Here is a 72,089-nt window from a genome sequence, read left to right as displayed (position 1 = left end):
AAAGCAGGGTATTTAGAGAGTTTGCATGAGTGTTAGGTGGCGGGTGGTGGAGTGCAGTGATGAGACAAACTTATTTTAGACAACTTGGATGTCTGTAAGGTACTGTGTATTTTGAAGTAAAAGGAAATACTTGTGTAAGTGTTCAAGTAACATTGGTTAATTTTGAATTTACTCACTTTTTTCCTTTTCTATTTTATTTTTCCCTTCCGTGTTAAGCATCTTTATTACGTTTTAATTATTCAGTTTCCTGCCAAATTGAGAAAGAATTTATGAAACTTTTTAGTAATGTAAAATATACGAGATACCTCTTATCTGCAGCCCAAAGGAATATATATAATTTAATCATTTAATAGGAATTCCAAATATGGAATAAACAGGACTGCTTTGCTCTGAATCTTCATTGTCCTTACATTTTAGCAGGGGTAACACATTCAGCTACCAAGGAAGATGGATATTAAACAACTAATTGTACAATTAGCTATTGAAATGCAGCAACTGCTGTAAATAATTAAAAATGATCTATAAATAATATAATGGGATACTTTTTGGGGGTGAGGGTGGCAAAAATTACTTCCTTGAGGAAATCAAATGAGCAAAGCTTTAAAAGAACATGAATTGACCAGATCCCAGTAAAGGAGAGTGGCCTGGGCAAGAGGAGAGGTTTCAGAGAGAAGGTTAGCATGTGTCTCCCTGAGCAGGAAGGAACACGACTCTTCGAAGGGAGTTGAGGAAATTTATCTTTAAAAAGACTGGTCTGCATGATGGTGGAGAATGGACTGAAAGAGCAAGCCTAGGTTGGAAGAAGTAGGAGTCTGGATTAACGAGGGGGTAGAAGACAAAGACATAAAGAGATTGGATTAGAGGGATTACATACATAAAAGATAAAATGGACCAGTCTTTATGTTCGATTGGTTGTGACAGGTGGAGGGGAGAGAGGTCCTCTTTCATATTTCTGTTTTGTCATGCACAATTGTGGAAAGAGAACACTTATCACAACATTGCTGATATGGTCGGGTATTGTCTGTTTGCCTTTAGGTAGTAGGAATAGTAATACCCTGTGGCTATGCTGTACTTGCATGGTGCCATTCAAAGATTAGGGAGTAGGTAATGAGTACCAGAGGAGAAGGTGGGCGTGGGGGATGTGGGCAAATTGTGTGAAAGGGGTCCTTGTATGGTGAAGGATGAAGTTAGATTTTAGTGGTGAACTTAATATAGTATTTTGGATGTTAATTTATAATGATGTACACCTAAAAACCACATATCATGCATCAGTGGCACTTAAAAAAAAGAATAGTCAACTGGCATTCCAAGGAATTCATGTTGTAAAACCAGCTCTGTCAACAAGTGTCTGACTTGGGGCAAGTCTCTTAACTACTCAGTGTGGATTTGTGTGGGTAATTTGCAAAATACTGCATTGTAAAGGGTCTAAAATTCCAGTTCTAAATTTTCATAGTGGTTTACTTAGATCTAAATAAGTGTAGTATAAGAACATTCAATTTTAATTTAACAGTGTTTTTTGTTTTTTGTTTTTTTTTAGTACCTGCTAAGTTATATTAAGTCACAGTAACCTCTTTAGTCAAGCTAAAAATCTAGGCATTTTCCTTAAATTCTTTACCACAAATGCAATATCTGATTTAACATTAAGTGTTTGTTGTCAATGCTGCCTTCTAAACATATTTTGAACCCATCCATTTTTCTGTATTCCTGCTTCTACTGTACTCGTTATGGTCATTATTTATTCTTTCCTGTACTACTGTGACATTATCCTAACTAGTCTCCGTCCGTCCTCATACTCTTGCTTCCACACATTGCATTCTACAGGCGGTAGCCAGAGGAGTCTTTTAAAAATGTTAATTAGATGATCTTTCTATTCCATTGCTGCTAAGTCTCCACTGGCTTTCTGTCATGCTTAGAATAAAATCTGAGCCCCTTGCTCTTTTTAACGCCTTTTAGGTTGTACCCTGCCTGCCTTTTTATCATCATCTATCACTTCTCTTTTCCACTTCCCAGCTTTAGCTACATTTATGTTTTATCCTTTTTCTGGACCACACCATTCTCCTTTATGCCTTAGTAGGCTACTCCTTATAGCTGAAAGATTCTTTCTTGGCTCTTTGTTTCCGTGGGTTCTCTTTATTATTCAGTTGTCAGTCTTTATCATTCAGATGTTGCCTCTTCAGGTAGATGTGTTGTGACCACTTAATCTAATGACCACTTGGATATTCTCAAGTACCTTGCCCTGTTTTAATTCTCCGAAGAGCATTTGTCATCATCTACTACGTGTATTATTTATTGGCTGGTTGTCTCCATCCACTATAATTGTAAGCTCTGCAGAGGGAACTTCATCTGGTTCTAACTTGTCCCTGTATATTAGGTACAGGAAACATTTGATCAATAAATGAATGAATGGGGATATATCAAGAAGGAAGACAGTTCTTAGGCTCACGGATTTTACAGTCTTGGAAAGTGCATAACTTATTATACTCACGGGGCTTATGAGTGGTCAACGAGCTAATATTTCTTAACTTCAATCTCAGGTTCTTCCCCTAGTCTTTGCAGCCTCTCTTTAGTTGCCTCTGCTTAAAACATACATTGCATTTCTTTGTGAGTAGAGTGGGATCAGTTTATAGAAAAAGAAATAGCCCTTCAAGTAAGACAATGATGAAAATATTATTGGAATTTCTGTTTTATCCAATTAAATAATCCATGTCCCCAAACTGTTTCTATTGCTCTTGCTATATTATACTCTTTAATCCACAGCAGTTTTGAATTTACCCAATTCAGGATGTCAGATGTTTTTCAGTGTTTAATGAAATATTAAAGCAATATGATCTAAAAGACCTGGGAAGGGATTCTGGCCTGGGCTTAGGAGAAATACTTACCAATTTGTTTTGTCTTTCAGCTGTTCTGTGACCTCTGGATCCCTCTGTCGCTCAGTTTCCCCATCTGTAAAGTCTTAGTAGAGTAACATAAATCTCTCTTTTCCAGGTAACATAGAAACATAGAAAGTCAGATTCTTCCAACACAGCTACTCCCTAGAGATCATTGAGGTGCCTTGAAAAAAATCCATTGACTCAGCTTGTGAAAGTCAGTTATTGTCCCAGTGTGTGAGGGCCGGTTGCCAACCCTGGATCATGCAAGGGCATTTGTAAGGTCTTATTTTTCTTAATGTTATTTTTCCCACCAGTCTTTCAGAATGTCTGAAATGTCTACCATGGAATAGCTCCTTTGGGTTAAGAGGTTATCTCTAGGGAGACATGTTTAAAATGAGCTCCTTGTATAGATTACACATGAGCTCCATTTAGCACATCTGCACGGAAGGAATTATTAGAATAGAAGTTTTCTTCCAGAAGAGAACTTGAGCTAAGGGAATAGAATATGTTATTTTCTGTTTCTTCCTTTCATGTGTCCATCCACCTTGAAGTAGTTACAGAGTACTCCTATAGCAAAACCTCTGCTAGGCCACAGATAGAATAAAAAAAATTAACGGCCCCTCTCAAGGAATTTTCAGTGTAGTGGGACTGATGAGTATATAAAAGTTAACTGTATTATGTGGGTAAATGAAATTTACAGTTAAGATTATAAGGACAGGAGCTGTTCATGTTGACAATGAATAATGGGGAACCACTTGGCAGAGGAGATGGTGTTTTATCTTAGCTTGCATTAGGCAATAATGAACATGAAGGATTTCAAAGATAGAGGTGAAATGGTTGTAGTTAGGGTAGGGAAGGAGAGAGCTTCAAAATTGAGAGAGTAGTATAATCAAAGGCAGAATGAATTTTTTAAAAAAATTAAAAAAGTTTTTATTTTATATATTTTTTACATCATTCTTCATTTTTGTACAATGTATACATTTTCATCTCAGCTGTAGTCCCCGTGAAATTCCCACCACCCATTCACTGGTGTACCATTACCACAGTCCCTTGTGTTCTTCCCACCCCTGTTTTGATCCTACTCCCTTCTCCCCCCCCCTGCAGAATGTCTCTGGTTTATAAATGGAATTATAGAGTATCTCTTGGTTTTTTGGGTTATGGTTTCTTTCACTTTGCATAATTATTTTGAGATTTGTTCATAGTGTTGTCTGTATCAATGGTTCATTCTTTTATGTTGCTGAATTATATTTTATTGTATGGGTGACCACAATTTGTTTATCTGTTCACCTCTTAATAGAAATTTCAATTATTTCCTAGCTTATGACTATTACAAATAAAGCTGTATGAACATTCATACAAAGATATTTAAATGGAATTATATGTTATTGTTCCTCTTGGGCAAAAACCTGGGTGTAGAATGGCTGGATGATATGATAGTTTTAAGAAACTACCAGACTAGTTTCCAAATTGGACATACCAATTCCACATTCTATTTATTTATTTATATTTTATTTTATACATTTTTATATCATTTTCATTTTTGCACAATGTATGCATTTTCATCTTGATCATAGTCCCCATATAATTCCCACCTCCCCCCCTTGTTTTCATCCTACTCCCTTCTCCGCCTCCCTCCCACCCCCGTAGTATGTCTCTGGTTTATAGTTGCTTGTTGATTTTGATTTTTACTTTATTATAATTAGTCTTTTTCCTGGTCCCTTATTTAGGTTTTCTAAGTTCCTGCTATGAGTGAGACCATCCGGTATTTTTCTTTTTCTTTCTGGCTTATTTCACTGAGCATGATCCCTTCCAGCTCCATTCATGTTACTGCAAATTGCATGAGTTTATCTTTCTTGATTGCTGAGTAATATTCCATTGTATCTAGGTATTTACCCAAAGGACACAGAAACATTAATTTAAAAGGGCACCTGTACCTCTATATGTTTTTAGCAGCACTATTTACAATAGGTAAGCTATGGAAACAACCCAAATGCCCAGAAACAGATGACTGGATCAAGAAGATGTGGTACATAAACACAATTCCACATTTCTATTAGCAATGTATGTTTTAGTTTCTCTATTTCTTTGTCAATACTTGGTATAGTTGGACTTTTTAATGTTAGCTACTCTAATTGGTCTATGTTAGAACAAACTGTGAATCTAGTTTGTATTTTTCTAAAGACTAGTGATATTGGGCATATTTTCATGTACTTTTTTGACACCAGTATGTCTTCTTTAGTGATTTATCTGTTTAAACCATTCATTATTAAATCACTTATTAATTTGATTGTTTACTTTTTATTGAGAGCTCTTTTATTTGAGAGTTCTTTGGATATAAGTCTTTTGTTGACTGTGTAACTTAAATATATTTTCTTCCATTGTGTGGCTTGTCTTTTCATCCATTTAACTGTTTTTTGAAGAGCGGACATGCTTGATTTTTATAAATCACAATTTATTAATTTTTCTTTTTATAGATAATCATATTCATATTTGTTCATGATTTCAAATAAATCTTTGCCCACCTTAAGGTCACAAAGATTCTATTTTTTTTTTTAGAAATTTCATAAGTTTTGATCTTACACTTAGGCCTTGATCTATTTTGAGTTCGTTTTGATATGGCGTGAGAGGGATTGAAATTAATTTCTTTTGTTTTTTGAAAATAGTACTATTTATTGAAAAAAATAATTTCTCCATTGAATTGTCTGTTTATATCTTTCTCAAAAAGCAGTTGTTCATATATGGGTAGGGGCATTTCTTGTCTCTTTGTTTTGTTCCATTTATGACCTCTTTGTTCATTGGTCTATTTGAGTATCTTTGGTCAATAAAGATAATTCTATATTTTTATATTATCTTGAAATGATATAATTTATTTCATCAAACTTTGTTGTTGTTGTTGTTGTTGTTTTAATAATCTTTTCTGTGGCTCAGCTCTTATAGAGGGTCCAGGTGGAAGCCCAAACCCAACAGAAATACCCAAATGTTGTGGGAAAGAATCAGGTGTAGGCTAGAGGTGCAGGGATGAAAGAATTCACCAGAGACAGAGAGGAGAACAGAAAAGGCAGATTTATTGAAATACACTGCTAAGAGAAGCAGTTGGTGAGACGGAGAGGTCTGTGGCCCAAAATTGTCCTTTTCAAGTTATTTTGGCTGTTTTAAATTTTTGGCATTTCAAGAGTCATTTTGCCATTTCCACAGAAATGCCTACTGAGATTTTAATTGGAATTGAATTGAACGATAGACTAGTTTGGGAGAAGTTGAGATATTGACAATCTTAAACTCTCTGGCCAATAAAAAAGGTATATGTCTCTATTTAGATCTTCCTTTCTTTTTTTTTAAAGATTTATTTATGCATACAAAAGCAGGGGTGTAGGCCAGATGTGCAGCAGGGGTGGTGAGAGGATTCACCAGAGACAGAATAGGGAGCAAAACAGGCGGATCTACTGAAAATACACTGATGAGGAGAGCAGTGGGTGAGACAGGGGAGGTCTGCTACACCTGTGGGAGCTCCTTGGCTGGGGATCGAACTCTGGCTGCAGTGGCTGCAGATATTTTGACAGTGCTGAGACTTAACCCCTTGGGCTACCAGGGAGCCCCTATTTAGATCTTCTTTAATTTCTTTCAGCAATGTTTTCATTGTACAGATTTTACACATTTTATCCCTATCTCGATTTTTGATGTAAATTTTTAAAATTTTCATTTTTTGATTGTTCATAGACAGTAATAGAAAACTATTTGAGTTTTGTATCTTGATCTTTTATCCCAAAATTTTGCTAACTCATTTGTTAGTCCAATAACTCTTTCTGTAGGTTTCATTGGATTTTTCTACACAGAAGATCATATTGTCTGTGAACACAGTTTTATCTCTTCCTTCCCTTCCTGGATGCTTTTTATTTATTTCTATGGCTTTACTAAAATGACTACAACCCCCTAGTACAATATAAATACAGTAGTGAGAGCAGCTATTCTAACTTGTCTTCATTTTAGGGGAAAGCATCTTTCACCATTGTTATAGGTTAAATTACATCTCCTCAAATTTATATTTTGAAGTCCTAACTCCAAGTAGTTAAGAATTTGCCTGATTGGGAGAAAGGTCCTTTAAAGACATCATTAAGATAAAATGGGGTCCCTAATCAAATATGACTGGTGTCTTTAGAAGAAGAGAGAGTTCAGACACATGAGTACAAATATGGAGGACAGACCATGTAAAAACAGAGAGACAGTTATCTAAAAATCAAGAAGAGAATTCCCACAATGAAATCAATCAAAAGTTGATCTGGGGCCTCCCCAATGGTGCAGCGGTTGAGCGCTGGGCTGCACGGTCGATTCCTGGTCACCAGCGAGAGTCCCACATGGCACGCAGACCTCTCCTGCCGCGCCCGCTACTCCCCTCAGCAGTATACTTCATCAGTCTGCCTGTTCTGCTCCCCACTGTGGCTCTGGTGCATTCTCTCACCGCCCCCCCCCCACGCTTCTGACTGTACCCAGTGCTTGTATAAATAAATAAATAAATCTTTTAAAAAAAAATAGTTGATCTGAGTTCTGTCCTACAAAACTGTGAGAAAATGAATTTCTGTTTAAGTCACTCAGTCTACAGAAGTTTGTTATAGCTGACTTAGCAAAGTAACACAACCATTAAGTATGTTACCTGTAGGTTCTTTGTGGATACATACCCTTCAGTTTTATTCTATTCTTCATTTGCTGAGAGTTTTTATCAAGAAACATATGTAAAAGTTGTCACTGCTTTCCTACTCTACTGAGAAGATCATACAGTTCTAATTTTTTGTTTGTTAATATGTTGAATCAAATGGATTGCAATGGTGATTTAATATGTCATAAACATTCATATGTGCAGGAATTAATAACTTTTTTTAGGTCTTTCTATATCAGTGAAACAAAATTAATTAATTACAAATCAGCCTATGCAGGTTAATAAAATTCTCAAAGTGAGAGCTAAACAAAAAAGTAAACCGTGAGATTGTATGATAATTATACCTGAAATTGGTTGAAATCTGAGCCCTCAACTGGAAAAGTTCTGCATTTGGCTTTAAACTAGATAAGGAAAATAGGAAATTTGGGAATGTATCAGTGAAAAATAAAACCCATGTATTTAAAATATGGTGTACTGTCCTTCTAGTTAAATTTTATGTATACATCTATATCCTCAATGGCAGTGGGAAGAATAGGTAGTTGTGTAGATGACATGTAAGAAACCTGAGAAAGATGTCATTTTTATCTGTCAGTGCAGCTACAATGCTTTATTAGCTGTTCATTTGTTTGGCTTAACTTTGCTTCTTTTAAAATTAGATGTCATTTTGCCTATTTAGTGTCCATTAACAGTCTCGGTTGATTTGCTTTTCCTCAGGGCCACTGGCTGAGATCAAAGCACTAAGGAGCTGAGAATCTTACTAAATGAGGGAAGGATAATTTTGAAGGATAGAATAATTTCATTACAGGACACTTCCTCGACAGGGTTTGGTGGTGTGCAACATAAAGGCACAAAGGCTAATGGCCTGGCTAGCGGCTGGTGGAAAGGAGAAAGTAATATAGTCTAGGAAATAAAGTGAAGTGCAGAAAGGAGAAGAGGGAGATTATTCAAGTTGTTACATAATAAAACAAATAGATATGGGTACTCTTAACTTTCCATGCTTTGGGTCAGGACATAAGGATGAATAAGTCAGTCCTTTAAATGGGAGTGGGTGTGGGCAGTGGTGTGAGGGAAATGCAGGGAGATGAGCAGGAAGCAATGGGGAAATATTAAGTGCCAAGGGCTTCACAAAGGTGTGTTCAGAGTTAGGCTGGAGTACAGTAAAGGCAGCTGCCAAGGGAGATTGATTGAATAAGGCAGTCAGTTAGGAAAATCCTAGAAAAGAGACAAATTATACTTCTGTTGTAGTTTTGAGGATGGCCGAATTTTCCCATAGGATGTTTAGTTATAAAGGAAGATCACATTATATTCTGTATAATGTGTTTAGTAGAGCAAGACACTCACAAATACAGAGTTCATGGGAGTAATGAAATGCTGATAAAACATATAAAACCAAAAATGTCCAGTGTCTGGGATCAATTGAAGATTCTGGCTAATTGAAGATTTATTGACACAGGATCAATTTTAAACCATTAGTGATTATTGCTAAGTATGTGTTCAATAAGATAGTGTAGAGCAGTAGGTAATAGTAAGGCATTGAGTCATGTTATCTAGGCCCAAATTCTGTTTCTACTCGTTATTACTTGTGTGACTCTTGGGCAAATTTACGTTTTCCTCAGTTTCCCCATTTGGAAAAGGGGTTACTAGAAGATTTTTAAAAACAAGAATCAAGTGAGTTAAATATGCAAAATCCTTAACACAATGCCTAGCACCTATGAACATGCAATAAATATTAGGTATTTTTTAATTCAATTTGTCTATGATATACACATACATACATATATAAGATTAGCATATATGTAGTATACTCATATACATATAACTATGTATACAGTTACATATGTGTATATGGAAAGATAGAGACAGGAGAGACGAGACTTTGGAGGAAGGGGAACCTTAATTTCAGTCCTGGTTCTGCTTTGTCCTGCTTTGTCCTTATTGGTCTCAGTGCTTTTTTAATGGTACAATGGATAGAATGAAATTTGTAGGGTTATTGTGAGAATGGAATGATATAAAATATACAATATTGCCTAGTCAATTTAGTTAAAAATAGGCCGTTGATAACTAATGCCTATTATTAATACACGTTTTGTGGTCTTCTCTGATCATAGTTCTTCTAGAATGAACAACATAAAGTTAGTGCCAAGAAGTGTTAAGGAAGTATTCCTGTGAATTTAGTGATTTCCTTTATGTATTATAGACTGGCGCAAAATCAACTCTTTTTAAAAATTGAGCTGTTCATCATTTCTAGCTCTGTTTCAAGGAAGAGAGAACATATGATATATGGTAATATGGTTGGAACACGTAGCTAAAACCCACAAACTTATTGATTAAATCTACAAGCATATTTGTTTCCTTAAAGATGTATGTGGTATCTTTAATTAGGAGATGATTGAATAGATATTATTAAATAGTATTGGTATTGGGATAATAAGGTAGTCTATTGGAAAAATAAATCTTGATTCATAGCTCATATTATATACCATGATAAGCTCCAAATGCATTAAATATTTAATATAAAATATAAAATCATGAAAATAATAGAAAAAAAATATGAGTGAATTACTTTCCAGGTTTGGAGTAGGAAAGGGTTTCTAATTACGATTAAGATGCCATAGTTAATAAGAGACAAATAGCTTTGTTCACATTAAAAATATGTGCTAATTCAGCAAAAACTTCAGCATGAAAAATGATTGTAACCAAATCAAAAGACAGCACATTGGGAAAGTTGTATAGAATTCTTATAATGGATAAAAGATTAATCTCCCTAATATATACAGAATTTCTAGAAGTTGATAAGAAAAATACTAGATGTGTTTTTTTAAAAAGATTTATTTATTTATGCATATAAGAACTGGGGTACAGGCCAGAGATGCAGGGGGTGAGAGGTTCCACCAGAGACAGAGTGGGGAACAGAACAGGCAGACTGACTGAAACACACTGCTAAGGGGAGCAGTGGGCGAGATAGGCGAGGTCTGCATTGCCATGTGGGTTGCTCCCTGGCTGGCTGGGATCAAACTCGTGTTGCAGAGGCTTTGGATCGCTTCATAGTGAGGTGCTTAACCCCTTGCACCAGCAGGGAAGTCCCTACATGTGTTTTTTAAAATGGGCAAATGATAGGAAAAGACACTTCACAGGAAAGAGATTACAACTAGCCCTTTACAATTGTAAAATATGTTCAGAGTCACTCATAAGATAAAAGCTAATTAAACCTATTCCAAACAGCAATTTTTCACCTATCAGTTTGAAATGCTACAATCTCTATAAATTGCAATTTGGTATTATCTAGCCAAATTATAAATGCATTGTCTGTGGGCACAATGATTTTATGGCTGGAAATTTATCCTCTAGATAAAACCGCACACAGAGAATGACTTATATACGAATTTATTTGTTGTACCCTTGTTTGTTGTAACAAAAGGCTGAAAATAACCTAAGTGTTCATTAATAGAGACTGATACAAAAAAAAAAATTCTTGTCTGTTTCTTACAAAGCAATGCAAGGTCACTCTAAAAGAGAAATAGAAGATCTCCATGTAGTGAAATGGGAAATTCTCCCAGATGCATTGACCAATAAAAACAAAAAGATGTAGAACAATACATATAATATTCTCCATTTTATATATAAAACAGTGGGAAGAATATGAATATAAATTTGTATTTGGTCATAATTGCATAAAGATACTTTGAAAAAATATACTAGAGACTAATAAAGTTAGTTACCTTGGGGAACAGCAGGTGGCAAAGCAGGAATAGGAATAAGAACTTTCACTGCAGTGTTTTTACTGTTGCTTTTCAGTGTAAGACATACTTGTTATCTATACCCAAATGAAATAACATTCTCCCATCTCTTGAATCAATGGGTACAATCTTTCCATGGTTATGAAAAGTTACAATTAATTAATTATTTTTGAAGTAATTTTTTCTCACCACTCCCCCTTTTATCTTAATATTAATTTCCCATAAAACTCTCTAAAGAACATGATGACTCCAGAGCCCATTAGGTGCTCCAGTAAGCCACAAGCAAACTAGGCCCAATTAAAATTTTTTCCTCCTGATCCCTTAATAATTCCAATTTCCTTTGTTAATCCAGTTTCCCTTAAAAAGCAAATAACTCAGAATGGCTAACCTAGCATCACTTGTAGATATACACATTAGCTGGACTGTTGTGTTAGAGCAAGTTTCTATTATAAACCAACTTGTGACAAACTAGATAATTTTTTTACATGATTATTCATTTATGATTGGGAATAGTGCTCCATGTCATATATGGAGTTTAAGAACTGGCAAAGGGAAAAAAGACTTCACTCTAAGATATTTTACTGGAAAAGGCCAAGTGTTTGATATTTTTGGCCTCCAAAGCTGATTAGCTCAGAAGAGTCAAACAACAGATTTAATTTTATCAAATTAACCTATCTTACATGTACAGAGTGAAAAAGTGATTTTTTCCTATTTATTAATGTCTTCAATGTTAGTCTTTATACTTTAAAACAAAATGCAAGGTTCAACCTTATGATTGAAAGATTAGACGAGGCTTGAACCAGTAAAAATAGATTTTTTAAAGGAAAAGTTATTTTGAGTGGAGTGCTAGCTGTACTAGACAAATTCAGTCGGGCCTCCTCTTCAGTCTTGTCAAAGCTTAGCACAGTCCAGAAGGCACTCGTGTGTATGCCAAAAAATCAGAGCAGCAGCAGTTAAAAAAAATAAGTGCACTAAGAAATATTAAATGGAAAGCCAATGCCTATAAATAAAAAGGCAAGTGAGCACTAATCAATCATCAGTAACTCTGAACAGAAAACAGGAGTTGGAAGGGTGAGAGAGATTGCACGTACAACATATGAGACTAGATACAAACGATTTAATTAAACTGCATTCCTTCTACACAAGACTTAAAAATCTCTAAATGTTAAGAAAAACTGGAGTATAGAAATGCAACGTCTTGCTTTGCAATCTATAGCGGATGAGTAGCAAGGCATATGCCAGCAGCAGAAATAGAAGCAGTTGATGAATCCTGGGTTTGTGGAAGTGTTTCATTATCATTATCTGTATCTGTTTCTTGCTATTCATCTCAGCCTTATGACTTCTGCTGAAGGACCAAATTCTTCCCATGATGAACAATAGCAGCCTCCCCACATTTGGAGTTTGGAGTAAAAATCATGACAGAAAACAAACGAATTTGAACGAATGTTGAATAGTTATAATCAAAATTTAAGATCACCCCAGTAGTCAACAGAATAAATGTTGAAGGGACCAGAGGGAAGGTAGGAGGAAGGAGAAAAGAGCTTTACTGTTAGATGTATGAGGAGAGGGAGAGGGGAACGTGGCCATCTCCTGGCTGCCAGTCTCAGAGCAAGAGGAAGTTAACTCTAGACGGTTGATCTTTAAGGCCAGTCTTGCCTTAGGAAATTATTTGTGCTGCTAGCAGAATTGGACCATATGGCCTTCTTTTTAGAAGGAATTTGAATCTTTTTAAGTATGAGGTCCATTCAGCACTGCAACATTTAGATTCCAAGATATAAATGTAGATTGAAAAAAACTTGCTCCATGAGTTTCTTGGGTATACCATGATTTTATGTCGAGTTAATTGCGGAGTCAAAGAAAGTTGAATGTTTTCCCTTCTATACAGTTAGGTTTAAAAATAAAGGGAATTTGATATTCTGGAGTTAAAATTGAAGAGATTTCCCAGGCTCACCCACTTGCTTGCTGTGTGTCTGTCTATCTGTCTGTCGAGCTCAATACCATTGTTCATTCTCAATTCGATCAAACTTGAGAATGTGATGACATACCACAGACCAGAATGAGTTTCTTATCACAATGTGTCTCTAATCACAAACATTGGAAGGCATAAATCTAAATCCATATATCAAAACCAAAAATCAATTTTCCAAGCTAATAAATGACAGCCAAGATTCTGAAGGGAAAAGAGTTATTTTTAAAAGTATAGATGATTTCAATGGTTAGTAGTTCTGGTAGTGGGTTGCAAAAATGGCTCATGGGAAAAGCACATGTACTGTTAATAGTTGACTGAAAAGAAAAACATTATTATTGGTGTTTTTTTCCCCCTACCAGATCCAGTGATATCACTACTGCAATCTGTTATTTATGTAGAAAGGCAGTAAACAGTGGAAAGGAGAGTATCTGTACGGGAACATCTTCTCTGAGAATTGCTTGAAAAATAAGCATGTGATGAACATGTGAGAAGCATTTATGCAGTTGGCAGCATATAAATTCTCAGAACAGTAGGTGATAAAAATGGGTTAGATAAAGAAGCCTAAGGACTAGATCCAGATCAATGATGGGATATTTGTTACATATTTATTTAACAAAATAATGGGAACCTGACATATACCTTACATAGACTCTGTCTGAAATAAAAATGAAAAAAAATGAAAATTCAGAGTAAAAATTTTTAGACTATAAAATTTTTCTTTTACTCATATTGTAATCTTCAACTAACAGGAGTATGACTGTATTTTGTTTTTATGCTTTTTACAGTGATTAAATATGCAGATCAGTTTATATTTGGTTTCTCAACCTCAGCGCTATGAACATTTTGTGCCAGATGATTGTTGTGGAAGGCTGGCCTGTCCATTGTTGGGTGTTTGGCAGCATCCCGGCCTCTAATCACTACATATGGGTAGTTTCACCCCAGTTTTGACAACCACTAATGTCTCCAGATATTGCCAAATCTCCTTTTAGTAGTGAACACTCCCCTATTGAGACTCATTTATATATATCTTACTAGGAAATCAAGATAATCTAAAAGTTATAAAATGGCCTAAAAGTCAGATGGCAATTAAAAAACCAACAAACCCTAATTAAGGTTTAAAGTGAATTTGAAAAAACTGAATGAATGATAAAACAAAATATGGCTGAGAAAATTTTCTTTAGCAAATAAAAGAAAAAACTCCAACATTCAAAATCTATTTCGTTTCCCAGTAGTTTCCTTCCCTTCGTGATTTATATGGTGAATTCTCTTTTCCTGCCTCCCAGCCAAATGCCTTCCAAATGAGAAAGTACTTGAGATTTTTTCCCCCTTAGGGGAAGCTAGAGTTTTGCCTCCCCCTCTCCCTTCCTTCTTAGGCTGGTTGGTATATGTGGACAGTACTGGGCATGGGAGTGTCATGACAAAGCCACCCTATTTCTTTCCCTCATTGTCTGACAAATCTGTTCTTTAAGGAGTCTTAAGACTTTTTTCTTGGTTGCTCTTGGTAATAAAGGTTGCTTTAGTCACCATATTCTCAGTTTAGTAATAGGCTTTTCTCAGCTTAATAATTATAATTTGCAATTTCATTGCAAGTTTTCCTTCCCATCTTGTGCCTGAGAGCTGACTGCCTGTAGTTAGAAATGCATGACCAGCTCCCTTTCTATTTACCTGCCTAGAGCCTTTATTCTTTTTTTTACCTCTCCATATACCAGGCTGACTTTTGGACTCTCTTGGATTTTCAGAAGTACGAGGAGCCAAGAGAGCAGAAAAATTTTATTTGATGGATGCTGTTGTCGGTGGTATCAACCATCTCTGGGTTTCTTTCTGTTGGCTGCTTTTTCTTGAGCTCTTTGCCTACAGTCCCCTTCACCCTAGGGCCTTGAGTCTCACTGGTTTATTGTCGACCACTTTCTTAGCCCCCATGTATGTGGGACTTTGTGCCCCTGGGGGATGCTTTTCAATTGAATCTAAGACATCTCCAGCCTAGCTCCCTCTTACATGGAGCATACCTGGAAAGTAGAAATACCCAAGCATTTTGTATCCTCATAAACCTTCGATGTGAATGTCGGACACCCTAGGGGCTAACAACTCTCTTTACGACAGCAGAGCAGCCAGCAACATGGCCATTCACCCTTTAGAGTTTATAGGAATGAGTCACACATGCATCAGCCCAGTCTCCCCGGTGAGGCAGCAGACCCATGTCAAGCACTCTGAGGGACTCTAAGGAAGCCCATTTCCTAGACTTGAGAGGAGGAGCTAGCTTATGTTCACTTCTCCCTCCAGGAGGTTCATGGGGTACTCACAAGCTGGCTTTATTCAAAGAAATTCCTCTCTAGCTTTCAACCTTGCCCTGTTATACCCTCTAAGGTATTTAAAATAATTTTTTAAAGATTTATTTATTTATTTTATACAAGAGCTGGGGTACAGACCAGAGGCGCGGGAGGGTGGAGGATTCACCAGAGACAGAGCGGGGAACAGAAGAGATAGACTGACGAAATACACTGCTGAGGGGAGCAGCGGGCGCGACAGGAGAGGTCTGTGGTGCCATGTGGGACCCTTCCAGGCTGGCTGGGATGGAACCGGCGCTACCGAGGCTGCGGACAGCTTCACAGCCCTGTGCTCAACCACCTGCACCACCAGGGGAGGCCCTTAAAATACTTTTAAAAGTATTTCTTATACAGAAATGCGGTGAGCACATGTCACAGGTTTATGTTACCCATAAATGAGTGCTGAAGATGAGAGATGGGTCAACAGAGGATAAAGATAAAGGATGTAGGGCCCCGGTGGCTCAGGTTGAGCGCTGGCTTGCGAAGCTGCCCGCAGCCTCTACAGCCCCTATTTGATCCCTGGCCGCCGGGTGAGGGTTCCACATGGCCCGCAGACCTTTCCTGCCGCCCACCACTCCCCTCAGCAGTGTACTTCGTCAGTCTGCCTGCTCTGCTCCCTGCTCTGGCTCTGGTGAATTCTCTTACCCTTTACCCTCTGACTATACCCAGTGCTTGTATAAATAAATAAATAAAGCTTTACAAAAAAATTGGTAAAATCTTTAAAAATAAAAGATAAAGGATGTAAGTATGAGATAGAAGACGAGAGAAAGAAAGCAGAAATAAGATACATCAGTTAGACAGAAAACTGGTTAATGTACTATAGAACAAAGAAAGTACCCTTTGGGATTATTTTTTTCTACCAGGCAGAAGCCCTTTGCATCTCCATTAGACAAAAATAATTGGTAACTTAGCAGTCTTCTACAAGCTAACATGTAATTCCACAGGTTCTGTACCCCAAGTTCTAGTAGAAAAGAAAGTGATCTTTCTATAGAGCAGAGGCCAGCACATGACAGCGTGCAGGCATGACAAAGCTGGGTTGGGCTATTTTTATAGATGACATTTGGTTGGAGCATAACCACACCCATTATTTTACCTATTGTCTCTGGGTGCTTTCACAGCACACTGGCAGAGTCAATGGATGAAATGGAGACCTTACATGGCTCACAAAATCCTAAGTATTTACTATATGGCCCATTTACTGTATGGCCTTTTGTTGAAAAAGTTTGCTGACTTACAGTGTCGAGCATGAGGTAACCATAGGCAAATTTGGTAGTGTGTACCATTTTGAAAGGTCACATGGTCATCTTTTGATATAATTCCAAAATTTGGGTAATTTTCTTTCTATTTTCCTCCTTGTTATTCCTTTTTTTAAATTGAGGTATCACTGACTTACAACACTGTATATAATTCAGGGGTACAAGTTCACACTCCTTCAAAGGTATGTTACTACACTGCACCCACCACCAAAGCACCTGTAGTCCTTCATCATTGCCATTTGTATAATAGATGATTTATCTCACTATACTGTGATGTGGTTGAGGAACTAAGGATTGTGAAACAGATTTTTGGCCATTTTTTTTTTAAGATTTATTTTATTTATTTATACAAGCAGTGGGTACAGTCAGAAGCGCGGGAAGGTGAAAGAATTCACTAGAACCAGAGCGGGGAGCAGAGCAGGCAGACTGATGAAATACACTGCTGAGGGGAGCAGCGGGCATGGCAGGAGAGGTCTGCACACCATGTGGGACCCTCGCTGGCGGCTGGGGATCGAACCGGCGCTGCAGAGGCTGTGGGCAGCTTCGCAGCCCAGCACTCAACTGCTACACCACTGGGGAGACCCTTTTGGCCATCTTTTTTACATGCTAGTCTTTTCTCTCCTTTTGGAATTTAGGAATCATTGGGGTTCTCAGCTAAAATTTATATTGAAGTATTTCCACATAGACATTGATCTGATTTTGAGGATTTTGATTTCATGTTTTGTTGGAATTTCTGACAACTTAGGGAAAAGTCTACCTTTTTTCTTGGAATCAGCAGTTAGTTAAGATTGTAGGTGGCAATAACAGCATTTGACTCAGAATAATTGTTGAAAATAATTTAGGTTTTATTTTAGGGTCATTTTGGTTTTAACATTCACTGGGGGAAACTACTGTAATTTTTTTTGTTAATTAGATTTACTATTGCTGATCTAGTTGTCTTCTCATTTTTGGATAGTTTTATCATATGGCACGGGTGTTTATTGGTGAGTAGCTGAATACCACTTTTCTAGTAATGATTTTTCTAGAGACATTTATCTTAAGTCATGATATAGTCTTAAGTGATTCACTTTAATGTTTCTTTCTTAGGAAGTAGTGTGATGGAGAGGGGAGTTGGCAATGGAAGATCTGAGAGACAACTATGTTTTCTCACCAGTCAATAAGCTTATTGGTACTCTTTCTGTAATTGTTCAGTAAAGATAATAATAAGAGATGTGGATCAGCTGAACTTATAAGACATTTGAGAGAATGGTAGATGAGACAGTGCTTTGTAAACTACGAAGTTCTGAGCTAGCGTTAGTTTCGTTAATTTTGGAAGCAGCAAAAATATGAGAATTGTTCCAACTGTCTTTTACCAAATTTAGATTTGCTAGTACTTCTCAAGCTCTGTAGAGTTCAGATATCACTTTCTCCAATGTACCTGCTCAGATCTAGGATTAAGTTAGGAGTTGGAACCTCGCTTATCTCCACATTACTTCTTTTGGGGTTCTCCAAAAGATTGTCAACTCCTTAAGGACAAACTTTTACCTTCTGTAAATACATGGAGCTTGTTTTGGTTTATGGGATAATTGTATCTGACAGAGTATATAAAGAGGAAGACTACATTGATTAGGAAAAGATGTCTAATTGCAAAGCAAAAGATACTTGAACTTAAAAAACTACTCCCCCACACAAAATAGAACAGCACAATTAAACCATGAGTGTTATAGTACAGAAGAACTGTGGTAAAGAGTTTACCAGAAGTAAATGGGTAGTGGTGATGGGATGGGGTATGGGCAGAGAGGAAATAGATTTACCACCAGGTTATTACTTTAATATCCATGCTAGGACTTCTTTCGTCTAGTACTATTATGAAAAAGTTAAGTATGCCACAGGGAAATGTGCTCTTGAGCCTATCATGGGATCTAGTACCTGCCATTGTTCCAGTGGTGGACTTAGACAGCTGAATGTTTTAATGACTCTTTGAATGCTCTGTTGTGAGGTAGTATAAACTCTATATTAGCAGACATGACACAAAGATCATTTAAAGCCACTTGAGCTGTTTTAAAAATTACTGATATTTTGTAAAAAACAATAAAATTTCATATAGAAAGTTGTATTGATTTTTTTGATAGCGTTTTTTTTTTAAAGACTTATTTATACACACAAGAACTGGGGTGTAGGCCAGAAGTGCAGGGGGTGAGAGGATTCACCAGAGACAGAGTGGGGAGCAAAAGAACAGGAGGATTTACTGAAATATGCTGCTAATGGGACCAGCAAGTAAGACAGGAGAGGTTTTGCTGAGCCATGTGGGTTAGCTCTCTGCCCAAGGTTCGAACTCAGGTCACAGTGGCTATAGCTTGATAGCTCTGAGACTTAAACCCTACACCATGAAGGAGGCCCTGTATTGGTTTCTTACTGCTACTGTACCACATTACTGCAAACTTAGTGGCTTGAAACAACACAAATTTGTTATAGTTTGGCAGGTCAGAATTACAAAATGGGTCTCATGGAGTTTAAATGAAGAACTCTTTTCTTTCTAGAGGTTCTAGGGAAGAATTTGTCTCTTGTCTTTTCCAGCTTCCAAAGTCTACCTGCTTTCCTAGGCTCATGGCCTCCTCAGTCCAATGTCTACTTGTCCTTACTCTTTCATGTCATGTCCTTTCCTGATTTCCTGTGCCTCCATTTTATAAGGATTCTCCTGATTATATTGGGTCCACCAGGACAATTAGGAATAATCTCATCTCAGGACTTAACATTTTAAAAAATAATTTTTTTTTAAATATGAGATTTATGGACTCATAGCCATAAATTTGAATTTTTTTTAAAGATTTATTTGTACAAGATCAGGGGTACAGGCCAGATGCGTGGGAGGGTGAGAGGATTCACCAGAGACAGAGCAGGGAACAGAACAGACAGACTGACTGAAATACACTGCTGAGCAGCGGAAGTAACAGGAGAGTTCTGCTTCGCCATGTGGGATTCTCGCGGGCCGGCCAGGATTGAACCTGCGCTGCAGAGGCTGCGAACAACTTCACAGTGCGACACTCAACTGCCTTTGCCACAAGGGAGGCCCCTAAAAATAAATTTTTATCATGGGAACATTATAGCATTTGTTATCAAAATAGCTAACTTAGTCACAGTTGCAAAATCTCTTTTGCCATGTAAAATAACACATTCACAGGTTTCTATTAGGACATGGACATCTTTTGGGGGGGGATGGCTAAAAACACATATTCTGTGATTCTACTACCCCAAGGGAATGTATTGTTAGAATTTTTGGTACAGCTTTTTAATATTTAAAAATATATGTGTTTATGCCTGTGTCTTTTTAAATGTGTGATTGCGGTTTTTTAAAAAAAATTTCCCTTTTTTAAATTTTTAAATTTTTAATTTTTTGTGTCATTGCTCATTTTTAAACAATATTTGCTTCCCCCGACCCCCTTAGGTGTCGTCCCCATAGAGTTTCCTTCACCAATGCACCCGTGCACCATCACCTCAGTCCCTTGTGCTCCTCCCTCCCTCCCTTTGATCCCTCTCCCTCCTCCTCCCCTGCAGCATGTCTCTGATTTATAATTGTCTGTTTTTGCTTTGTTGTGTTTTGTACTGTTATTATTTTTTTACACTGATGTCTTATTTGGTTCCTCTACGTTCCTGCTGTAAGCAAAACCATCCAATATTTTTCTTTTTACTTCTGGATTATTTCACTGAGCATAATTCCTTCTAGCTCCATCCACATTGCTGCGAGTGGTATGAGTTTATCTTTTTGATTGCTGAATAATATTCCATTTTGTATATATGCCACATCTTCTTGATCTTGAGATTGTGTTTTAGTATGGTTTTAGATTTTACTTTATGTCATGTGTTTTCATCATGTGAACTGTTGTTTACTGAATAGTTTTAAAGACAAATTTATAGTAATCCACTAATTTAATCTAGTATTTAAAGTATTAAAGTATTTTAATTTTAGTATTAAAGTAATTTAATCTAGTATTGACAAATATTTACTATGCTGCTAGGTGTGTGTTATCCAGCACATGTTTCACAGTCTTAATTGCCATGTTTTAGTGACCACAAGAGGCCTCAGTAATCTGGAGAAAATGTCCAAATACAGATGAAGACTCTGGGGCCAGTATATACTTTGCTGAATGAATGGGCGAAAGCATGTAGATCACATGTTTTATTAATAACACAAGAGGACCAAAGAACTAATTTTCATGGCCATACAGGCCAACTCTTGTCACTTAGCTCCATCTCTCACTTCTTCTGAAAACCAGTGTAGGCAGGTGGCTCTCAGAGTCAGTAGCCAAAGCCTGCTCTTCTGTGTCCCCATTCCCCCATTACATGTGCTCTTCCCCCGCTTCTTCTCCATTATATGCGCTCTGCTCCCACCTCTCTCATTGACCTAGGGAAGTAAAGACCCCTCAAATACGCTGACAGGTGACATGGTTACATTACTCGTTATTTTTGGTAACTCTTCCAATTCCTTGCAACCTTCTCTAAAACATATTAAAATAAATATATCCAAAACTTCCACAAGTCTTTTTAAACTCCAGAAATCCCTGGTTTAGGCATATAGCTGTTTGGATTCATGGAAAGGCATAGGGGGCAACATTCTTAACTCTTCTTCTATAGACTAATTTTAATGTATCATGGTTGTACTTATGGTTATTATAGGACAGAACATATTCTTTAGATTTTATTACAGGCTTCCAAAATTTTGAGATACATAATAATGAAAGTCCCTGATGTTATTTATCATTGTGGTTAGTAAAAATGAAAATGAAATGCTTTCCCAGTTCCTGATGTGGTAGAGTACCAAGGGGCAGAGACAGCAGTTAAAGAACATCTGGGAATTTCCAAAAACAAGTTTTGATCAGTGTTTTATTTTGTGGTGGTAATGGTTTGTTTTCTCTACCAAACTTTCCACATGAGCTGCCAATTAGAATCTAAATTGTTTGGTTTGAAGTTCATTTCTTATTTCCACGTCCTTTCTGCTCTTTCACTGGAAACTTACACTTATCATGACAGATTAGGAGGAGGAAAGCAAAGGGTCCAGGTGGGATAAACTACCTTTGAATAACCAACAGTTAGCTTAAAATGTTTTGATGGATGGATGTAGAATAATCTGTTAAATTCAAAAAATCATGGTACTTTTTTTTAATAACACAAAATCTGCACATTGCAATGTATAAATACTGAGTTTCATATGGTCTACCTTTAAATGGTATTCGAAACAGCATGGCCTTGTTACTTAAACCGAATCAACACAGCTGTCTTCTTGTTGCTTTCTTTGCATTTTTAGGAAAAGATACTTTTCTGAGTCAGAAGTTTTAGCCCTTGAAGGTTGTCTGACCAGACTGTAGGTATTTACTGTGAAAATTTCATCATTCTACCTACCTGAACTTCTCAGACATTCACAGAAGTTTATAACTAGTTTCTCAGTACTGCATAATGAATTGAGTTCATCTTAATTAGTCAGCCTAGGTTTGTTGCAGGACCTTTCACTTTGCTCTCAATAAGTCATCACCTATTTCTACTAAGCATAATAAATATGTAGCACTTGCTACATGTTGTAAGGATAAAAAAAAGGATAATGTGGTTGGCATATGAGCTATGGATCCTCATAACAGGAGGGGGGTTCCACATCAAAATGTACTCTTCATACTTTGTTAGAAAGACCTAGGTTTTCACCCTGACTTTGTCATTTATAAAATACAAATAATACCTAATAATAGGATAGCTATGAGAATCACATAAAATACAAAAATAATCTCAGAAGGCAAAACAACGGAGACAGTAAAAAGATCAGTGATTACTGGGAGTTGCCTGGGAGAGGGATGAATAAGTAGAGTACAGAGGATGGTGAAGATACTCTGTACCATACCATAATGATGGCTGTACAACATTTTATGTTTGTCTAAATTCATAGTATATACAACATCTAGAGTGAGCTCTAATGTGACTATGGACTTAGGGTGATTATGATGTGTCAATGTAGGTTCATCACTTGTAACGTATGTCCCATCTGGTGGGGTTTGTTGATAACGGGGGAGGCCATTTACATGTGGCAACAGGGATAGTTGGGAAATCTTGTATTTTCTTGTCAATATTTCTAAGAAGTGCATCTCCATTCAGATCTATGCTAAATTCCTCTCATTTTCTACTCTTCAAGTTCTTCAAGGGATATTAAGGATTGCCATGACCACTACAAACTAGGACTGAGGCTTGGAATGAATTCTCCCTCAGGCCTGCAGAAGGAACCAAACCTGCTACATCTTGATTTGGGACTTGTTGCCTCCAAAACTGCAAGAGAATAAATACTGTTTTTAGACTGCACCATTTTTGCTAACGTGATACAGTAGACCTTGGAAACTCATCTGGTGTCCTGAAGACCATTTAGAAGTTTAGAAAATATTGCTGAAAATCAACCCAAGAACCAAGTCGTGTTCTTAGAATTTCAAGGAGTATTTTCTTTTTTCACAGGGAGTCTGCTCCTATAGTTTCCCTCTTGCCTAATGGACTGTTCTATTCTTGCTGGGAACCCCGAATGCCACCCCATCTGCTCTCTACTTCCCCCTGTTCTGCTTGTGGGTTGCTGCATGATTTGATTGCAACAGTTAACCAAACTTGTGGGAGAAAGAATCGTAGCTTCCCATTGGAGAGTAAGCAGAAAAGAATCAGCACTAGGAAGATATACAGAATCCTTGAGAATGCTCACATGATGTGGTTAACATCTACCTAACTTCCACAGCTCAGATTATCTTCTGGAATTTTTTTTTGCCCACCTTCTTTTAAGTTAACCTTTGCTATTCTTCCAACTCAGGATAGACCTTGCTGTTCTGCACAACTACTTGAGTAGTTGGGAGTTTATGTAATCCCCAAGGGCCTAGGGTGATTCCTCAGAACTGGAGCATCAGCAGAAACTCAGGGAAGGGGCCTGTGGAGAAGAAGGGTGGGTCTGGGAGGTGGTGTGAGGAGAAGGAAGACGATGGAGTCAGATTTGAGGCACATGCACCTGTAACTAATGAACCTGTAACTAATGCACAGATATTTTCTTTTCTTTCCTTTTTTAATGTTCTTACATCAGTGTTCATTTTTGTGCAGTAATTGGTTTCTCCCCTCGGATACAGTCCCCATGGTTTATCTGCCGTGTCACCGTGAACCATCACCATATTCCCTTGTGTTTTCCCTCCCCTGTTTTGATTCCCCCCCTTCCTCTCCCTCTGTTGCTGTATGCCTCAGATCTATGGTCAGCTTGCTAGTAGTTTTGTCTTTTTCTTGACCTTTTGTTTAGTTTCTCTATATTATGGATATAAGTGAGACCATCTGATATTTATCTTTTTCCTTCTGACTTATTTTGGCCGGCATAATCCTTTCCAGCTCTATCCATATGGCTGAGTTGTTTTTTTTTTTTTTAATCCCTGAGTAATATTCCATTGTATAAGTATTCCATAACTTTTTGATCCATTCATCCATTTGTGGGCATTTGGGTTATTTCTATATGTTGGCTATTACAAATAGTGCTGCAGTAAACATAGGAATGCAAGCTTCCTTTCGAGTTAGTGTTTTTTGTGTCCTTTGGGTAAGTTCCTAGGAGTGGAATAGTGGTCATATGGTAGATCCATTTTTAGTGTTTTGGGGAACTCCACTCAGCTTTCCACAGTGGCTGTATCAGTTTTCATTCCCACCAGCAGTGTATGAGGGTTCCTTTATCTCCACATCTGCTCCAGCATTTGTTGTTTCCAGTTTTATTAATATGGGCCATTCTCACTGGTGTGAAGTGGTATCTCATTGTGGTTTTGATTTGCATTTCCCTGATAACTAGTGATGTGGAATACTTTTTCATATGTCTGCTGGCCATTAATGCACATATTTTTTCAAGAATAGTAATATAAACAGCCTAAATGGTTAAATTGCTCTCAGATCCTGAGGAGCACAAAAGGGGGAAAAAGTAGCTAACTTTCTCTCTGAGGCTGGCATTTAGAGATGCATTAACAGCAACAACCTTGAGCCAAGAACCAAGGCCAGCTGGGAACTGAAAACACAGAGAAAGAAGAGGCTACCCCAAGTGGGGCACCATGAAAAAACTGAATCCTGTCCCTGGACTCCTGTTAGAAGCAAAGCCTTTTATAATTGATTTGGATGTATGGGACTCTTATTTGGTTCCCTGGCCAATGTTTTTTTTTTTTTTTTTAAATTTTATTTTTATATTTCCCATACAATTGCAACCCCCTTATTTTGACCCCAATCCCTGGCCAATGTTACTGGAATATGCTTGCTTCTTGTGATCTCTGACCCTTGTCTTCTGAATCACTTAATTCCCTTTGTCTCCAAAAGGCTAGAGACATTAAAACTGCCAAATAATTACAACTCAAGGATATAAACAATTGGGATTACAACCTTGTGACAAGCACTCATATCTCAAATTAACTAAATCTGCTCCTCTATGGACTCAAACCTCCACCCTTTCTTGGGAGTAAGTCGTTGCAGAATATTGTCAATCTGCCCATTGATCCTGAAGAATGACAGAGGAGGGAATTGTCACCAGCCTGGTAACCATAAGTTTCTTATTCTTGTCTCTTTGTCATTGCTCTGCTCCCTTTTATCTTTTCTTATAGACAAAACTACAGAAATATAGACCAGACTGCTGAGACCAAGATGGAGGCAGAGCTAAGACTCAGGGGAAACCACATCCTCATGACCAGTTAAAAGCACTCCCACTGGCACCATGACAGATCTGCTCAAGACCAAACTTGGAGGAAAAAATGCAGTTCCTAGAAACACTGCTTATTTCTCTGAAATCCTGCTGACACAGACCCTTTGGCCTCTCTTTCCCTAGTACACCGCCCCTCCCCCCAATATAGTCCTTGTTTCTCCCCAGTTCAATGAGATGGCCTTTGAGACTGTAATCTGCCATGTCCTTGTGATGCTGGCTCCTGATGAAACCTCATTTCCTTCTGCCAAGTCTTCTCTCCCAGGTTTTGGTTACGAGTCGTGAGTAACCAGACACTGCAACCCCCCAAATCCTGTAATAGTAAGAGCTTTTTACACAGAGTCTCAGGTTGGCTTTTTTTACTTTCTTCTTTCAGGCAAGAATAATATTTATTTAACAAAACATAAAGATCTCAATAAGTACTAAGCATAAGTTTAAGTGCTCTGTAAGTATTAACTCATGTAATTGTAGTACAAACCTGTAGGTTATGTACTATTATTATTTTCAGTGCACTGATAAGGAAACTGAGGCACAGAAGTATTAAATAACTTCACACAGCTCACAAATGTCAGAGACAGACTGAAACCCAGACAGAGTTGTTGGATTAAACCCAGGACAGCCAGTTAGAATTTCATTTAACAACAAATAATTTTTTAGTTTCAGAATGTCCCATGCAAGATTGGGACATACTTATCCTTAAATACTGTTTGTTGCTTATCTAATATTCGAATTTAAGAGATGACCTATATTTTTATTGCTAAATTAGGCAGTCCTACACCCAGGGACTGTTGTTAATCTATACCTTAGGTAGTGTCCTAAATAAATTAAAAAAAAAACAAAAACACAAAAACCTTTAGGGAAGAAGGAAGAAAAAGGCATCAAGCAAGGTTAACCTTGGTTCCGAAGTCCCAATGGGTATTCCTGATTGCTAGACTTGGAGTGTGTTTTACAGTGCTGTTGTATATTATCGTGCAAGTGGGCTTGTGCAGTTTTCAAGTAATTCTCTTCCCCTCAATTTACTCATAAGAGTTCAAATATACAGTTACATATACCACTGCAGTTCTTCAAAACTTATCACAGAGACAGTCGAGGTTTCTGTATCTACCTTCACTGTCAATTTGACTTTACGTAACACTTAATAATGACTAATTATTTTTTTTAGTCCAACTTAATTAAAATGTATGTTTCTACAATGAGTATTGTTTCTAGAGTATTTTTTTTCAAATTCCCAATATAAATAGCTTTTTATGTAGATAATTAAAACCATCTGCTTCCTGGTAGTTTAGTTATGTTTACAGCAGCCCCTTTTTTATTTGGGGAATTAAATTGCTGTAAGTTTTTACTTCAGTGGATGAAATATCACAAAAATGCTCATGCAGTATTATTCCTCAAGAAGAAATGAAGACTGTTAAATATTATTGAAAAAAATTGCTTTCTATTAACTCCAAAGGACTTAAAATTCTACATTTTTCTAGGTAAGTATGCTTAAGAGTTTGATCAAAAAAGCCTAATGGCTAAATAAAGTTTCTAATAAAATTTAGCACTGAAATGAAAGCTCTCAAATCACTTTATAACTGTTTCTCTAGGGTAATTTGTCTGAGTTAGGAGAAATAAGGTACTTTTAGTCACATGGAGAAATTTGATAATTTTACAAGTTACTATAAAATCACCAGATGAGTTGACGACATTGAACAAAGTGAGGTAGAGATTAAAGTGAGAATATTCTCAACCTCTAACTCTGTTCAAGGCCCTCACCTCCCATTTTATGTCTTAGAAGTTCATCTAAATGAATGTCCAAGATTATTTTAAAGATATTTCAATTCTTTTATAGTTCCTTATTTTCAAATTGAAAAACACTACCTGAAAACCCCTGTCACCTAATTTGTCATCATGGCAAGGTCTTTAAGTACTGATTACATCTATTTTCAAAAAGATCAACTTATCAAAATGAATGCTGAAGTTCGATAATTACATTGCACTGCTCAGATTTTTTTTTTAAAGATTTATTTATTTATACAAGAGCTGGGGTACAGGCCCCAGCACGGGAGGGTAAGAGGATTCACCAGAGACAGAGCAGGGAGCAGAACAGGCAGAATGACTGAAAGTACTGCTGAGGGGAGCAGCGGGCGAGACAGGAGAGGTCTGTTGCACCATGTGGGTATCTACCTGGACAGCTGGGAATTGAACCCATGCTGCAGAGGCTGTGGACAGCTTCACAGCACTGGGCTCAACCCACTGCACCACTGGAGAGGCCCACAGATGTTATTTTTCAGTTCTTTTTTTTCATTTCAGTAAGTCTTATATTACAAAGATTCAGCCAGTTGACCGTATTGTGACTTGGACATTTTAAAGAACTCTCTTTTGACTAGAGAAATATTTGTTTCATAGCAAAGCAGGTAAGAAGTCTTCTTGAAAATTATTCAAGAAGGCAGAATGAAATTACATCCTAGTGATTGTTAGCCAAGTCTGTTTCTGCATAATGACTACATTTTGACCAAAATTTCCAAACTTTCATATCTTTACAGTTTGGGGGCAGCATGGAAAATGTTCTTATTTGAATAAAATCTTTAGGAATGTATGCACCTAGGAGACTAAATTCTTGTTCTGCTGTTCAGGCCTGTGTAGGATTTGGTAAGCTCAGTAAAGTCTTAATTATTGCCCTACTGTAGTATCTTATCCTAGTTTAAGTATCTTTTTTTCTTTTCTCCGTACATTCTGCCACCAATTGCTAGAACGTTTTGCTGGCCTGTCTACTTTCCTTGTCCCCCCTGTGCCCTCAGTTCTCTGCCTAAACCCATTCTCTTTGCCCTTTCATATTGGGGTCTTTACTACTCCCAGTGGGTCTATTGATGTCACTGAATCACTGGCCAGGCAACCCTTTCATTTTAATAGGGGCCTTTATATCTTCAGTATCTTACATTAAAATGAGTACTGTGCTTTCAGTACTCCCATTATTTAAATCTCACCATGACCTACCTGATCAAGTAGGAATTATTGATCACTTAGTACAAATGAGGAAATAGAGATCATCAAATTTAAATTATCAATGAATCCACAAACAACCGTGATGGCAGAGCCAGGATCCAGAAATAACTCTAACAGAGAAGTCCGTAGTTTCTTGAGTATACCATGAATTAAGGTGTTGGTACAAGATCAGTGGGGAAATTTATTTTAAGGGATTCCCTACTATGTAAGTGCTTATCTACACCACAAAAGAGCCTTAACTTCTCTATGAAATCATGACATTGGCACATTTAGATGGCTGTTAAGGAAAACTTCAGGAAGATGCTGGTTTTTGGCACACATTTTATGGATTAGGTTGGCAAACCTGTGGCTGGGCAGCCTCTCTGTAGTGCTCAGTTAGAACATTTTTCTTCACACATATCCCTCCATGTCTTCAATAAGTAAATCATTATATTTGGATTTCATCTTGTAGGACAATTGTAAATTGTCCTAAATTTTTCTTTTTATTGACAATAAAGTGGGGAAAATTTTTTTGACATTCCCTCCACCACACCTGTGGATGCTAACTTGGTAACTAGAAGGTACTGTATGGTCAGAAAACTTAGACTTGGAATTTTTTTTCTTCATGGAGTAACATTTGGCCTCACAGCAGACACAAAATATGGGTAAAGTGAATGAATTTACAGTTTCTTTTCAGGTTAAAGAGTCACTCACTAGGGAACTTACTCCCCCCCCTCCGCCCCCGCACAAGATTAATCGTTATCAGTGAACACTATTGTCATTTAAGGCTATTAATAAAAGTAGACCACTGAATGAAAAAGCTTAATGTTGGGGTCCATGAGTCATGTGCATTTGAATCCCCATTCCTTTAGTTGGAAGGATTTTTGACTTTAAGAATCTTGCTGGATTCCTACTGTGGAACTCCAGACTGCCATTTATTATACATGCTTTCTCAGTTTCCTTTGCTGCTAGGGATTGGGGAGAATTAAATAACCATTTGGATGCACTTGCTTGGAACTTGGAGTTTAGAGCAGCAGGGAGCACAGACAACTCATGTTAAAGGCGAATGTTGGAAAGGCAGCAATACCAGGGTCCTGGGACATTTCCAAGGCAGTTAGGTGCTGCTGGTGGTAGTGGTGGTCGTGGTACAAGCTGCAGAGACCATTGTGTGAGGTAGTGCATCAACATCCTCACCAGACTGGTTTTGTGATGTCATTTGCACTGTATTTTGGAAATCGTGTTTTTCTCCTTTTTCAAAATTGCACTTCATGGCAATATTGTGAACTACTCAACATCTTTTCAATAAATCTCTCTTTAAGAGTGTGCTTGCAACTGAGAACCCTAACATATCCCATGTTTGCATGCTATGAGAATTTCAGTATTAACAATAAGAAGACCATAATTGGTTACCTTTTTCATGAAAAAAAAAAATACCTTGTTGATGATTGTACTAAGAAGTTAGAAAAGTCTGATCATTAAACAGACAGGTCCAAACTGTCATGTGTCATTTGGTCCAGCAGAAAAAATACGTACGGTGAAATATTCATTAATACTATTTTGAAAATTTGGACTACATTTTGGCAACATCATGGGTAACCCTTCAGCAATTTTAATCCTTGGAAAAGAGTAAAATAACTTTTGCTATTATGGCTAAGTCTGAGTTTTCAAATTTTTGTATCATTAAGAGAAAGATTAGATATTTCCTAGATATTTAGGAGCTTATTTTGAATGTTGTACCTTTTTTAATACATTGTTTTTAATTTTTATTTATTTTTTATTGAGGTATCACTGGCTTATAAAGCTTATATATTTTAGGAGTACAGGTTCACACCCTTTCAATTGTACATTATGACGTCACATCTACCACCAAAGTACCGATAATCCTGTACCACAGTCCCTGGGAGTGGCTCTGCTCTTTGCTCCCACTCTCTTCCCTCCTCTGGTTACCTCAGTATTGTAGTCAGAATCCAATGATTTATTTTGGTTTGGTTTGTTCTGTTCCTTTGCTTTATCCCTCTGTGTTACACATAGGAATGAAATCGTCTGGTATTTATCTTTCTCCTTATGACTTATTTTGCTTAGCGTAACCTGTTCCAGTTCTACCCATGTTGTCTCAAACTGCAAGATTTCATTTTATTTTTAATAGCTGAATATATTTCATTGTGTATATACCCCATCTTCCTTATCCACTCATCTGTCGTTGGACATGTAGATAGTTCCCCTGTCACTGCAGTGCACACAGCAGTATCATTTGGGTATGTTTTTTTCATATTGGTGAAACAAATGAGGTGGACTAGATATGTAAGGTTTAGTTTAATCTTAAAATCTATGATTCTGAAAATATGTACTATGTATGTGAGTATATATGTATTTATATATGCATAGATCATTCAAATTTCATTTAAATAGATGATTATATCTATATATTTTAATACATTTGTATTTTATACTGTATGTTTGAAAAATAAGCCTTCTTATGTTCTTTATGGCATACACACACACACACACAGAGAGAGAGAGACTCATCTATCTAAAATCATCTATTCTAAAAGGACTGGATATAAAGGAAAATGATTACTCTAAAAATGAATCAAGAAAAAAGATTTACCATTTTAGAAAATAAAGAAGAAAACTGAAATGAGTAAATAAGTGAGATTTTTTAAGAGATGTTTTATGAACAGCTATCTATGGAGTCTTTAGGTAGTTTAACTGTCTCGGGTTAGTTAAATTGGTTGGAGACAATAACATTTTCTTGCCAATAGTTTCCAATATTTTTGCTAGGGACACTTACAACTTTTACTAGTTAAATCTATAAATAAGAATATTCATTTTAAATCAAGTTTTATGGCAAAATTTGTGTTGGAACAATGAGAATCATGTAATTAGATCTCCCTTTTTACTGTGGTCACCCAGAATCTGAACCTCCATTGTAGGATAGAGTTTTATACCCACCTTCTGTCCTATTTGATGCATGCTAGCCTGACACAGCTTTATTTTATATTTTATTTATTTTTGTTACTCCTGTATGTTTATTTATATATTTTTATTATGCATTTAAAATATATGCCATCTTATTTCTTTATAGCATCAGGGAAGACTTTGAAGGTTGCAAGTTTAATTTTCTTTAACACTGAAGGGTGTTAAAAAATCTCTAATTTTTTCATTTATTGTGGAGGTTGGAAAATTACTGACTTAATTTAAACTTTATTAGTTTACTGAAATAGAGGTAACATGGATATTTCAGTCAACAATGGAAGCAACATCTGATTCCTGGAACTATAGTTCACCCTTGAACAGTGTGAGGGTTAGGGGTGCCAATCTCTGCACAGTTGAAAATCTGCTTATAAAGTTTGACTTTCCCCAAACTTAACTACTAGTAGCCTGCAGCTAGCCCAAAGCCTTACCAGTAACACAGTCACTTAACCCTGATTTTGTATACTGTACCTTATAATGAGGGATGCTAGAGGAAAGAAAAATTATTAAGGAAGTCATAAGGAAGAGAAAATACAGTTATAATATTGATCCTGCATGTTTGCATTGACTATTTACAAGAAAATATGAATGGAAGTGGACCCCTGAAGTTCAAGCCCGTAATGGTACCTGTATCTGAATAAGGTCATTCACTGTAAAAGAAAAACCACAGGTGAGATCAAAACATTTTTTTTCCCTTTTGCTTCTCCCACTGGTTTAATCTGAAAAACGATGGATCTTAGTTTTCAGATTTATAAAGTAAAGAGCTTAGACTAAATGTCCTTTAGACTTCATTCTAGCTTGAAATCTCTGATAGTATGTAATAGAACTGACTTCCTTCTTCTCTTCAGTGATGGTACTGAGGTCCTACCTAGGTGCATTGCAGCATGACAGAGAGAGTGAGAGTGGTCCTGGCTGGTACTCAAAGTTGGATGACAAATCTGTAGTTTGGGTTGATTTTGAAGTGCCCCCCTCGCTGTTTTTGTTTTTTTTTTTTTTGATGTGTTCAGAAGTGATAATTTGTGAACCCCACGTTAATTTTCTTTTTTCCTTTCTCTTCAACAAAAGTAATTTAAGTTCACAAGAATGAAGATGATGACAGCAGCCTGGGCTTTAACTTTTGAACATTTTCCAGTTTTATGTCTTATTAAGCAATATTGTAAGTAATATGCACACATTTCAATAAAATACATGAAAAACTTTGCACATTGTTAAGACATTTTTTCACAGTGTGTTTTGTCAATTCTGGAAGTCTGTGAAAATCTGGCAAACTGTCAGGAAGCGGGGGGTAATATGGGAGGACACTAAAAATGAAGTATATATGATTAGGTGGTGGTAGCGGAAGGGAGGTCTAGGGAGTTTGTGAAAATACTGAGAACACCAGCATGCATTTCACTAAAATATATATCTCTGGATTTCTGGGACTTCTTTTTTCATTTTAAAGAAACAAGAATATATATGATATTACATTTATATGAAATAAGTTAATGTTTATTGCAAAAGAATTCTTGTTCCAGAATACTGTGATTAAACATGTTCTTTATAAGTAACATTGAAGTATAGCATATAGATGTGTCAAATATTTCCTATGATAAGATGTAAAATTATGTAAAACTTGTTCTATGACAAATGTTGTTAAGACTCTCACTATTGTGTACACAATGAAACACACTGTTTATTGTAAAAATTGCCACTTATGTTGCACTGAAGTGAATTGTCTTTTCCAATATTAAGCAGATTGGAGAGCTTTATAAAAGAGTATGTTTTTGACAGCATTATGGGAAGAATGTTCCTAAGGGGTTGTTTATTGTAGAGACACACTGTTAAAGTCATGCTATTAATTATGCAATTCCTTTTCCTATGTCATGTAAATTCCATGTTATATTTGATTCATGGTGTTTTTCCCAATCTATTCCTAATTTATCAAATGCAGTGATAACCAGCATATAGTCATAGTAGCCTAGAAATAATATTACAGGACCTGGCCCACAGAAATACCAGTAATTTGTAGCCACTTGCATTCTTGCTTCATTCTCATTAAAGCAGAAAATAGAATACAAATTTTGATTTAGTTAGAATACTGTGATTCCATGTTTAACTGTCTTTTTCATACCTGTAAAGCAACTCTGCTTTTATTCAATGAAAAGTGTTTCTACTTACATTAAAAGGATCGATCAAAGTGTTAGTATTTATTCAGAAGTAATAATGATGCTGAATCCTCACATGATGAAAGTCCATGTTTCCTGTTGTGTATTTGCAAGCTAATGATCTTTTCCACCAAATCCGTTAATGAAGCAACAACTTTAATTGCTAAACAACCATAGGGGCCTAAGAAGAGTATTTATTTTTCTATGTTTCAATTTTTTTCTGAAGAAATTTTATAAATACACCTTGATTTTAAGAAACACAAGTGTTCAGATTTATATAAGAAGAAACTGTTCAATTTAAGTTTTTGAATATTTTTTCACAAATGTACAAACTGATTCTTTCCTTGGTGTAACCTTCTCCCCAGATTTATATAGTCTTCATCTCAGTTCACTTAATTGTAAGCATTATTCCCTCATCCATAGAAAAAGCTAGAAGGAAATACATACTCTGTGGCTTGAGGAATTTCTAAACAGAAATGGCAATAATCACAAAGAGAACACTTGATGGTTTTGTCTCTTAAAATTTTTGAAACATCTTGGATTTCTTGGTGTAAAGCAACTTGAATTATATATATATATATAATATGGTATTGATTATTTCACATATGTAAGATGTATTCTATAAATTACACACATATATAAATTGTATGTGTGCATTCCTAGGTTTCCACTATAAAGGCCAAAGGAAAAGATAAATATCAAACACATTGTATTAACACTTGAAATAATGGAAAAGGGAACTTTAAGGAAAGTTTGTAAGAAAGAAATGGAACTGGGAGAAAGATGGAAAGAAGCAGGGATCCCTTGTGTCCAATTGCTTGTGAAGGAGCAGCAGTCTTTGTAAATAAGTGGCAGAGATACTGCTGATCCTACCAGAACCCCCACCTCAGTGGGTTTGGTGAGACAGGGAGACTTGGGTGCCCTCTTGCAGGTGGGTGAACAGTATAGCACAGCACGACTCATGCCTGTGAGGCCACAGTGGATGAGACCCAGTGCATCCGGTGGCAAGGGCTGTGGTGGAAAAAGAGCTAGCTCTGTTTTCCTTTATAGCTGTTTCATAAGCCATGATATATATCATTATGTAAAATTTCTCTGGCCAGCCCCTCCATTACTCCATGGAAACAACTCTTATTAAGTCATCAAGGGCTTTCATGTAGTTCAACCCACAGACTTTTTTTCAGTTTTCATTTTACTTGTCTTTATATATGCCCACACACATACACACAAATAGAAGGATGTATATTTATTTTTTACTTAGAGTTATAATCCAGTTTATTTAGTTATTTAAATTGTCCCTGCATTGGCTATTAGGACTTCTTTCAGTTGGTCCTCTATACAAGGACACTAACCAACTGAGTCACTACTGGAGTGATGTTGATTCCCAGCCCCTCAGCATTGCAGGGAAATGTGTGTGGCAGATGTGTGCAACTAAACATATATTTCTATATGGAATCATCTGAATCTACATACGATTATAAACTTGAGATTGTATGCACATCTCTACCTTTAACCCCTTGCTGCATGGATCATTCTTGCTCAATTTTAATCTCTGAACAGGAAGCCATTGCTTGTAGCAACATTTTGTTATTCTTCCATCTAAGTCATATTGGGTCCTTTGAGGTTTGGGTCATTGTAAGTAAAAGTGCTGTAATTATTTGTGCATGGGTTTTCCTTTTCAAACCAGCTGTATGAATACATAGTAGCGTCATTACTGGACTGCATGGTATGACTGAGGTTAGCTTTGGCAGAAGCTGCAAGAAATGTCTTTCAAATCGGCTGCACCTCAGGCATCCTGATCACATAATTTTGGGGTGCTGCTGTGACTTGCTTTTTAAAAAATTTCCCAGTCAAATTGCCTGTTGCTGCTTATATATGGCAGAGTAGTTGCCATATTTATAGCCAGCCGTATATCAGTATATAGACAGAGAAGGGGTGGAGGAGGAGAGAGAGAAGCACTGTGTACTTGTTTTATTTCCATTCCAATCAAGTGCAGGCTGCATTCATTCAGAACTTCTACAATCATCACTTGGGATACTGTGAGTACTTTTCCATTATCCGCCACAAAACCAGGAGTGGGTACTCAGTCACCGCTAGCCAGGACCGCTCGGGTGCAGGCACATGGCACCGCCAGGGGGCGCCCGCACTCTCCCTGTCGGGCCCCGTGGTGCGCCTGTGCGGGCGGCTCGGGTGGGCGCCCTGCCCTCAGGGAGTGCGCGCTACCTGAGGTCAGGACCCACGGGAGACGCCTCCACAGGTAGGACACCGCTGCCTGCAGGCGCTGAAGGTGCTGTGCAGAGTCCTCCCCAGATGCCCAGAACCAAAGGTGGCCCTGAGCTTGTGTCGTTTCTGGGGTCGCTAGGTTCCCGGGCTGTGCCCGGAATAGGCCTTTGACTGAAAGGACGGCCATGCTGGAGCCCCGGCTCACTGCCCTCTCCAAGGTGGAGACCTCCGTGGAGCGAAGGGGCAGGGGGGCAGCGGCCCTCACCTGGCTTCAGAGGTGCGGCCTGAGGGTAGTGGACCCCTGGAATGAGAAGTGGGCTGAAGCGTTGGTGGCCTGTTGTATTCGCCCGATTTCTCCCCCTCTTCCATCTTTTTGTTCTCTGATTTGGGGTTCGACGGTCTGATTTGATTTTGCAAGTTTGTTGTGCATGGAACTCATTTGCACCCCCGAATCTGTGGTAAAAAAATTTCGAAAAATTTGGAAACTATTCAAACGTTATTTCTTTGAAAAAAGTTTTATATGTATATTATGTATATGTTTATATATGTTATCTCTGGTGGGACCCCAGTTATGTGTGGATAAGATAGCTTGAAGCACTTCCCCAGCTGACTGATGATCTGTTCATTTAACATAAAATTTCTCAGAGTTTTTGGTTTGGATAGTTCACACTCCTGCATAATTTTAGTTCATCTCAGCCCGTGTTTATTTTTCTTTTGCATTTTCAATTTAAAAATTTGATTTGGGTTTCTTTGTGTGTGTGTGTCGGGGTTGGGAGTCTTTTATTTCCCTGCTTAATGCCAAATCTTCTAGCTTTCTGAACTGTTTTTCAAACAGTTATCATATGTTTGTATTTTTTTGTATTCCTATGGTATTCTTGCACTTTGTTCCAGGAGACAGTTCAGTTACTTGGAAACAGTTTGATCCTCTTTGGTGTTACTCTTGAGATTTTTTTTAGGTGGGAGCAAAACTGTTTATGATCTAGAGGTGATTTTGACTCATTACCGTAGCACAATCTTCCTGAGGCCACTACCTACTTCTTTGGAATGTCATTTTTTCCACTGACTGGTGGGACAGGAACCAGTCCCAGTTTTCAGTTAGCTCCCCAAGATTGTTCCCTTTAGTTCTTTCAGGTCTTTCATGCCCAGTCTTGAGTGCTCACCTTACATGCAGGTTCTGAGGAGAACTCAGCTGACATACCCTTTGGAGGGGAATCCTCTGCAGATAGCGCCAGTCCTCTTTGTGTGGGCTCACTCCTCGCCAGCACTCTGCCCAGGGACTGTAACTGTCCTCTTGCTCTTAGCAAGGTCTCCACTGAGGCAAATCGCAAGCTTTCCCTCATCGCTTTCTCTGTGTCTTGCCCTGGAAACGCTGAAGGAAATAGACTGCCACAACGGTAGGGGTCTCTTACTTTGCTTCTCATCTTTCAGGGAACTTTGTTCTTTGCTAATTAATATCCATAGTTATGAAACAGTTGCTTACATTCATATATTTGTCTGTTTTTTTAGTTGTTTCCAGCAGGAGGTGAAATCTGCTTCCTGGTTCTCCATCTTTAACAGAAGTGCAGAGCTCCCAGAGTTATGCTTTTGAAACCAAACCAAACCAAACCAAACCAAATCAAACCAAATCAAACCAAACCAAACCCTTTCCTTTTAAAACATTTTTCTCACTCCCTTCAGTTACAATAAATGCACTCTGGGCCACAAGAGAAGTGGTATGATCATTTTGTGATGGATGTAAATATGCTGCTTTTAGCAATATTTTCTTTCATTCATTTGCCCTATATAAGGCTGAGATAAAGTGGGGATTGGTGGTTTCATTTATGGGACTAGGTGTTATTAAGTACCTAGGTACCTAAGTTTAGATGGTTTTAGGATTTCTCTTTTGAGGTACAATTTTCTGTTATACTTGTTATGAATGGTGTTTCTCTTTATGGGATTTTGAGGAGGAACATTTCTTTATCTTAAATCAATATGTTAATATGGTGGTAATGTTGGTGGTTACTTTTGAAAGTTACTTGAAGAGTTAGTAGAGGCTTTTTTGTAGTTAATTTTGTGGATTTAAAAAAAATTCTGAGTATACACTTTAAAAAAAAAAGAAAATAAATATCTCAAAGATTTATTTATTTATTTATACAAGCACTGGGTACAGTCAGAAGCTCGGGAGGGTGAGAGAATTCACCAGAGCCAGAGTGGGGAACAGAACAGGCAGATGTATGAAATACACTGCTGAGGGGAGCAGCAGGCGCGGCAGGATAGAACCGGCACTGCAGAGGCTGCGGGCAGCTTCACAGCCCAGCGCTCAACCACTGCACCACCAGGGGAGGCCTGAAACATATCTTTTTTGAAAAAAATCAATGTGTTCTCTCATATTGGAAGGCAAATCACTATGGTTTGGATTGTTAATATTTGAGAGAAAAAGTCATTTTTATTTAATATTTATTAGGACTCTAAGTTTCAAAGTCTTTTAAAAAAAGCATTTTTTTTCTTTTAAAATTTCTACCACAACCTAGGCAATACAAGTTGTTATTTACATCTCTGGGTCAGGAAGCTGAAAATGAGAAATGAGACAATTTGCCCAAAGTTAAGCAAATATTTGTTGAGGAATCAAAGGCAGGGCTTCATTGTTTTGATTTAAAATATATTGCTTTTTTTCCTGTGTTCAGTGATTTTAACTTGAGAATGGGGGTCATCTTTCTTGATATCAAAATAGATATGTCAAATCAGTTGTATTTTGGACGGATCCATATCAGGAGGGTCATTTAAACAGCAAAGTGTTTTGTTAATTGGATTTTAAATGAGTATCACTTAAAAAAAACTGCCAAATTGCTTAAGATAGATTAAAGTAAATACCTATCCCTTTTCACCCAATGCACACTGAGTTGCAGAACTGTTATAGTGAGCGCCACTGGAAATCAGGTAAAAGCCTGTATACCAAATGTTAGTTTATTAAAATTCTGCTGTTTTGTTAATCTTTGGGATTCTTGAAATTTAATGAATATTATACTACTAACTGGTGTGGGAAGAGATATCAGAGTTGTAATATATTCTCCTTGGATTTATTCTGCCAATCAGTGAAATGATCAGGCATATCTCCCTTGTGTCTTTTTCAAGTCTAGTGCAACAATAACTGGCTTGAAGTCCTTTTCCATTTAGTGTCCTCAGACACACATGTGTTTGTTTATTTGTTGAGCACCTACTGTTTTAGATGCTAAGAATATGGCAGCAAATACAACACAGTTCTTGTCTTATTGAGTGTATACACTAGTTGGGGGATAGTTGATGAAGCAATAAGCAAATAGATGCCTAAGTTATGACTGGTAATAATAAGTGCTATGAAGGGGAAAAAGGTGGGGTAAAGGCATGCAGAGTGATGGGGCATTCTTAAAAATAAAATGAGGGTATCCAGCATGTGTTAATTTGAGGAAGCATGTCCTAGGCAAGGGACTCTGCAAGCCCTGGGATTTATTTTAGGAAATGAATCAATTATTTTTTGCAAAAATCCGCTATGACCATAGTAATAGCAGATTATAGTAGAAAATGAGCCCACCAAAATGTCCCCAAAGTAGGAAATTGAATAAAGGACATTTCCACAGTGGAACACCATTGAAAGTGATTTGATAGACTATCTAACAGTATTGCAAGATGTTAGATATATTACTAAAGGAAGAGAGCAGGTTACAAAAGGTGCTATAAGTATTCATATATAATAATATATTATAGAAGTATTTTTAGGTGCTTAGAGAAAATATAGGACATTTACACGCTAAACATGTTAACAGTAACAGTTGCAAGAAGTTGAAATTATGAGTAATTTTATTTCTTCCTTTTACTTGTCAGTGTTTCTAAATTTTCTGCAGCGAATTTACATGGTTTATGCAATAAAAAAAGGTAATACTTGTTATTGAAATTGAAAACTGTAAATATGTTACAAAAACCATTAATAAGCACAATTACTCTTCCCTTTATAGGTGGTAAGTGTACCACTTAGGGACCTGACAGTTTGATTTAAATATACTAAAAAGATAATAATTCAGAGCTTTGGGGACAGGTGTTCTCTAAATACACATTGTTATAATTAAAGCCTCTTGATAATTATCCAAAATGGATTTGTGCAAATCATAGATTTAATCCGTTCTGTCTTCGCAAATACTCTGGAGTCATTCTCCTTAAGTCTATAAATTGGGAAGAGAATAGTAAGAGAAAATATATGTAAACTTCTGTAATGCATTCCCTTCCCCAGCACACTCTCCTAATGGCAAAGCTGACCTCCTAATTTCCTCACATGGAGGACCTTTTTGCATATTGCCTCCCTGACAGTCCTACTCTTTCCTTGAAGGGTCAGTTTATTTCACATCCTTGAGTTCAGTTGTGTGGTGTGTTTAGGCTTTTCTCTGTGGATCTGCTATTTTACGTGAATGAACCCTACCCTGACATGATTTACTGTGCAGTGTATATATTCATCTCTCCTTCCAGACATTGTCATCCAGGCAGGGATTCGGGCTGTTAGTTTCTGCAAACTGTACCTGCCTCACTGCCTGACTTTCTTTCAGCAGGGCTCTGTAAATGTTGCCTAAATTCAGTTTCGAAGTAGATCACTTAATTTACCATTTGTACAGCCAGTAAGTTGTTCATTTTAATTTAGCCTTGCAAGGCCAGTTTTATGTGTAACTGGTCCAGCTGTAGCACCTAGTTATTCAGTTGAATGTTCATCTAGATGATGCAGTGAAGGCATTTTGTAGATGCAATTAAATCCACTTGGTTGATTTTATGTAAAAGAGATTATCCTAGATAATCTGGGTGGGCCTAATACAGTTAAGAACAGAAATGAGTTTTCTCTGAGGAAGAAGAAATTCTGCCTGTCGACTATCTGAGAGTTTTCTGCCTCCCCTTCCTGCCCTGCAGACCTCAGATTTGCCTCACCAGTCCCCACAAACATGTGAGCCAATTCCTTGCAATAAATCTCTTAAAAACAGCAATAACAAAACCCTATATGTCAGGTCTACTAGAGAAATAGAACTAGTGGGAGATAGGTATGGCTGTATGTAGAGATGAAAGAGAGAGAGATAGGTATGTCTCTATATATTTACTAGTCTAGGGATAAGATATTTAGATGTCTCTGCACTCTGATAATCTATTCTTTAGTAGGGGAGGTATAATATAGACAATTATTATATAAGGCAGATTGTGGTAAGCGCATAATTTACTAGAGATAAATATAAATAGGATCATTGGAGAGAACAGGGCAAAGACAGTCTGAATGTTGGTGTCCCAGCACTTAGTCCTTGGTGGTCTTCCATTCTCTGTACTTACTTCCTTAGTGGTTTCCTCCAGTTCCATGAATTTAAATATCTTTATATACTAAAGACTGGTGTATTTATATTTTATATGCCACATGAAATATAGATCACTATACCCAGTGGCCTGCTTAGCATTTTCACTAGGGTGTTTAATACACATCTCAAACTCAGTATGTCCAAAATTGCACTCCTCACACCTTACAAACCTGTGCCACCTTCACGCTTGCCTACCTCAGTGAAGGCCACCTCAGTCCAAGAACGTTGGCATATTTGACTACTCCAATTTCCCCCACACTCTATAACAAATTACTAAATTCTGTTGGGCTGCTTTTAAAGTAGAATTGAACTTCTTTTCACCACTGCTACTTGTCCTTTTGCAAACCACTTTAACCTATCAGCTCTTGCCTGGAACATTTCACCAGTCTCCTAGCTGGTCTTTTCAGGTCATTTCTTGCACCCCACCCCTACCCCATAACACAACATCCATAGGGATCCTTTTTTTTATTTTTTTAGAATTTTTTTTTTTTAAGATTTATTTATTTATACAAGAACCGGGGTACAGGCCAGATGTGCTGGAAGGTGAGAGGATTCACTAGAGACAGAGCGGGGAGCAGAACAGGCAGACTGATGAAATATACTGCTGAGGGGAGCAGCGGGCAAGACAGGAGAGGTCTGCTGGGCCATGTGGGACCCTCGCCCGTCAGCTGGGATTGCAGCGGTGTTGCAGAGACTGCAGACAGCTTCACAGTGCTGTGCTCAACCGCCTGCGTCACCAGGGGAGGCCCCAAAGGGATCCTTTTAAAACTGTAAATCAGGCCATGTCATTCCATTGCTCAAAAAACTTGCAGTAGCTCCCTGTTTTACTCAGAATAAAAGCCAAGGTCCTTAAAGTCCCACATACTCTTATTACTTCTCTGCTCTCATCTCTTCCTGCTCTTCTGGAGGCTTGTCTGCTTGCCCACGCTCTTAATCTTCCAGTTCATTGAACTTGTCAGGAGTGCTTTTTCAGGCTTTTCTACTCACTCTGCCTTCTACCTGGATCTCTCATTCTCCAAATATCTTCTATGCTCCTTTCTTCATCTTTGCTCCAGTGCCCTTTTCTCAAAGAAATCTACCCTGACGTCCCTATTTAAAACTTTTCTGCCTTCTGTACTGTAACCTCCCTCCCCCCAATCTCTTCTAATTTTTCCATCACACTTAATGATCTTCTTACATACAATGTAATTTGCTTGATCTGTCTCCTCTACCTCATAATATAACCCTCACTAGAAAATAAACTCTGTAGTCAGGGATCTTTATCCATTTTTAAAAATTTTTCTCTTAGCACAAAGTACTAGTCCTTGGTACTGGAGAAGTACCAGTCCCTGATACTGGAGAAAAGAATAAATGAGATAGTCTGTCTGATATAAGGGATTTAGGAAGGCATTATGGAAAAGTAAAGATTTCACTGTCATTAACCCGAAAGGTGGCGGTGGTGCAGGTTATAACTAGTCACATTTGAGATACATAGTGTATTTGTTTTCTAGAACTGCCATGACAAATTATCACAGGATTTAAAATATAGAAATTTATTTTCTTAAAGTTCTAGAGGTGAGAACTACAACATCAAGGTGTTGGTAGGTTTGGTTCCGAGGCCTGTCTCTTTGACTTCCTTCTTCTTATGTCCTCACATAGTCCTTCCTTTGTATGTCTGACTTACTCTTCTTAAAAGGATATAGCCATGTTAGATTGGTTCTGCCCTGATGATCTCATTTTAACTTCATTACCTGTTTAAAGATTCTGTCTCCATAACAGTCACATTCTGAGGTACTGAGGATTAGGACTTTAACATGTGATTTTTAGGGGGGTACATTTTATCCCAAAACATAGAATATTGCTGCGACTGTGACCGTTCTTAGCCACTTGTTATTTTAAAGATTTATTTGTGCATACAAAAGCTGGGGTACAGGCCAGAGGTGTGGGGGGTGAGAGGATTCACCCGAGACAGAGTGGGGAACAGAACAGGCAGATTGACTGAAATATACTGCTGAGAGGAGCAGCAGTCGCGTCAGGAGAGGTCTGCTGAGCAGTGTGGGTTGCTCCCTGGCTGGGGATTGAACTCATGCTGCAGTGGCTGCGGATAGCTTCATATGTTTCGTCTTAAACCCTTGCACCACCAGGGAGGCCCCTTACTCAGCCACTTTGGTCCAGGAATTTTTTTTCTCAGTGTGGACACATTGGTAGGACAATTTGACTTTGCTTAAAAAATACAATACAGCAAAACAAACTATAAAACTTGCAACTTTTAAAAGTTACCAAAAACAGCTCAAATGTCCATCAACAGATGAAGATTGTGTATCAATAGAGTGGATTATTATTCAGTCATAAAAGGGAATAAAATTCTGACACATGCTATAACATCAATGGACCTGAAAAACATTATGTTGAGTGCAATAAGCCAGATACAAAAAGATAAGGATAGTATGAATCCACTAGTATGAGGTACCTAGGATAAGTAAATTCATAGAGACAGAGAGTAGAATGGTGTTTACCAGGCATAGGGGAAGGGAACATAGGGATTTATTGTTCAGTGAATACAGAAAACATTTAAAATTTTAAAAATTGTTTACAATTAACAAAGAAAATTTGGATATATTTGTGTACATCACATATACAAGATGACTTCCATCCATATAGTTTGTAAACTAATGGTCACAGTTAAGTTATTTAACACACATTCATCACCTCACATAGTTACTATTGTGTGTGTGTGTTTGTGTGTATGAGTGAGTATTAAGAACACTTAAGATCTACTCTGTTAGCAAATTTCAAAAGTACAAAGTAGTGTTACTAACTTTCGTAACCATCTTGGACATAAGCCCCAGTACCTGTAACTGATACTTAGTACCTTTTCACTGACCTCTCCCTCTTCCTTTCACCCTTTGGTTTCTGGCAATGATTGTTCTAGTCTGTTTTTATGAGTTTGACTGTTTAAGATTCTACATATAAGTGAGATGGTAGTGTATTTACCTTTCTATATCTGATTTATTAAATTTAGTGTAATATCCTTCAGATTTATCAATGTTGTAGCAAATGCCAGGATTTCCTTCTTTTTATGGCTGAATAATATTCCATTATGTCTATGTATACACACCATATTTTCTTTATCTATTCATCTATCAAAGGACACTTAGGTTGTTTCTATATTTTAGCTACTGTGAATGAATAATGCTGTACTGGTACAGAATTTCTGTTAGGGATGATGAAAACTTCTGGAGATATATGGTGGTGATTCACAGTATTGTGAAAGTACTTAATGTCATTGAATTATGCACTTAAAATGATTTAAAATGTGATTTTTAAAAAGTTACTAAGTAATATGTACACAGGAAAATCATTTTTAAGTGTTTGATACCTTTTTCTTGGACACTCCCTGGTAATCTGTATTTATTAAATATAATACTAGTCTTTTAAAAGGATAATTATGGGGAAGGGGATTGGTAGCCTCTGAAAGGCTAACTATTTCCAGTTATAAAAAATTTTTCAATCTCTAAATCTTTATTTAAAATAATAATGATTTTAATACATTTTAAGTTCCCTTTTCTGACATAACTGAGAATTATAGTTAGTTAATTAATTGAAAAGGTGGTGGGAGCCAGACTTCTGGAAGTGATACATGTGCATCTTAAATCTTTTATTTAACTAGCAATATATAAATGTACATTCACTAAGAATCTTCTGATGCAAAGGCAAGGCTTTTTGTAGAGCATGAATTCGCTGATGGGAGTTTTGTTTGGAGTGTCTCCCCTGAAGTGCACTCATAATTCTAAGATGCAGTTTCAGTTTATTTATGTACAGAAACTAAAGATTTTCATGAAACAATATGGAAACCTTGTAAATTTTTATAAGCTACATCCCACTACCCACAATCTTTCGCATTTGTCTCTTCTCACTTTATTTTACTATTTGATTTTTTTTATCTTTGTAACTAGTCTTTACAAAATCATTCAGACATTCAACTTTGTTTCCATAGAAATAATGCTCTTTCTCTTCACACTCATGTTTACAACGTTTTTCTTTTTCTTAGTATTATTAGTTGAAATGGAGACAACTGACATGACAGGTTGGGGAGCAAGTGCAGCTGGCTCTTGGTAAGCTGAGTGTTCAGTGTGTGACCACTTGGGTTTCCAGAGGCAAGGGAGAAGAGCCACACACTCGGCCAGTTTGCTGAGAGGAGGTTGATGAAAATAATTTGTTGTGTATATACTCTTTTTTTTTCTTCAAAGATTTATTTATTCATACAAGCACTGGGTACAGTCAGAAGCGAGGGAGGGTGAGAGAATTCACCAGAGCCACAGCAGGGAACAGAACAGGCAGACCAACGAAGTACACTGCTGAGGGGAGCAGTGGGCGGCAGGAGAGGTCTGTTGCGCCATAGGGGACCCTGGCCGTCGGCCGGGGATCGAACCGACACTGCAGAGGCTGTGGGCAGCCTTGCAGCCCAGTGCGCAACCCAGTGTATAGCCTCCTAAAACCCACACAACACAGAATTGAACAAAGTACAGAGTTTTGTATAGTAAATAAGTGGGGTCAAAGTTAGGTACACATTCTTTGGTGTTAAGAACTGCTCTTGGGAACTTTTTGTTTTGCTTCAATATGGCTGTAGAAGATGCCTATACCCAAATACTCCCCGAGTATCATACATCAGATTGTCCTGATTGAGAAAACCATCCCAAAGCAGTCTAGTGTGGGCTGCCTGTGAGCAGAATTTACTTAGCAATGACTGAGGTTTTTAAGGGGAGAACTGTGGATAAAGGGAGGTATGGAGGATTTGTGTTTTTCATTCCCACTTTGGGGAGGATAAAGAATTTACCGAGCAGGGGAGGCTATGGCAACACAGGTGCTACAGTCCTGTGTGTGACCCTGGAGATGGGAGCCTCCTTGGTAGAATTCAGCTTGTGGAATTCTGCTTCAGAGATGCAGTCCTGGATCTCCAGCGTATTTATTATTATTACTTTCCTTTTGACTGCTTGCCATTCAGCTTTGGCAAGAATTTTTTCCTAAGCATTTGGTTGGTTGCATTAGCTTAGGCAAGCTGATGGTGGAGCCATTTTTAACACCAGCTAGCAAAATGACCTTCTCCCCACTGACTCCTTCCCCAGTGTCATAACTCAGGGAGAGCCATATGGGATCAAAGTTCTGAGCCCAGAGTGGAAATGGTTGCCTCCTAGGGCTCAGCAACTCTGTGGAGTTTCCCTAAGGCCTTGTGATGTTGTTTATAGGACTGAAGACTTGACAGAGATATTTCTTTCAAAATTTGGCTTAAGGGTAGGATCTAGGATTTAGATATTGTGTTTTCCTGTGGTTTTAGGATAGGAGTCCACACAGTAAAACAATTTCTGCCCTCCAGTGCAGTCCTCATTTAGAGGTTAGCAGAGGGGGGCATTCTAAACTCTTATCTAGAAGACAGGGAGAAATAATTCCTCATGTACCTTTTTGCCCTCCTGTCTTTGTAGCCGTAGAATCACATGGGATAGTTCATGATTTCACAGCTTCAGCTCCTTCCATTTTATGAACCTTCAAATGAATACAGACCTCTTATTAAGCAAATGTGGGTTTATGTGGTGGTATAAAATCATACCAACATGTAAGAAACATGGTTCATGTTCAAGAAGCATTTGTTTGTTTTTTAAAAAAGATTTATTTTATTTATTTATATATACAAGAGCTAGGGTATAGGCTCCATAGGTGTAGGGGTGGGGGGTGAGAGGATTCACCAGAGTCAGAGTGGGGAGCAAAACAGACGGATTGACTGAATATGCTGCTGAGGGGAGCAGCGGGCGAGCCAGGAGAAGTCTGCTATGCCATGTACGTTAGCTTCGTGGTCGGGGATTGAACTCATGCTACAGTGGCTGCTAATAGCTTAATAGTGCTAAGGCTAAATCCCTTGCACCACCAGGGAGGCCCCTCAAGCAGCATTTGTATAATAGAAATAGTCTAAAAGGAACACATGAACTTGTGGACTCAGTTGTATAAATCAAGAAGAAAATATATCCTCAAACACTGTCATATATGAAGATCTTATTTTATCAGCAACAGTGGTTAAAGCCATGCATCTTCTCAGTAAATGTTTTGGTGTACCACAACTTATCCAGTTTGAAATGAGCTCCACTTTGACCTATACTCATATTGCTTATTTATGACATCTTAAAAGATACACACCAGATAAAAACCTCTATCACCAACTATGAAGATTACTTCAAAATGGATCTAGACCTTTTTCTAGCTAACCACATACTCAGGTGGCAAGATTGATCAATCCTGGCATTTGTCTTTCTGTATTTGCCAGGAGGTCACAGGGAAGATGGCACATGTTGATATGTGATATAAGTCGTCTTGAGAAAGCCAGTTGGGCGTAAGTCTTGCCAACAGCATGGGTTTCAACAAAAGAAGCAACATAACTGTGTAAGGTTAAGGTCCAATAGCTATTCTCTGGTTCTTCATTTCTTTCCTCCAGATTACTGAGATGAAGTTATTAAAGAAGGATATGCCTAAGTTTATGCAAGACTGGGAATGTTGAATATTTTATTTTATTTTTTAAAGATTTATTTATTTATTTATTTATTTATGAAGATTTATTTATTTATTTATACATGCAAGCACTGGGTACAGTCAGAAGCGTGGGAGGGTGAGAGAATCCACCAGAGCCAGAGCGGAGAGCAGAACAGGCAGACTGACGAAGTACACTGCTGAGGGGAGCAGCGGGTGGCAGGAGAGGTCTGCGTGCCATGTAGGACCCTCCTCTGGTGGCCGGGGAGCAGCCGGGGATCGAACCGGCGCTGCAGAGGCTGCGGGCAGCTTCGCAACCCAGTGCTCAACTGCTGCGCCACTGGGGAGGCCCTTATTTATTTATTTTTATACAAGAGCCGGGGTACAGGCCAGATGTGTGGGAGGGTGAGAGGATTCACCAGAGACAGAGCAGGGAACAGAACAGGCAGACTGATGAATATACTGCTGAAGGGAGCAGTGGGCATGACAGGAGAGGACTGCCGCGCCATGTGGGACCCTCATTGGCTAGCCAGGTCCGAGTGGCGCTGCAGAGGCTGTGGACAGCTTCACAGCGCTGTGCTCAACTGCCTGAGCCACCAGGGGAGGCCCCTATTGAATATTTTAAAGAAGCATCATTTGAAAGTCTTGTGGGTTAGAGTAAAAATATAGTGGGTATTATAGATGATAATGCATTCATAGAATTTTCTAAAGCCAAATGAAATTTTAAGCTTTTGACCAAATCAAATAATTGCTTTGGAGTAAAAAACTAATATGTCTTCAGGATGAATGAAACTGACTAGAAGTCAAGTAGCAATTGAAGGTGGTGGGTCATGAAAGTCTCGAGAGAAGTTCTTTGTGGGGAGAGATCAGTGTCTGCAACTCAGAAATAACCACTTATTGCCAGGAGAGAATGCAGACTGTTGTTTGAATGTACAACTTTTATTTTTTTTTCCAGAATATATACATTTATATTTATTATTCTTTCATCATCAGTTGCATTATTTTTCAGATTTATGGGTTAAATTTTACATTTTTTTTAAATAATAATTTTTATTTTTATATTCCCCATACAATTGCAGCCCCCCCCATTCTGACCCCAATCCCTCCCCTCCCACCCCTGCCCCCCTAAAAGTGTCTCTGGTTCATAGTTTTTTGTTGATTTTGATTTTCACTTTCTTATAGTTATTCATTTTCCTGGTCCCTTATTTAAGTTTTCTAGATTCCTGCTATGAGTGAGACCATCCGGTATTTTTCTTTTTCTTTCTGGCTTATTTCGCTGAGCATGATCCCTTCCAGCGCCATCCATGTTGCTGCAAATTGCATGTGTTTATCTTTTTTGAATGCTGAGTAATTGAATGTACAACTTTTAAAAGGAAATGGATATTGTAAAGAGAAATCCAGATTTTTGTGGAAAAATCCCCAGATATATAAATATTGGCAAACAAATGAAAATGTTAAGAGAACATTGTAAAACAAACAAAATACCTGTGGACTAAATTCATGGCCTGATGACATATAGCCTGTGGACTTTGATTTGTGTTTTACCAAGTTTTGGGTAACATTCATGATCATTATTCCAGTCATCTTCTTCATCATTTTTATCTTCAGCGCTGAAAATTAATATAAAGCTTTTATTGGTGCGCTCTTTCTGTATCTAGTGTTTGTAAACCATCTTCCATGCTGCTGCCAGAATAATAAGAAGGGTTTTAACTACATCACCTCTCTAGTTCTAAAGCCTATGATAACTCCTCAGTGACTAGAGGTGTTTTCTAAACATACAATGTCCTTTAAGTCAGGTTCTAGTAGTATGCCCTTCTGAATTTTTTCTAGCTGTTCCTGCTCTATGCTCAGGTCATACCAGATTACTCATCATTTCCCAGACTAACATTCATTTACATGACTTTGCTAATGCTCTTCCCTTTTCCTGAAATCCCTGTATTTGGTCAGTGCTCAACTCAAATGTCTCCTGCTCTTTTCAGTCCTTTTTGATTAATCCACTCCCAAAAAGTTTAGTTGTTTTGTGTTGCTCCTGTTAATGAAATATATCCCTTTGTTGGGGAATCTGTGACATTGAAGTGTATATCAATAGATTCATTTTCAGACAAGTAGGAAGCACATTAAAGGCAATGATAAATCCTCAAATTCTACAGTTTTAGGTGCCACTTGTTTATTAACATAATGTTATATAAAGAGAAATAAAGGTGTCCATGTTTGATCCAACTGACGGATTCCCAAAAAGTTGTTTGAAAATACAAAGTTTATAAAGTAAGTTACACTTTTTATACTGATGATTTATCATAAGCACACATCTATAAAAAGAATACCTTTGAAATACCCAGGGTGATCATAGAAATTATGGTATCGGAACCTATCAATGCATTATGATTTGAAGGCACAATAGATCCTCCTATATTTTGACCTATCTAAAAAAGTGCCTGGTGGTCTTTATTACTCTTTAAGTCTGACTATCCAGTGAGGTGGCCATTAGCCACATGCGGCTACTTAAATTCAAATTAATTAATAAAAAATAAAATTTAAAATTCAGCTTCTCAGATGCTCAGTAGTTAGATGATTAGTGGTGATCACTTTGGACAGCACAAATATAAAAAAGTTCCATTTTGGCCAAAGGTTTTGTTGAAGAACATCTAGTGATCTCATTAGAAGATAAGAATTATATTATGGACAAAAGACAATTTGTTTTATAAGAAAAATGGTGTAAGTTAGCCAGTACATTCCCAGGTAATTGTGTATATCAGAGGTCAACAAACTACAACTCAAGGGTCAAATCTCCCTCTCTATTTTGTAAATAAAGCTTTACTAGAACATAGAAGCAGCTTGTTTATTTTCATATTGTCTATGGCTACTTTTGTGCTACAATGTTAGAGTTGACTAGTTGAGATGGAGACCCTATTATGAACTTAAAGCTTAGAACATATGGCACTTTACAGAAAAAGGTTACTGGCCCTAGTTTGTCTGATTAATTTCATATACATCTTTCTGCTGAGAAAAAAATGAGAGTTGTAATAGAAATTATGAATGTAGAAGAAAAAACATAGGGAGGATCCTTAAAGGAGTGATATTGGGTAACTAAAGACAGACATTTCTAACATTTGCATTTGATCTTATTGACTCAGAAATACAACCATTCCTTCTCAGCACAGGAGAATTTGAAATAACGTTGGTAATAATTAAGGAAAGTTTAAACTCTCTGTATTTGAAATTTTTTCCACCATCTTGATGGACAATTGACAAATAAAATTGTACACATTTCAAGTATACAGGATGATGATATATATACATGCATTGTTAAATGATTACCAAAATCAAATTAGTTAATACATCCATCACCTCTCATGATTCTTTCATGTGCATTTGGCAGGAGTGCGTGGGAGGTAGGTGAGAACTCTTGAAATCTGCCTTCAGTGGATTTCAAGTTACATTATACTCTCTCACTAACTATAGTCACTGTGCTATACAGTAGATCCTCAGAATTTCTTCATCTTATAAAGTTTGTACCTGAAAGTTTGTACCTTTGAGCTGTATGTTCCCACATCTCCTTCCTCCAACTTCTTGTAACTGCTCTCTGAGATTAGCTTTTTTTTTTTTTTTTTTTTTAGATTCCACATATAAATGATACTACGCAGTATTTTAAATTCTAAGTTTCTGTGGTATACTGAAAAACATTAACTTTCTCTGAGCTAGTCATTTAAAGTATTTGGAAAATTTTGGGACTAAGACCTATTTGTTAGATGAATGAATAAATGTAGTTGTAAAATGAGGAATTTAACCAAAATGATTTCTTGGATTTTTTTACATAATTGGATTTTTCAAAGATAAATATATCTGGGTAGAGATCCAGATGTTGCTCTCTGGGTATACCCTAGGCATCGCTGATGTATACAGATGTCTGTAGGTCTTACACATAGCCAGTCACAGAACTCGCCTGCAAACAGAGTAGCTTTCACACAATTCACTGCTGAAGCATGGGCACATTTCAGAGGTTGGAAGCAAGGGCGGCTTGGGGATTCCCATATTTGGATTTCATAGAATAAGGGCAAAACTTCCCATTCTTTCTAAAGAAACTGAGAAGAATCTGGGGAGGAGGAAGTCATTCATTGTGTGTTTAGTTGTCTGAAAGCATGTAGTAGTTTTTTATTGCAGACTGAAGCAGTAATAACATCTCTGTTCTTGAAACAGAAGGAGTCTTGGCAGATCCTTTGACTTGACACAACACATGACAGCCATACATGGGGCTGAACCCCATCTCCCCATCATGTTTCTTTATTCACAACTAGTAAAAACATGTCTGAGCAGTGCATTGGGTGTGTGCCACGGGAGAGGTCTTGTAAAGTGATAACTGTAAAGCAATAGGTCTTTGTTACTGAACCTCAGAAATTCTCGTGATCGCCTTTGTAGTGTCTGAAGATTGTAAGGACCAAAAATAAACAAGGATTCATGGAAATTTGTACTGCTCTTTCTCTGATATACTGATTTTGGAGCAAAGTAAAGTTCTGCATTCTCAAAGATCACTATTTTGACATCTATCATAACAAAATAAATGGAATTTAAGACAGGAGTAGGGTCCATGAAAAACTTTTGCCAAGGGCCTTAGTTACGAGCTTTATATTCCTATGAGTTTCCCTTCTTACCTCCCTCCTCTCCTCCTCCCCACCCCCCAACGGTCTTCCTGGAAACATTTCAATAAGTTGCATAAACCACCTTTTACAAAACAGGAAGATAATAAATTGGACCATGAGATGTACAAGGCACAAAGCAATTCTCCAATATAGCTGAAGGAAGGAAGAAATAAACAGAGTCCAATTCTTGTTTACATGTTGGCCAGCAACTCATTTTCCCCCCTCTGTGATGTTCTTTTTTTACCATCTTGGAGGTCCTTTTACTGTTGATATTTAGTTATTTCATCAGTTACAGTCATTGATATCTCTGCTTGGGACCTATCACATAACATCAACATGTGGTTCTTGTGTAGCTATTAAAACCTTACTGATAAAGTATCAAAAAGAATACACAGGAAGCTGTTGGAATTTTCAATTGGCTCCCCACCTCCACCCATTTCTCCACATAATAGTTTGGCTTTTTTTATTCTGAAGTTCAAAGATAAAAGTCTTGGTAACAGAATGAAGGAACAACTTTAAAAAAGTAAATTAACTATAAATCTTTGATTTAATACATGATTAGCTACTTGGCTTCCTTTCTACTGCTGTTTACTGATTAACCTGAAATTATTTAGTTAAAATTTCCCATAGCCTATAGATGTAATTCTACTTTAGTCAATCAATTCAATTAGAATTTACTCAGTAATAAAAATTACACGGTAAAAAGAGGGTGTCTAGTATGTTTAGATTAAATTAAAAATCTTAGAGTCAAAATTCTCAGCTGGAAAACAGACTGATTTGAATTCACTGCATGCCTTTTTCTTACCCTACTTGGATGCGTGGTACTAAGGCAGATTCAAAAGAAGCGTAAACATTTATTAAATGAATATGTACCCTGGCTCTTTAGGAAATGACATTTCAAAGTAGACATTTTTATAAACAAAGTTGAAAAATACATAGAAGATGGTGACTTACTGAGAAAAATAATTTTAAAATGCATTGAGAATCATAGTGGAAAGACGGTTAACAAACAATAAAGTGCAGATTGAAGAGGAAATGAGAAATGAATATGGAATCTTTCTAGATTATCAAGTTGTAGTCTCTGCATGTGTGTACAAATAATGCCTTGTACACATGCATATATCACTTATCTAATTGATTCATTGTCAGATGTTTATAGTACATTTCATTACCTGGGTTCTATTAGGATCAGCCCTCTTGACATTCTGGTTACCCCATGTCTATTTACATATCACCTTAGCCAGATGCTCCAAAGGCCAGTTCACACCTGCTAGGTTAGCTGAGCTGTGACTCAGAACCACCTAAAATCTCTAAGCCACTGTCAGAGTTACCTTAATAGCAGCAGAAAGTAGGACTGAAGTCTCGTGTTTGTGAGCCAAGTTGGCCTTATTCCTTTTGTGACTCTTGGAGTCTTGTTTATCTGCCTTGCTCCACTTTCCTTTCTTTTGCTGCTTGCCTTGATTTCTCATTTGCCTATTTGAGTGCTGAAAAAAAGCCCTGTTCTAGGCTTGAGCACCTGTAGTGTCCTTGCCCCTGGCTATTCCCTGCATCCCAGAATTTCAACTCTGCCTGACCACTCAGTTTTTGGACCCGTCCCTGTGGCTGTCTTCTAGACTTTACTCCTTACCTAGTCACACTAGGATTCACTCTGCCTAGTCACACATGTTTCCTGGGTCTGCTGGCTTCCTACTTTCTCAACTCTAACCTCCTTTCCCTTCATGTGCTGGCAGGAGGTGATTGTATCTTCTGACATCTTTAACCCACCTGAGGCTCTTCTTGTCTGGTGCTGAGTCGTTGGGCTAGATGTTCTTTGCGATCCCTTCCCGATCTAATCTGTAATGATTGTGTCTGCTTCAGTCACAACCTAAAATAGTAGAGGTGGAGGGAAGGCATTAATGAAAGTTATTGTCACTGCGAGAACTTGACCTTATATTAATCAGGAGGAAGCACCCCTCTGGATCTCTGGCTTTCCTGGCGCACTTTTTGGCCCTGACTTGTCTGTAGAGCAAGGGGTATGTGAAAGAACAGTTTCTTGTTTTAGGATCAGAGTTTAGGTTTGAGTCTCCCAAACATGATCATTCCTTCTAGACCTATGGATCCCATTTGCTCATTGTCCTTTCTACATTGAGAAATGTTTTGTGAGTTGCTTTTGCTCAATTTAATCTTTTTTCCTACTTAAAATGCCTCTCCTAAGGTTTCAGACCTGCATTTGATACCCTATCTAGTTTGGGGAAGTCCCCTCGTTTGGTCTCCCAGGTCTTGCGTCCTGTGATCGGTTCTTTGCTCCGGCATCTAACTGTGACGTGTGCATTTAAGCATTTGTGGGATCTTCCATCAATGGGGATCTTAGGAATGTCTCTAGGTAGAGGGAGTTTGTGTACGTCCAAAGCTTGGGTGAGAATATAGGATTTGGAATGATCAGAGATCTAAAAGTGATTTTATGAATAAGGGAATGCTAGTTAAACAGCAGCGTGAATGTGATTATTTTTCTTCTACTGAAAGAACAGGTTTGTTATTGACAGCAGAAGCAACCTCGTTTGTCTTTCAGTCATATAAAAATTTGCCTATTGGGAGGCTTGTTAGTCCATACAATGCTACTCACTTGTCCTTGCTCATGTGCTGTGTTTATTTTAATGACTTGCAAAACGCTTATTTAGGAAGATATTTAAACAATAATTTGAAGATTGGGATTGGATGATAGAGGCTTTTTAAATAAAATTATGAAAATCTTGAAATAGTCCCTTTTACATTAGTCTATAAAAATTGTGGATTTATGCTTAAGCAGCTTCACCCTGCTCCCGTTTCACATAAAGAACTCCTGAAGTTGATTTCTCTTTATTGTGGGAGTATATTGTGTTCTGTTCTACTTATTCTCCTTCATAATAATCACATAGGCTTTCTGAAATAATTGTAATGCACTGCTTTCAAAGTAACCTAAAATAGATTTTATAGACTTCACAAAATTTATAAGGCGGTTCCATACACCATTCTTACCATTTTTATAGTTCAGTAAAGTGGAATGGGGCCGATTGTGATTGCAGCTCAGTTGTCTCCCAGAAGCAGTCAAATCAGGGAAGTTATTCCTTTTCTTGTAAAGACTTTAACTTGATGCTGATCTTAGAGTTGCCATTCATGTTCCCTTCAAGGATCAATAATTTCCATCCCTTGTTCCTACTTCATTAGTCTATTGTATAAAGTACCTATCACAGGACCAGACACAAAAGTAGGTACACAGTAAACAATAGTTTTATTTCTCTTTTCCTCACTTTTAGGCACTCTAAATTGCAAAATGCTCCGAGGAGAATTTTGAGAAATGTTTTGTGAGTTGCTTTTAGTTGAGTAAAAGCAACTGACATGGGCCCAGGTCTAGTCCAGCATGGGCCCAGGTCTGGTAACCTGAAAAACTTGGCTTGTCTCACCTTGGTCTCTTACCTGAGGCATAAAATACTCATAGCCAGCTCCAGGGTGGTACCTTTGCCAAGACGTGTCCCTGAGAGGTTGCCAATGTAGTTAGGATGTTTTTCAGTTTTTGAATGTTAATGACTGTAAAGGTGTTTTTTAAGAAGTTTTTGATTATGTTAATAACTATGGAATGTTGTCATGTAAACCAACTTGGGAGTACTGCAAAATCCACCAGAAATGTAATTAAGTAGTTTCTCTTCTCTCTGTTCTGTTCTCTCTCAATATATCTAACATTCATATATCACCTCTCTCAATATATCTAACATTCATACATCACAAAAACTAGAGAAAAGTTCACAGTAATGAAGTTGAATCCTAAATTTGAATCTTACATAAACTAAATAAATGTTTATCTTAGAACTATAGTTAGAACTAAGTTTCTATTTATGAGAACATAGGAGTTAGAGGTTTGCTGCTTTAATATAATGTAGTTAATTTAATAGTAGAGAATTAGAAGTTTGTAGACCCCCAAATTTTAAAAGTACTAAAAATTTTAAATATATTAAAGAAACAGATTTTTTTTAAAAGAAGTATTGTTGACTGAGTAGGTTTTAAATTAAATACACATTTCCAGTGTTTGTCATTAAAAGTTCAAACATGTGACATATTTGTTAGCTCAAACACGAACACCTAAAACTTAAATACAGTATTCTGTATGGCAAATATCTTTTTACTGACGCAGCAGCAACAAATTTTCCTCTTTCTGCAAAAAAAAACAGAAAATCTGGAATTGGGAGAAGATGAGGGAATAGTTTTTCATTGTCCACTAGATGTCAGTACTGAACTAGTAAAACATCTGTTCCACAGTGCTCTTAGACAACATGCTATTAATTTATAATAAAAGGTATCTGACAGCTTTATTCTGATGAATTATGGGAATCCAAAGCATAATTCCCAGCCTTTGGTTTATAAATTGTCATTGATTTTAATGTTCTTTGTAAAGTTGTGGCATGCAACAAATTTTCCTGCCAAGAGCTGTTAAATAAATAGTCATCCTTTGCTCTGAGTAGTACATTGAACTTGTTAGACTGATGAGCAGAACCAATTGATGGTTATCCATAAACCATTTATGACAGAATGCACAGCAGCAATTCAAACAATTATTGAATGCATTCATTATATATTTAAAAAAAAATCTCAAGTGAACCAAAAGGAATATCTCAGGTAATAGACAGTAGCAATGCCACACAATTCTTTAGGAGATACTTCCTGAGTGACAGATGACTAGAATTGTTGTAGGATTTGCTGAGGGCTCGTCAAACCTCATTGGAATTATTTGGTTCCTCTATTGTGTGATTTGGCATCCCAAAAATATGTTGCTTCCCTTTTCTAAAGAAAGATGGTTATTGTAAAGATGAAGCTTTTGTTCATGTAAAGATCTTTTACAAACTGGCATCAAAACAAAAGGAAGCTTATGCCTGAGATACAATTTCAGTGCATTTGGAGACGTGGTTTATGTATGTGGGACCATGAAATGTGGAGGTCTGGGATGACCATTAAGTACTTAATCACTTTTCAACAGAGGTTTTGTCTCATAGGAAAATTTTCTACTGGCCGTATGCTTGTTGTGTTTGATTTCACTCTCAGAAAACACTTACCATCCTTGGCGGATTTCAGAAGGACCATCTTTCGCCTTTGTTCTTTGTTTGAAATTGTCCTGCATGTTCTGTTGCTATGTCAGGGACCACCTCTACTCCCCAGAAGTGGCTGTCTTTCAGGGATGTAGCCTCAAGTCTGTTGTTTGTACAATGTTTTAAGACTTCTTTGGGATCAAAGGAAAGTGACCTAGGCATGTAAAATTCTGTTAATGGTGCTATTTGTGAAAGTACACCGGCAGACTACCTTTAGGCACTGTGAAGTAGTGAAACAGTACATTAAAGACTGAGGAACTGACTCTAATGTTCTATCCTTGATTTCCTTTTCTTAAATCTTTCTATTGCCCTAAATGTTGTGATATGACAGTAGCACACAAGCTGGAAATGATCCCCTGGTTTCTCTTTGAAAGAGAGAAATCTGCGGTCTGAGGAAATCAGGTTTTTCTCTGCATTTCTCAAAAATTTTGAAAGTTCTCGTTTTGTGCCATTTTTTTCTGATTTAAAAATAAAAGACTTTTTTTTTTTTCAGAAAAAAAGCATTAGAAAGACTGAGAGCTTGATACACATATGGCTGCCTTTTACAAGTCATTATGATCTGTCACATAAATACTGTATTTACTGACATTTCAAAATGTGGACTCTAATCTCCACACGCATTAATTTTTTTAATAGTTGCTTTTCTTTGCAAGGTTCACTCCAACAAATAACATCAGAGAACATGCAACATGGCCCACAGGTTCAGCTATCAATGTCATTGCTCTTTAGAAAGCTCAAAGACTGTTGAGTTCAGACTATAAGCATTTAAGCCTAAATTGAGTTAAATTAAATTGAGTTGGTGGAAAGTTAGTGAGAGGAGTCATTTTAAGCACTAATACAATTTTTCAGTGTAAGGGATGAATGGTGGCTGTGTCCTGCAGTGTATTTTTCCAAAGCTATTTTCATACTGGTTCCTTTACCTAACTCTCAAACTTTTGCCATCTCTTGTATTTATCAACTCTGAGAACTCTTGAGTTGCATTAATTAGCCATGGTAACATTTCAAACAGACAGTATTATTCTGTGCTGTGACCACAGTGTTTGAAAATTTACATTCTTTGTCCAATGTTGTGACCACCTGTGACCAATCAGTTTGATATATAGACTCAGCTGCCCTTTCTGTGCCCAAGGTCACTCAAAAAGACTGTTTCTCAAGCTAATGTTTCTGGAGATCATGGATGTGGGGGAACAGAGATGGAGTGTAATGAGAGCTTTGCAGAATTTTATTGGGAGTATGAAATGAAAAGTCTGCAGCAATCTTTTGGATAATTTTTACATTTACCTAATTCCTTCAGACTAAATATTGTAAAAATGTTGCGTCATACGGTGATTCAGACTAAGGAAAAAAAAAAACCTGATTGTTTCTAGACAGGAATAAAATTAGTCAATTCTTTTTGACAAACTGAAATGTTTACTTTTCAGTTAGTCTGTTCACGCTTTCTGGTGAAGGGGGGCAAATAGTGAGCAAAAAAGTACATAAGTAATAGATCATCAAGGTGATAAGAGTCAAGGCAAAGAAGGTAAAATAGGGTAAGGAGGATTGAGAATGATGCAGCTCAAGACTGAGGGCTCTTTCAGAGAGGGAGTTGGGAAGTCCTTTGATAGACATCTGAGCAGACCCCTAACCAGAGTGTGAACCCTATAGATAACCACGGGAAAGATTCCAGAGGAAACAGCACGGTAAAGGCACTGAGTCAGGGGGCACGCATGGTATATGGAGGGAAGAGCAAAGGCCTAGTGTGAACAGAGCATGGGCGTGAGAGGGAAATTGCTCTGAAGGTGGGAGAAGTATGGGGAATGCGGTCAGACTATGTAGAATTTTATGAACTACTGTCAGCCCTCCAACTTTTCATTCTGAGTGATATATGTTTAGAGCAGAAGAGTGAGGAGAGTAGCCTTGTTTTTAAAGGATCACTTTGTTTTCTCTGTGAAGGTGGTAGGATAGAGGACAAGGGGGACAAGTTAGGGGGAACAGCTGGGAAGTAATAGTCATCCAGGCAAGAGATGATGGTGGCTTGACCACGGAAGGTAATTAGAGATGGCTTTATTCTGATTATATTTTGGAGAGAGAGCCAACATGATTTATAGATGGGTTAAAGTGTGTTGTGGAATAAAGGACAAATTACAAAGGATGGCAAAGATTAAGAATTACAAAGAATTTAGCTTGAACAATTTTGTAAGTGTTGGTGCTGCTTGCTGAGTTGGAGACCATTGAAGAGAACCAGGTTTGGGGAATTTAAAAGAAGAATCAGGAGGTATTGAATGGGAAGTCAATACACAGTCATGAATTTAGGGGCAAAAGAAGGTTTCATCGCTTATGGATAGGATATAGAGTCACAGCACAGAATGATACCTTGGGCAGGAAGGTAGAAGTGCAAGACTGAGCTACAGAGCATGCCAAATTAGAAGAACAGAGGAAAACTCAACAAAGGAGACTGAGAAAGATTATTAAGAAAGTGACATCCTAACAGGACTGTTCCAAGTGTAGTATTGTGGGATACACCAGTATTGCCTGGGAGCCTTTAGGAAATGTAAATTCTCAGCCCCTGACCCAGTCTATGGAATGAGAATCTCTGAAGGTGGGCCTCAGGAGTCTTTTAACAAGCTTTTCAGATGTTTCATTACAGAGTGGCCCTAAAAGAAGAGGTGTTTCAGGTGTATGGAGTGACTATTATGTATGTGCCAGACTCTCTTTTCATATAAAAATTACTTAATTTTTGAAAATATGATGTTTTAGTTAGAAAGAAGTATGCTATGTTTAGTAGTAGAGTTTTGGGCTTTGTATCCCAAAATGAGTTCAGAGCTCCAGAATGATGGGCTAAGAAATATCATTGCTGAGAGTATAAGTAAAATTAATCAAGATGTGTAATCATCAATCAAAGAACTATTTGGATTCTAGATCCCATCTGATAGAGTCTTAACTTTCCCCAGTAAAGGCTAATCAAAGCAGTGGCTAACCTCCCAGGCCTCCTGGTTTTAGACCCCTTACACACTATAAATGCATTGATTTTACCCTTATATCACATATCATGGAGTAATTGTTGACCTTGGGCATGGATTGAATTGATTTTTTTTGTACATGACTACAGGTTGTGGCCTGACTAGACTTTTAGCATATAGGTTGCCCTTCATCACTAGGCAGTGAAGAATGAAAATCAACAGAGCTTTTCCTAGCTGGCTGCCTAAGCAGCTGCCAGCAGACTGATACTACCCACCTCAGTGACCCATTAAATGCTTTTCTAGTCCAGCAGTAATCCTTAATGAGGCACCTATCTTGTAGGGAAGGCAGACATGTACCAAAATGTTGGGGCATTGAAATGAACACCTTAAATTTGGAATCCATAATGCAGTTATAATGTCAGAAGCAGATACATAAGAGTACTCTTAAAATGGATAAAACAAATGATACTGTTATTCTCTGTGGATCTATGGTGCTTTGAAAATACTGGAAATTTTTTTTTCTTTTAAATGGATTTGAGATATAATGAGAAATTCTTTTATATAGAAGACTGACAACTAAAAATTATAGAAAGAACAAGATATTCACACATTATCAAAGAAATACCCTTCATATTATTATTAATTATAAAAATAAAACATAAATACTACTTTAGCCAAGTACTCCAACATAAAATTATCAACAATGGCATAAATTAATGTCATATGCTTCCTGGTTATTTTTTACCAAGAAGGATGTACTTTTTACCAAAAATGAAAATACTGGAAATTTTGAATTCAGGAGGAACTTGGAAGCTTTCTGTTTTCCCAGACATCTTGTCCCATTAACTAGCAACTATCTTCTGGAAAAGGCAATGGTGTTGAATATGAAGTCATAGATTTAATACAACAGTTGAAAGTCGTCTTGATCCTTTTAAACTTCATAGTTTTCTCTAGGCAGATAGACAATGATTGTGTGCAAGACACCCCCTCTTTATTACCTAAAGGCAATGGAGATTCTATTTCTGTCAACAAAGAATTTTTAGGGCTATGTTAGCAAGACCTTTGCTACATCAGTGCATCCCAGATGCTCTGGCTCTGGAATAGATTTTTAAGCCCTCAGTATGCCTGTGGTTGATAAAGCTACTAAGGTCCAGTTAATAACTTCTCTATCCATAAAGTTTTTGCAGTTCCCCTTTATTGCAAGTCTCCTTTTATTAGAAAAAATAATTATAGTCTCTCTTTCTAATGCTTTCACTTACCTTCTCTTGTCTTTCTGTTCTAATCAGGTCTCTAGAAATACCTGAATTAAATAAATTAAAAAGCTCTGCCATTCTTTATTGTCACATTGTATTAAAGGAGGAAAGCCATGCTTTTGCTTTTTCCCTGTTCAAGAACATGCTGAATAAGATTTGCCATCCATTCCTAGAAGCAGAAACTCTACTAAAATTTTAGATTGTAATCTAATAAAATTTCATCTTGTCCTATTGCTTTTATTAACCACCCCCAGCAATCAAACATATTGTCTTATTAAGAGTCAAGACTAAGAAAGAAAAAGGAGTTCATACATTGCATGTGTTTCCCAATAAATTTTTTAAAACTTGGAGGAGATGGGGTGGGGGGGGTGCTTCATATAATTTTATAGGACCTCTGAGGCCCAGAGTTTTTAAGTAATCTTTTTTGATGTTTTTAGACAGACCATTAAGCCGAGGATAAAAGTCCCTGTGTTCAATATCTGGATACATTAAGCATTAGGTTTAAAATTTACAGCTTTCATTTTGACAAGGAAAATGACACGTTTGGTCTCAAGTGCTACCTTGAACTGTTTTTCAACAGTGAGACAGGTTGTCAGACTGAGGGTGGAGAACTGTGGATTTCTCCCCTGTGGAGCTCTGTGAGGTAAACAGCTCCAGGGTGTTGGGAACCTGCTGGACCCATGGATTGGTGTCTGAAGGGGGGATTGGTAGGACACCATCAAGATGCTCATTCTCCCCCATACTCCACCCCCATGGGTTGAGGTCTAATCTAATCTAACGCTTTGCAATGAGCATGCAATTGTTACAAAGGAGGAAAGAATCTCCCAAAGAAAATGCCTTGAAAAATGGTGGACCTCAAATATACTTCCATTTTTATTCTGCCAGATGCTTCAAGGGAACATTTTCTTGCACTTTGGGGACTAGGATTGCAGGGAGTTGTCTGAGAAAGTGCAGGGCAGGCCATAGTGGAGGGGAAGAGGGAAGCCCATTTTAGGTCATAGGACAATGAGCAGAGAGGTCCAGAAAGGTGAGGAGAGTGGTGTTTTCCAGTGATGCAGCTAGTATCAGAAGAATTTACAAAGATGTAGCCACCCTGTGCCTTCACCCAAAGGCAAGGCATGAGGCTGGATAGGCAGGAATGAGTTTTATAAAATGGAATAAGGAATATGAATTTTATTGTGGAGGTAATTGATGGAGATGACAAGATTAATTGTGTTTGCAAAGACATGGCTTCTAGGTGAAGAATGGACTAGGGGATGGTGTGGGAATCCTGGGGCTCATAGCCTGGTTGGGAGTTGACTGCAGTGATCCGGGGCAAAGGGAATGTTGCCCTATGCTGGGGAGGACTGGAGAGCCAGAAGGAGCAGTAGCCTCTGGTCTTGATGGAGTTTGGTGTTAGAGAAGGAGATTGGGGAAAGGAGGGCCATTTGGTATCAATTTTTACTCAATTTCCAGAAAACCAGGAAAGATCAGGAATGGACACTAACTACGTTTTCCTCTTTCCCCTTTTCTCATCCTCCCTTTTATACCACCCCTCTCCTCTCCCCCTCCCCCAACTCAATGGGAATAAAATACTTCTACCTACTGAATTTCTCTCTAATGCTATTTCTGCTATGATGATACTATTTGGATTTATAATTTAGTTATCCTATATAAAATGCTGGTGTAGATTAGTTTTACTCAGAACTTGGTACCTATCCTCTCTCTCCACTTCCTGTATAGAATGTATTACTCCTCCTAATACATTTTAATATATGGGAGACTCACATCCTACTATTTTTTTTCCTGTGTGAATAACATGTGTCAGTGACAAATAGTGTGGTTATGTAATATATGCACATTTAATTCAACATCTATTCCTGGCATTGTGATTTTCACACAATGTAGCATTGAGAATATTAAATGAAAGCACAGTAAATCTTAATTGATTTTGATCTCATGTGGTATTAGATCCATAATGTCCAGAATGGGCAGACTCTACAACTGATCTAGCTGTAGTTAAGACAGCCTTTTAAAGGAAACTTGCTGCGTTAGGGGTGTGAAGAGGGGCTTACCAAGAAACACATTGACTCAAAACCCAGATAGCAAGCTGTTGTTCTGGTGTTAGATTCATCAACATTTGTGTTTATAAGGAATGCTTGATCTATAATGGGCTTACCTTCAATCTCACCTACTTGCAGAAATGATGGAAAAATTAAGGTCTTCCCAAATCAGTAAGTTCCACTATGCCTCACTGCCCTTCTAAGAGAACAATGAATAAGGTAGAAAAATACTAAAAATGAAAATGAATTAAGAAAAAATAAGGGGGTTGTAATTGTATGAGAAATATAAAAATAAAATTTAAATTAAAAAAATCTTTTTAAAAAAATAAATAACATGTGTAACCTAAAAAAAAAAGAAATTCTCAATGACGTTTTTCTCATTTATAACATCAATACAAGAATAACTTAAATAGCTTGAAGCCAAATAATTTTTCCAATAAATAGGATAGAGAAACATTATCCAAATCCAGAGCATTATAAAATACCGGAAATACCTACACCCTCCATTCTATCTGGCATCATGAAGGCATTGACTCATAATCAATTTGTTAAAAAAAAAATTCACAACACAACTGGATAGGTATTTTGAAGCCTTTTGCAGGAGTTTTAATTTCCTTTAAATATCTCATGAAAAGAATAAGTTGAGATAAAAAATGTGGACAGTACACTTTTATTTTTAAAAATCTGTGGAACATTCAACATATACATATTGGACTGTTGTCTATCAGTCTTTACCCAGAAAACGGAGGTTGCCTGGCATTACAAATACTGTTCAAATATTTTCCAGAGACATAAAAGAGAAACTATCATCATAAGTAACAAAAGTGAACAATGGGAAAAAAAGGAGGATGACATTTGGGCAGATCATGTGTGTGTGTGTGTGTGTGTGTGTGTGTGTGAGAGAGAGAGAGAGAGAGAGAGAGACAGAGTGAGACAGAGACAGTCAGAGACAGAGAGGATCTTAAACAGTCATGGCAATTGATCAAGATTCTCTTCTGAGCTCAGGTTTTTTTTTTTTTTTTTTTTTTTTTTTTTTTTTTTTTTTTTTTTTGTGGGACCCTTGCCGGTGGCCGGGGATCAAACTACTGGCGCAACCCAGCGCTTAACCACTGTGTCACCAGGGGAGGCCCCAAGCTCAGTTTTTATACTATGTTTTGAGTTAGTTTTGTCATTTGGCTTTAGTTATATTGAGGCTTCTGTTCCTTTCTTTTATCTTAGAGATTATATCTTGTTTGAGTTTATTAGAGGAATTATTTTAATCTAGCAAATGCTATATAAGTATATATGTCAATTTCAGGATAGTCGCTACTCTCTATTGCAATAAAAAAAGAACTTCTTTCAAATTATTAAGTCAGAGTTTAAAACAATTAGTATGAAATCCATTACCAAGGTTCTGTTTCACTTCCTATTTGAAAGAAAGTTATTTATCCACCTAAATTATGCTAAGTCCCTGATGTAGGACAAAGTCTCAGTTTGCTACACTTTTTAAAAATATATAACTTATTTATTCGTATATATTTTACATCATTGTTCATTTTTGTACAATGTTTGCTTGCTCCTCCCAGGTGTAGTCCTCAAGAATTCCCACCATCAGTTTGCTACACTTTTGAGATGGTAAACTAGCCTACTATAATACTCCCTTGAAAAATGACCACTTTTCTCATCCAGATGACCCCTGGCAACCATACTTGTATTTTATACTCCACATCTCAGGTGATTAACAACAAGGATACATACCTAACCCAGACTGTCCTAGAAATTCTCCATCACCCCTCCCCTCCCACAGGATAACTCTCTACTAAGGTTCCATTATGCTTTCTGTCTTGAAAATTTTATATCCTTAGAATATATTCTTTTATTTATTTATAAATTTAAGCTATTTACAGGGGCTTTCAGTTGCTTGTAACCAAAGAAAGCCTTGATCAAGAACAAGATAGACAAAATGCAGGAGAGAAAGAGAGATACTAGTGGGTGTAAGCTGTACTGTTGTGACAGTATTCATCAATAGAAAACCTTTAAGCCAAAGAAATGGAGAAATTTTGTATCTGTGATCCTCTCAGCCTTCAGGAGTAGAGTACCAGAACGCTCCCCTCCTCCATTCTTCTTTCCTCAACACTCAAATATTTGTCTCCATTATTTGTTTTGACGTCAAACCATAATCTCATTATGTCCTCTATCCATGATTATGTCAACCACTACAAAAACTCGACTTTCACGTCACCCCTCTTTCCTATATTCTAAGGCCAAGTGACTACTCCTGTTCCAATGGTTCTCAAACTTCAATGTCTACCAAAGTCACATGGAAGGTTTGCTAAAACACAGGCATGTGTTTGTTAAAACACATGAACTAATTTCTGATTCAAGTAGGTTAGACCTGAGATTTGAAATTTATAACCAGTTCCCAGATGATGCTGATGATTTTGATGCCTTATTCCTTTCACGTTTCCTAACTCCTCAGACTCATCCATTGTGTTGAATTCCCTGTAATCTTAGTCTTTCCTCACCTTATTGCTTTAAGGCAAATTTGACTCTTGCCTTAGGTCACATTTTCCTTGTAGCTTTCACATGAAGGTTGCTATATCTCTCAGAGTAGGGTACCGCTGATCTGGAGATGGGATAGATGTTCCTGGTTCCACTGTGCAGGTGTTTCTCCCTATCGCCTCCCTGAAAACAGCCAACCTGGAGTCTTACGCCATCAGATGATATCACCCCACATGAACTGTGTAAGGAAATTCTGTGCTGTCCTCTTTTGTGGTTAAACAATAATCTGTGGTGGTATGTCTCTTTGTCTTCTGTGTATCAATAGATGATTTTTGCTTTTATCAGGCTTACATAACACATCTTATTGTTTTAACAGTCTATTTAGTTTGTTTACTTCATCAATATTTTGTAATTAGGACCTCCCCTGTGGCGCAGCGGTTGAGCGCTGGGTTGTGAAGCTTCCCGCGGCCTCTGCAGTGCCGGTTCGATCCCCGGCTGCTCCCCGGCCACCGGAGGAGGGTCCCACATGGCGCACAGACCTCTCCTGCCGCCCGCTGCGCCCCTCAGCAGTGTACTTCGGTCCTTCTGCCTGCTCTGCTCCCCACTCTGGCTCTGGTGAATTCTCTCACCCTCCCGCGCTTCTGACTGTACCCAGTGCATGTATAAACAAACAAGCAAATAAATAAACAAATAAATAAATAAATAAAAATACATGCCTCTTTAAAAATTTGTAATTATCGGTGTACAGATATTTTGTTTTCTTGTTGTAGATAATACTTCTCGGGTCACTATCACGTTGGTACATTAGTCAGAGTATGTTTGTTTATTTGCACATAATTTACCTTTCCCCAGGAACAATTGCCAGGTAAATCCTCAACATCTAGAATACCACCTTCTAGAAGTCTTCTAGTGATTTTTTTATGTTGTTATGGTGCTTTGTATATACTAACATAAATATTTTTCCTCAGTGTAATGAAAATGTATGTTTTCATGTGTCTGAGCAATGGGATTTTGAGGTCAGTGACTTCTCTTTGTACATAAACCCCCAGTGCCTGGCTTATAAAAGACATATAATTAATGTTCATTTGTAAAGTTTTAATGTTTAAAATTAAACTTAACCTATTAGCAGATCATTAGTCTATAGTTAGGTATTTTTCCTCCATGTAAAATATTTAAATGACATTCACCCCTCCCATTTAAGTAGATTGAACACAGAGATATTATTTTTGTTCTTGGATGAATGAACACTACAGATTGTTACTATTAAAATTATTATCAAGCTGTTTAGTACCTATGTAATTAAAACAGTACTCGCTGATATCATCATGCTTAATCAATTAAGTCTAATAAGGAAAGTAATTTATTATTTAGATCAAAATAAAATAACTACAATAACTACCTCTATTTTTTCTATCATGCTGTTTGCAAAAGACATGACATTTGGAGGGAATAATGACTGGATTGTTACTCTTCTTTTGCCCCTCCATTAGGTTTTAGAGAAATTCTCATACCGTTGCTATACTTTCAGGATCACATTAGTTAGTACAAGAAAGCATCATACTTAAATGCTAAAAACATCAACATTAAAAGCTAAAACACTGTTAGCTAGAGAGTGAGCAGAAATTATATGGAAGATTCTAGGAGGATTTGGGCCTTGTATACAATTTTTTTTTTTAATAGAGGCATGTTTTATTTATTTATTTATTTGTTTGTTTTGTTTATACAAGCACTGGGTACAGTCAGAAGCGTGGGAGGGTGAGAGAATTCACCAGAGCCAGAGTGGGGAGCAGAGCAGGCAGAAGAACCGAAGTACACTGCTGAGGGGCGCAGCGGGCGGCAGGAGAGGTCTGCGCGCCATGTGGGACCCTCCTCCCGTGGCCGGGGAGCAGCCGGGGATCGAACCGGCGCCGCAGAGGCCACGGGAAGCTTCGCAACCCAGCGCTCAACCGCTGCGCCACAGGGGAGGCCCCTTGTATACAATTTAATTTGAGCAGAAATATTAGGAAAGATAGAAAAGAATGTGCTTTAATTATGGGAAAGGTAAATCTTTAGAATTTTAATTCCTATCCAATATCTCTCTATAAGAATGCTGGGGGAGAAAGCCTGGCAGCTCAATATCTTGTTTTGTAGTAAGTTGTTTGTAAAACAGGAAGCAAAGATTGGCAATAAATTTTGGGCTATGGGTCTCTTTATTGTTCTCTTTTAGTAGCTCATTAATGAAGTTGTGTCTCTTATTTTACCAAAAGAAATGCCTGTCACAGGGAACTGGTTGGTGCTTTAAATTTTTGCCCTATCTCTTGTCCACCATTCCTTCCACCCACACACCCTTCCTTTTGTGGAGCATAAAGTTAAACGACTTTGGGTAAGAATGCTAATGAGAATGCCCTTCAAGAGTTTATGCATATTCTGCTTTGGGAAAGAGCTGTCCAGAAAGCTGACTTACAGTACAAGCCAGAGGCAGGTTTCCACTCAGTGCCAGCATGCATGTGCAACTTGGAAACAAGAAGCCATGGATTATTTTCTGGTCTGCTTTGCTTATTGACAGTTAACTGAAAAGATAGTCAGTTATTAAGGATTATTTACAAATCCTCAATATTAGAGGAGGACATAGTTTTAGGTAATTTTATCCAACCCATCAGCTCATTGTTCTACTTATATCATCTTTTGGTTTAGCTGCTTTAAACTATTTCCATTTGAATTGTTGATTTTTCTTTTTTGAGTTTTGGTTTGTTTTACTTTATTTTTTTTTTAAAGATTAATTAATTTACTTATTTATACATGCACTGGGTACAGTCAGAAGTGCGGGAGGGTGAGAGAATTCACCAGAGCCCGAGCAGGGAGCAGAATAGGCAGAAGGACTGAAATACACTGCTGAGGGGAGCAGTGGGCAGCAGGAGAGGTCTGCGTGCCATGTGGAACCCTCACCCGATGGCCGGGGATCGAACCGGCGTTGCAGAGGTTGCAGAGGCTGCGGGCAGCTTCGCAACCCAGCGCTCAACCGCTTCGCCACTGGGGAGGCCCGGTTTGTTTTACTTTATTAATTCCTATTGCTAGAACTAAAAACCATGAAACTCTCTTTAGGAGTTAACTCAAACTTTCCCCTTCCTAAAACTTTCTTTCCAGCATTAGAAATAACTTTTTTTTAATACCAAATAAGTAGTTTTATTTATCTTTGGCCATTGAGCTATTTTCTAGTTATCTTGCTATTATTCTCCCTTGGTCTTACACTCAATTCCTATTTTCTGCTGCTCTTAGATGTCTTTGTGATTATTACTTTAGAAACTTGTCATTGGTGAAAATGGGCTAAACTGTAATTTAAAAGAAAATCTTCCTGTGCACCAGCACCATACATTTCTTTCTAATTTTTAATTTTTATTTATTTTTTTAAAGATTTGTTTATTCATACATATAAGAACCGGGAAACAGGTCAGACGTGCGGGAGGGTGAGAGGATTCACCAGAGATAGAGCGGGAAACAGAATAGGCAGACTGAGTGAAATACACTGCTGAGGGGAGCAGCAGGCAAGGCAGGAGAGGTATGCGCCATGTGGGACCCCTCGCCGGCCGGCCGGGATTGAACCCACACTCTAGAGGCTGAGGACAGTTTCACAGTGCAGCACTCAACCTCCTGCGCCACCAGGGGAGGCCCTCTTTTTTTTTTTTTTTTAAAGATTAATTTATTTATGCATACAAGAACTGGGGAACAGGCCAGAGGTGCAGTGAGGAACAAAACAGGCAGACTGACTGAAATACACTGCTGAGGGGAGCAGCAGGCGAGACAGGAGAGGTCTGCTGCAACATGTGGGTAGCTCCCTGGCCGGCCCGGGATCTAACTCACGCTGCAGAGGCTGCGAATAGCTTCAAAGCCAGCACCATACATTTCTGACATCAAATTTGAGAGAATTTATGTTGCTTAGTCTTGGTATCTCAGTCAAATAGGACATACCTAATATTTTCTTACTAGTTGATCATTTTCCATAAGCAGTTCTTTATGAATGTATTTTTTTAGTGTTAGAACCATTCATTGATTTTCTGATATTTCCCACATTTGCCTCTTTTTTTTTTATCCCGGTAGTCTAAGAATGAGCAGAGCATCAAGAGTCAGTGTTTCTTGGTTCCACATTTCAACATGGCCCTTTGTGTAGCTACATATTGCTGAGTCACACTTCACAAATTCACAAACTCATTTTCCCTGGGAAAGAGGACAAGACACTGAGATGACATAATGAAAACTATTTAGACATTATGACTGCTATAGCAGAGCATTATGGAGGACAAGGGCAGTTATCGTGGTTCTTTAGATTGTATTTTTTCAAGCTGCAGTTGCTACTCAACAGCAAGGTGTTAAACATTTTTCAGTGGTCCTCCATGAGGAAAACATTTTTCTCCAGGTCCAGAACACAAGCACCTACCTATAAAATTATTATGAAACTGTACTTTTGATACTTTTTTTAAAAAGATTTTTATTTATTTATTTACACAAGAACCGGGGCACAGGCCAGATTTGCGGGAGGATGAGAGTATTCACCAGAGACAGAGTGGGAAACACAACAGGCAGACTGACGAAATACACTGCTGAGGGGAGCAGCAGGCGAGATAGGAGAGGTCTGCCACACCATGTGGAACCCTCGCTGGCCTGCAGGGATCAAACCTGTGCTGCAGAGGTTGTGGACAGCTTCACAGCACTGTTCTCAACCGCCTGCATCACCAGGGGAGGCCCGATACTTTCTTTTTTATTCTGTTTTGTAAAATGCTGATTGAACTCAACAAATTTGTTTTGTGACCTTTTACAGAATTGTTAACTTGAATAAAAAATTTCTTCATTAATTGATAAAATGAAGAGCTTTTGCAAGTATTTATGCAAATACAATACTTAAAAACATAAATATACTTAATGTTTATAAATTTTTTTATATTTATGTAAATATATTTGTGTACATATACAAAATGTATTTTTCACCCTAAGTCACTGTAAAAAGGCTTGCAATCATTGCCCTGAAGGCTAAGAGAATAAAGCTTGTCTTCAGAGGCAGTGGGTGAATAGAATTGGCAGCCTTGAGAGGGGAAGCTGAGTGTAATATAGGATAGATTTTGAAATATTTTTCTATTTGTTAGTTATTAGCTAAGCCTATAAAATTGCTTTCTTGCTTCCCTCAACTAATATTTTTTTTTCTCAGGAGTTATATACCAAGTTACATAGGGAGTATGTGGAATATTGATTATAGTGATGGAGGTAGTTTCTTGATCTTAAACATAATGAATAAACCTCTGACATAATATCGTGTAGAATTTGAGGTTTTAAAAATAACTGTTTGGGTGTTCCTTTTTCTGCTATTATACTCAAGGGTTAATACATATTCATACTGTGAAGTGGATCTTCTGTAATTGCTCCTGTATTACAGATCTCCAGGACTATATTCATGACAGTTAAAGAGAACAGTTTAAAAGGCTTTTGTGAGGATTGACATATTGTTCATATACTGTTAAATATTATTCTAATTATGGGATAACTCAAAGACTTAGCAACATTAGAAGCAAAGACTATCCCACCCCTTTGCACTCAATACCATGCTCATATTGAAGCCAGTGGATCCTACTTTCTGTCCTTTGGGATTTATACTCTGAGACAGCATGTCTAAAATAAAGTTTTTTGCTCTTGATGAAAGGAAAAAGTATGAGATTTTGTCTCAGTGGCATTCTCATTTGACAGTCACTTCTCCTTATATAGAAATTCTCCTTTCTCCTCCTTTCCCGTCTCTCTGACCTTTAATTCACTTGCTCCCTCCTTTTCTTTTCATATCCTCCCCCAAACCCTTTGTGTGGCTTTCATCCTGACTGTGGTTGACAGGAGTCCATCTGTCCCACTATGGCACCTTCTCATCTCTCCCTAACTAATCAGAGACCTGGTTATTAGGACCTCAGGATCCAAGGGAAACTGCCACGGTTCCAAGCTCAGTACTTTTATTGGCCAGCTTAGCAAATTTTGGCAACTTATTGTAGGAAATGTAAAAAATGTCATGAAG

This window comes from Talpa europaea (assembly GCF_964194135.1).
Source record: "Talpa europaea genome assembly, chromosome: 15".
In the NCBI taxonomy this organism is placed as follows: Eukaryota; Metazoa; Chordata; class Mammalia; order Eulipotyphla; family Talpidae; genus Talpa; species Talpa europaea.
This window is presented reverse-complemented; position numbering follows the sequence as displayed.